Here is a 71785-nt window from a genome sequence, read left to right as displayed (position 1 = left end):
TAACTTGTACCCACACCGGTCACAATGTTATCAACTAGAATACAGTGTTATAAGCCTTTACGACTTGTCCCATTCACTATAGTTCATATATTTGTACATAGTTAGATTTAATTGTCAATCTGGATTCCAAGGATCCTCAACTTCCTAAATTATTTTAAAACATACATTAAGCTTCACTCTTTGTGTTACAGGGCAGTAAGGGGGGCACCCCTGGGCCCCCAAAACTGCCTGCTCTAAATAGTTTTGCCATCTGCCGATCAAGACAAAACATGTAAGACCTTTCATGAAAAGGATCTTTAATACAATGAGTGTGCAATATAGAAAAGACAAAGAATATAATTTCTAAATCAAACACCTGAAGTTACCCATCTCTTTGTGGGTAAAAGTTTACCCAAAAGGGATTGGCCCACAGCAAGGTCTGAAAACCCCAGCAAGGTCTGGGGACCCATAGAAAAGGGTCAGAAATGGCCAGACAAGTCTGGGAGGAAAAGTGCAAAATCAAAATCAAGATAAATGCTGCCATCATTAACCTCCCCAGGGGTCTCTCATTCACAATTGTTTCAACTAGTCCAGGGACAAGAAACAAGAGCTGCTTCTTCACATGTCTCTCTGCTCCATGTGCCTCCCTCAGGTCACCTTCTGGCTCTCCATCCTGCTTCCTTCTCTTCAGTTTCCTTTCTGGATTCTTCTCCATCCTGCTCAGCTTCACCCTCCTTTGGCTGGGGCCTGGAACCTCCCCTTTTCCTGGGGAACTTCCTGTTACAGTTGTGTTACATAGTTCCACGAAGTATGACAAATGCAATAATGAATTGTATTCACCATTAGATGCAAAATTTTATTGCCTTCAAATCTTCTGCACTTCATTATTCATCCCTCTTTCTAAATCCATGATCTGATGTGTGTGTATGTTTTCCAGCACCACCAAGCAATTACTCAAGGTTGACACTACCTATCTGGAGAGAGCATCAGACGCCACAGATTAAGGATTCAGGTCTGCCAGACTGCTCCACTCACACACACTTCAGATGCCAGTTCTACATCCGGGTTGTCATCTATGCTTTGACCAGCCAGCTATAGATGGGAGTTTCCCTTGACCCCTACTTGGGGACGGATTAATTTGAATGGTTCACAGAAATTAGAGAAACATTTTATTTACTAGATTACCTGTTTATTATTAAAGGATGTAATTAATGAACAGTCAAATGGAAGAGATGTTAGGGGAAAAGTCACTGTGCACCGTGCATGTCTAATGGGTGAGAATAGTTTCCGCCCTTGGGAGGCATCACTCTCCCCGAAACCCAGAAGTAATCTGAATCCTGTGTTTCTGAGTTTTTATGTATGTTTCATTACCCAGACATTACATCATTGGCCACTGGTGATTAAACTCAGTCTCCAGCTTCTCTCTATCCCCAGAGGTTGGAGTGGATAGTAGGGGGTGGGAATTGAAAAATCAACCCTCTTATCACATAATTGGTTCCCCTGGCAACTAGAACTCACACTTAGGTTTCCTAGGGTATTTTCCAAGTCCCCTCATTAACACAACAAAAGACAAGATAACCTTTATCTTTCTCAACTCTTGTGAAATGACTGGAGCTCTGTAGGGACTTGGGAGAATATATTCCTTACAATAAATCGCATCATACCTGGCATCCATAATAATTTTTTGTTTCTGTATTTTAATTTTTCCAGTTAGGATCATATCATATATGGCCTTTTCACACAGGCTTCTTTTAAAAACCCATTTAAATTTCTTCCATGTCTTTTTGTGGCTTTGTTATAGGGCAGAGAGTGGGGCACCCCTTCACCCCTAAACCTGCCTGCTCTAAATAGGTTCTGCTATCTGCTGCATCAAGACAAAACATATAAGACCTTTCATGGAAAGGAAATACAATCCGTGTGCAATACTGCAAACATAAAGAATATAGTTTCTAAATCAAACACCCAAAGTTACCCATCCCCACATGGGTAAAAGTCTACCCAAAAGGGGTTGGACCACAGCAAGGCCTGACAGCCTGATACGAGTCTAAAGCAGGGACCCATGAAAAAGGGTCAGAAATGGCCAGACAAGTCTGGGAGGAAAAGAACAAAACCAAAATCAAGATAAACACAGCTGTAGTGAACTCCACATGGGTCCCTCACCAGACCAAGACCAAGAATAAGACAAAACTTCTTCACTTGTCTCTCCCTCAGGACTCCTCCTGGCTCTCCATCCTTCGTCCTTCCTTTTCAGTCTCCTCTCCAGATTCTTCTCCTCCCTACTCAGCTCCACCCTCCTGGGTGAGGCAGGGAACCTGGAAACTTCCTTTTCCTGGGGACCACCCTGTTACAGCTTGGCAGCTCTTTTTTTAAAATCGTGGACTAGTATTCATTGTATAGATACATGCTATTTTGTTTAGCTATGTTCTGAGAGGTATCTTGGCTGCTTCCAGTTTTTGGCAATTATGAATAATGCTGCTATAAACATTTACATGCTGGTTTTTGAGATGTTGCTGACAACTTTTGGGGACCTTTTTGAACCCTAGTGATCCATGATCTCAGCAGCTCAGGAAACAGGTTTGCGACTTTATAGTGGTGGTTCTGAGGTTCCCAGTAAGACTACTTGTCAGTCTTGGCGTATCCGCCGTTCCCAGCCCATGCCCAACACACTGGCAACGAGCCTGTTTTTTCCATCCCGCCTTTCCCCAAAGCGAGGCAGTCTCGTGGCCTAAAGCCCTACTACCCCATATTTACCAATTTGGTCATCTTAACGTGAACCCATTGCCCCCTCCCTCAGATCTAGATATCTAGATTCTTTACTCACTTGTTTGGCAGGTGTCCCCCACCCCATCACCCACACCCCCCTTCTCGCCACATCCAGTTAGCAGCCACCAGCCTGTGGATTTGCTGTGAGGGCTTGCTTCCTCTGTCCTTTGGCACTCCTTAGGGGAGCACCTTCTTATCCTTCTCCCCTCCCCACACCCCACAACTTGAACTTGGTTCTTCAGATAAACCATACAGTTTCATGCTCCACACATTTGCATAAGTTATTCCCTCTGCTGGACCTAACTTTCTCCTCTTTAGCTCTGTGGGAAATCTACATTCATTTTTCAAAACTCTGCTTAGGCAACAGGAAAGTTTTGTATATCTTCTGTTTATACTCTTGCTACTCAAATGTGTAATATTACCCAAGAACTGGTAGAAATGCAGAATCTCCCCTTGTATCCCAGACCTGGATCTCAGTATGAACAGACAGCAGGAGATTTGTATGCATGCTGAAGTCTGAGAACACTACATGCCACTCAGACACTGCATTTTCCCTGAGCCTCAAGTTGCTTTGTTATTCCTGTCTGTCTTCTCTTTGAGATTGTGAGGTCCCTGAGGTCAAGGTTGGGATCCACATCCCACTGGAGAGTCCACCCAAGCTGTGGCAACTAAATTGTAACCCAGTTGTTTGTTTCTTTGAACAGTCCTCAGGTGTCTTCAGACCCAGGCCTGAGCCCAGTACAAAGAGAATTATAGAATTGAGATTCTTTTCAATTATTTTGCATTATCTTTACAAAAATATATTACCACACACTCACCTTTTCTTCCTTTAAGATGAATTCCTAAAAGAATCAAATGGAAAAATGAACTAAGATTTATGTACAAAGGTGTTTATTATTATAAAAATTAGAAAAACTTAAATGTTCAACTATATGCAGCCATTAAAAATAGTGTTAGATGAGGCGCCTCTCTGGTGGCACGGCACTATGAAGCTATATGCAGCCACTACAGCACGAGTTCAATCCCCGGCCAAGGAGGTGACCCACGTGGTGCAACAGACCTCTCCTGGCCTGCTCCCCTCAGCAGTGTACTTCATCAGTCTGCCTGGTTTGCTCCACTCTGTCTCTGGTGAGTTCTCTTTCTGGCCTGTACTCCAGTTCTGTATGCATAAATAAATAAATATTTTTAAAAAATAGTGTTATATAAACATACAGTACAGAAAAATAATGTGCATCATGTAAAGGCAACATTTATAATTTTTTTAGAAATTGAGAGTACCACAAATTAAAAAGCTTTTACACAGTAAAAGAAAATGGGAGAAAGTATTTACGCATTGCATAACTGACAAGGGCTTAATATCTAAGTTATAAAAGAACCCTTATATAGTCCACCAATAGAAAAATAAATAACACAATTAAAAATAAACAGTCAATTTGCCTGTTTTGCTCCCTACTCTGTCTCTGCTGAATTCTCTCACCCACCTCCATGCTCCCTGCACTTCTGGCCTACACCCCAGTTCTTGTAGGCATACGTAAATAAAATTAATCTTAAAAAAATAATGTATATGTATGGTTAATTTTAAAAGAAAATTACAGAAAAGTGTAACACATAGAGATAAAAATAATCATCTGGAGTCCCATCACCCTGAATACTGAGCCTTAGTTTTTAAAATAAAATATTAAATTGATTTTCCTAGACTTTAATAGAGGAAAAAGAACTGAAAACGAAGTCTTCCTTCCTCTCTGTCCTAAAAATTCTTCTGTATTTTAAGAGCTTGTGAAATAGTAAGAGAACATGCACACTATTTCTTGTTAAACTTTGCTTTTCTTAATAGGTATAACTTTGAATTTCTGTATTTTAAAACTTTTTTATCTGACAAATGAAAACCAGAAGATAACAGTGGCTTCCATGACATAATCCAATAAAAGTGGCAAATTGCTCGTAAGAGAAAAGAAGACATTCTAAAAAAACACATATGTTCCTGTTTATTATAAATACCTTCCCCAAATTAATCGTATACTCAGAATACTTCTCCCTCAAAAAAAAAAAAAAAACAAACTTTTTTTTGGTCCAGAAGACATTGTTTCAAACCTATTTTTCTTTCTTCTTTTTTAAAACAGCCTGATAAACTGCACAATAACATTAAACTCTTCTGCTGAATAGCCTAAAACCCAGTGGATTCTTATAACATGTCTTTGACTTGCTAAACACCAGGTTCCTTGTGTCAGTGACCTAAAACTTAAAGATGACCACTTGTAAAGATGACTTGACTACCTACTTTGTGAACTAAATAAAGAACATAATTAAAAAACTTGGCTTATTTGGTGCATTTTCTTTTTTGGCCCCTTTTTCATCTATTTAATTTTTGCTTAGATCTGTAGAGCTTGTGTTAAGGGGAAGGAACTATAGGAACTCTGCAGTCTTATGGACTCCACCCCCTACTCCAGCTTTCTGGACCCTACACATTACTCAAGTGATTGAAAACTACAACTCCCAGAACTGAGAGAACTGCAGGACCCCAGGGCGGAGCTAGCAGGAATGGATTCTGGGACATTTTGGGAGGATAAATAGGGCGCGCTGGCTCTGGGGCTCTGTATCTCTGGCTCTGGCTCTCTCTTGCTGGCTCGCTTGGGAAGCAACTCTCCGGACCGCGTGACTTGGTGTGTTCAGTCAGCCTAGCTGTAAGGTATTGCAATTACTTTGTTTTTGTATCCCGCTCTCTTTCCCTGGGTTGTTTCCTATTCCATTCCCCTTTTTGTAAATAAACCCATTATTGACCCTTTTGTGTGTCCCTGCAGTGTAACTGAGTTGTGAGCGTGTGGGTGAGGCCCTACAGACAGGCAGCCCAGTCCACTCTGGGCTACCCTATAACACTTGCATTTGAGTGATTTGGTTTCCCTTTGCTGGAAAGGAAATTCATCTTGATTTCGGTGAACTATTTGATAGTCTTTCTTTCTTGCTATTAAATCACGGCTAGTTGTCCCAAATCTTGTGCATTTTAGCTTGACTATACTTTCCCAACATAACTTATATTCTCCTAGAGTTTCTAACTGTTCTCTTTTTGGTAGTTGTGTAGGGTTCCTGGACCCAATTCCAATGTGAAGGCAAAAGAAGACAATAGCAGGTTGGTTGAGAATGCAACTCAATTTTGATAGCATCTACCCAGTGGTAGTGTCACAGTCTACAGGTTATGAACTCAGTCTTCCAGGACAGGCTACCACTGTAGATGCCCCTGGCCAATCCAGGCAGTCACCTGTGCTTCTGACATATAGTCTATAAACCATGACACTCTGTTTTGATTAATTTGCTACAACAGCAAATAAACTCAGGAAACCTGTTTACTCATTAGACCATCAATTTATTACAAAGGATACGACTCAGAAACAGCTAGAATTGAAGAGATGGATAGGGCACTTTATGGGGAAAAGGTGTGGAGTTTTCATTTCCCCCAAATCTTCATAACCTGGAAGCTTTCTGGAGTTTTTTTTTTTTAATGGCCGTTTTGTTACATAAACATAATTGATTAAATAATTGACACCTTTGACAACTAATTCAACTTTAACTCCTGCTTCCTCCCCAGAGGTCAGCAAGTTTCATCCCTCTAATCACAAGGCAAATAGCTGGTATTCTCAGGGGTGCCCCAAAGTTCCTTCATTAACGTAACAGGAGATAACCTTTATCACTCTCAACACTGGAAATTTGAAGTCTTTTGGAACTGTGAGTCAGAAAATGTGAAGAACAAATAAATATATGTGAGAAATGTATTCTTGGTCTTTTGAATCACCAAGTATATGTATTTTCCTATAAACTATATCACCACAGTAATCAGTCTTTTGTCTTCACTTGTCTTTAAGAGCTTCCAGTTTCTACTTCTTCAATTTGCACAATGATAACTACTTTATTTGTGAGGTTTTTGTTTCAGAGACCCTTACTTTTAGTTTGACAGACTATATTTTAGGACTGCTGTATAACTGTTAGGTCAGAAATTTTTCAGATCTTTTCCTGCCTCACTTTCATTGTTTCTTATTTCCCAAGTCTTTTTTTCTGGACTTCATCAGACTATTGAGATACATCCTCAGATAAATGTTTTAAAAATAATATAAGTTTATTTTTACATCATTTTGTGCCCTTTTTCCATCTCAGTTGTAATCCCCGTGGGTTTCCCATCACCAAGTAACCCATGTGCCATCCCCGCAGTCCAGTGCACTCCCCCCCCCCCGCCCCCGGTAAGATATCTCTAGTATATAGTTATTCCTCAGGTAAATTTTGAAAGCGTTGGTGTGTTACAGGGCAACCCTAATGTGAACTGGGTTGCCTGACTGTGGTCCTCATCTTTGCACTTAAAGGGGCTTATAGTAAGATTCAACTGCAGGCACACATAAAGGTTAATAATGGGTTTATTTATATGAGAAAGGGAAATTAATAACTCAGGGGAAAAAAGAAAGAGATAAGTTGGTTAATGTATCCTACCAGTTCCACTGACCTGGGACTCCAGTGGTACACTGACAACGTGCAAAAAGCCAAGAGCCAAGAGGCCAAGAGAACCCCTCAAAGCCCACATCTGTTTTTGTTTTTTTTTTTTAAGATTTATTTATTTATACATACAGAACTGGGGTATAGGCCAGAAGTGCAGGGGCAGTGAGAGGATTCACCCGAGACAGAGTGGGGAGCAGAACAGGCCGACTGATGAGTACACTGCTGAGGGGAACAGTGGGTGGGTCAGGAGAGGCCTGCCGTGCCATGTGGTCACCTCCGGGGCAGGCAGGGATCCAGCTCATGCTGAAATGGCTTTAGCTTCTTAATGCTGTGCTTTAAACCCTCTGATCCACCATGGAGGGCCCACATGTCTGGTTTTATACCCAACACGGCTGTTTAACTCCACCCTTAGATTCCAGCAAGCCTCCTTTTGTTGATGCTGGGATTTGTAATTCCAGTGTCTGGGGTTAGGGTGGAGTCCACAAAACCTGTTTCTGTAAAGCTCGTCCAAAACATCCTTTCTAACCTACAGACTCATGAGAAATATTTGTCGTTCCTACTTGTCTTCAAATGAAGATATGTGCCTTAAAACTTACTTGCTAGTAAAGCTGGATATGGAACAAAATAATTAATCTTCTATATGAGTTTCATATAACAAATATATTAACAACTGGCACCAGTTTTGTCTAAGGAATCGGAAAAATACACTGATAATCGGAAAATTACATTCTTGTGGGTAGAAAGGCAGGGGTGTTGGGAGAGACTGAGGAACTGTAAATCAACTACACTGCCCATTAGCAGAAGAGGGAGGAAAGAAACTTCTGGTTTGAGGGTAGAGTAGGGGTGTCTAGTGCCTTGTGTGAAGTGTGATGTGTTGCTACCAAAGTGCTTTTGAAAAAAATATGCCCCACAAATTCTTTGATACTCCTGTCTTCAAGGGCCTATTAAGTGTAGGCTATACTCAGTGACCTGCTTCTGATGAATAGAATAATGCAAAAGCAATGGTTATATGACTTTGGAGACAGGTCATAAAAAGGCTCCATGGCTTGTGTTTTGATTGCATTTAAGAGAACGGGCAGTTTAATACTTCCTCTTTTTTGTAATGCTTGGTCTAGGAGGAATCCAGATGCTGCTGTTCTGAGTGGGTGCCCAAGCTGGCCATGTGGGAAAAAGCATCTCAGGCAGATGCTCAGCCTGCCGTCAGATATCCAACTGTTCTCAGGAGCCAGACCGGAAATGAGGAGCCATCTTGGACATTCTTGTTCCAGAAAACACATCGTGGAGAACGAGGGCCCAGACATGTGGTTCCAATTGAGTCACATTGGCCATTCTAGGTATCCTAGCTGATGTCTGGTACCTAAACAGAATGAGCTATCCTTTCTATGCCTTGCCCATTTCTAACCTGCAGACTCATGAGTATATAAAATGGTGGTTGTTTGATGCTAAAAGTGTTGGGGGATAGTTTGTTATGCAGCAATAAACTGGAACAACCCCACAGTTAATTAATACAGGCATTTTAAAAAAAGATTTATTTATTTATACATATAAGAAGTGGGGTACAGGACAGAGGTACAGGGGTGAGAGGTGAGAGGATTCACCAGAGAAAGAGTGGGGAGCAAAACAGGCTGACTGGAATACACTGCTGAGGGGAGCAGTGTGTGAGACAGGTCTGCTGTGCGATGTGGGTTATTAGCTCTCTGGCTGGGGATTGAATTTATGCTGCAGTGGCTGTGGATAGTCCCACTATGCTGCACTTTAACCTGTTGTATGACCAGGGAGGGCCCTAATGCAGGCATTCTTAAAACAACAACAAAAAACCTACCAAGTATTATCTTCCATTGCAAAAGTAACATTTATTGGTTATATCACATTCAAATAACAGATGTATTATTTAGGGCTGGGACCTAGCTTACTTATCTCCCTAGCTGTAGGACCTAGCATAGAGTAGGGACTTCCAGAAGCTCAATGAAACTTTATGGATGAATGATTCCTGTCTTCCTTATTCTATCTTCTTCCTTTGTACTCACATTGAAAAGAAGGTCAAGCCCTAATACATTTTTAGGATAGTGCTCAAGGAGTTGAGTTTCAGCTCTTCTGGAGGCCAGTGGAGAATCAGACCTCATGGGTGGTGGGTTGGCTAGGTCTCAGTTGGCGTGCATGCTGTCTTCCTTCCATTCTAAGTTCCCCTGGGCATTTACCTTAATTAGGGGTGAGGCTATGACTTATACATGAACTCCAACAATTATTCCAAGGGTAACAGCTGTGTGGATAGAGCAGTTAAATTACAATGTTATGAAGAATTTGGAGAGGGAGATATCTCTGGATGAAGACAGGCATCTGTCCTTGGGCATGTCCTCCCCTCTCTGGCCTTAGTTTCCTCTTTATAAGTCTACTTTGCCAAAGGACAGCCTCAGGAAAAAACCTGAGGTCATTAGCAGTGGGGTCTGGCAAGGAACCAAAATGCCAGAACGAAATCACCCCTCTGATGCTTCAAATTCTTTATAAAATGTGGGCTGACACTGTGGAAAGAGCAAGTTACAAAACAGTCCGTACAGAGTGTTCTCTGTTAGTAACTTTATACAGCTTTTCTGATAGAACCAAGTTGGGGAAGGCTGTTTGCCAACAAGTTATCTATGCTATCTGAGGGGGTAGGAGGAAGAAATTATTCCTGGTAATTTAATTTTCTTTTTGGCATATCTTCAAATTTTTACAATGAACATCTATCACTTTTCATAATCAAGAAATAAAAAAAAAGTAAAAAAAAAAACAACAACAAGCAGTTTGGCACATGTCCTTGGTCATGCTTGGTGAGTATACAGTTTGCTTCCAGGTAGAAGTAAAAGAAAAAAAAAAAAAAGGACTTTTCATTGTTAGTGGAGACTGCAGGTTTTAAAAATGTATTAGCTTTCCATTGCACAGTAACAAATTACCACTAACTCAGTACTAAGAATAACACACATTAATCATCTCAGTTCTTGTGGGTTGGGTGTCCAGGCGTTAACTTTGCCATGTCCTTTTCTCAGGGACTCAAAAGGTGTTGCCAGGCTGCGTTCTCATCTGGAGACACAAATGGGGCAGAATCCATTTCTGAGGTCACTCAAGTTCCTGGAAGAATTCAGTTCCTTGTGGCTGTGGGACCAAGTGACCCAGTTCCTTGTTTTCTTTTGGTTGGAAGCCACAATCCGCTCCTAACGGCTGTCTGTATTCCCTATACAAGTGGCTTCTTCCAACATGGCTACTCAACAAGCTGGCAAGGGCAGCCTCTAGAGGAAGCTTGCTAGCAAGTTGGAGTCTTACTTCATGCAACTAATCACAGAATGATATTTGTGGTTACGTGTTATCATCTTTGCCAGATGCTCCTGGATAGAAACAAATCCCAAATTTCACTTTAGGGTGATGTCTGACTCAAAGGGAAAGGGTAATACAAAGATGTTGCTGTGGACTGAATGTTTGTGTTCCTCCAAATTCTTGTGGAAGCCTTACCCTCCAGTGTGGTATGTTTGGAGGTGGAGCCTCTAAGGAAGCAATTAAGGTGAAATATAATCATAAGGAGAGGGCCCTCAATGACAAGATTGGTATACGTAAAAGAAGAGGCACCAGAGAGCTAGTTTGCTCTTGGCCTTCACACAGGCTTTTAAGAAAGACTCTGTGAGAAAGAAGGTAGCAAACCAGGAAGAGCACCTGTTGACCCAATTGCAAACTTCTAATCCCAGAGCTGCACAGAGAATATATTTCTGTGGTTCTGTTATGGCAGCCTGAGCTGACTAAGGCAGGTGTGAATGGCAGGAAGCACTGATCACAGTGTGAAGTCGACTTCATATTGTGAGAATTTTTTTAAAAAAAGCTTATGCGTACAAGAACTGTGGTGCAGACCAGAGGTGTGGGGGTGACAGGATTCACTAGGGACAGAGTGGGGCACAAAACAGGTGGACCTACTGAAATACACTGCTGAGGGGAGCAGCAGTGAAACAGGAGAGGTCTGCTGCACCATGTGGGTCAGCTCAGGAATCAAACTTGTTGCAGTGGCTGGTGACAGCTTGGTAACACTGAGACTTTAACCCTTGCATCATCAGGGTAACTCCATATTATGAGAATTTTAAATGGAAATTCCACATAGAAACTCCAGAATTTTATATGCAAATATAGACTATACAAAATAGATTTCATGCAGAGATTTTCATTCTTAATACAGCATTGGACCTGGGAAATTTCAGTGTACTCACCCACAGTGATTCTGTAACTCCAATGCTGGAGCAAGTCAGCCCACGTTTGACGGTTGGAATCCTAACACCTTCAAATCCATTTTGCCAGTTTCCAGCTATAGGACCTTAGATCAGCACTCCTCCTTCCAACCAGTTTCTTCACTTGAGGTAACATGACAAGTTATTAGAATAACAAACAACCCCTAGTGTCAGCAAAAGCTTTCCCATTGCTGCTCCAAGCCCTATCCCCATTCTGATTTGAAATCTTTCCCTGGCCTTGAAACATCAATCACTAAGGTTACTGGGGAAGGAGCTACCAGGCAGCAATGGAACAGTTTCTCTGTAGTGACTGCCATCATCGGGCCTCACAATGAGTCTATACCAAGTGGAAGCTAGTAGGCAAGTTGACTCAGGGAGATGAAGATAGGACAAAATTCTTGCACTAAGACTATAGAATAAAATTCCTATCAGGAATGTGTCAAATGATGCAGATATGTTGCAGGGCGGATAAATCAAATCTTCTGTCAAAATCTTGTAGCTTGAGTGCCTAAAATGCTTCTGTTCTTATTTAGCCATCACCATGGTGCCATCGTTTTCAGGTTGAAAGAGATTCATGCTTTAGAGGGGCTCTGGCTAAGAACCTGGGCAGAAGCCCACTGACAAGCTGAGGGACTTTTTCCCCTGCCGCCCCGCCCCGCTGCAATGAGTGCTCTATTAACCGAGTTAATAAAGGCAGAGGACTAAGCTTTATTTCTAGTCCCAAGAAATGATCTTGGTTACCACTTATGTAGTGATGACAAATGCTGGCCAGAACTGAAAGACTGGGTGACACAGATGTGTCAACCTTTCAGTTGACATAGATAGTTCAGTGAAATATCCCACTCCTGGGCATGTGGTCAGGTAGGGCTCCATTCTTGAAAAGGACCCCTTGCTGAGGAAGGCTTCACATCTCGTTTTATGCCCTGCTGTTACCACCTTGAATTTTTTAATTAAGGGCCTCTGCATTTTCATTTGGATTCTACCAAATTAGGTAGCTGGTCCTGTAATATCACATCTTGGGTCAAGTTCTTAGCAGTGATGAGCATGTGGTATTTCTAAATTCGTACAGTCCTTTATCATTGTATGAGTCTTGATATGTCTTAAGCAGCCTTCTTCCCTGTGAAATTTCACAAGGCAGGGGTAAGGGGCAGATGGGCACCACAAGACTGGACAAAGAGGAAGGAACCTGTGTTGGGGAGAATGTGTTTCTCCTACATGTATATCTGGCACCCACACACGTGTAAAAGGTTTTCTCTAAGGCCTGCGTGAGCAGTATGTGGAAATTTGACTTGAGTTTTCCATGTCGAAGGAAGACTGGGGAATGAGAGAAGCAAGGAAGGAGGGAGGAAAGTAAGTTCTGTGTCTCCTTAGGCTATTAGGTCCAAGGACAAGCACAGAAAGTGAAGCCAAGAGTCTATAGTTGTCATAAGACAGGTCCACATAGGCGAGGCCAGGCCCTGCTGTTAGAGCAGGGATCTTTGCCTTAAAAGCGGGAACTGGGAGAGGTATCCAGGCAAAGAGCCATAAATACAGCCTGGACCCTCCTTCCCTTTTTGGGTGCCCCAGGCATGAGGAAATAACAATCCAGTTGGCCAAGTGCTAAGAACAACTTGGTATCAATTTGCTTTTCCGCTGAAGCCAAGGATGCCTGCTATTATAGACTTGTAGTTTCTTGAAACTTTTCCACATTCATTTTTGATCACAGCAAGTTTTCTCATCATTAGAGATAATAAAATGTCTCAAAAAAGCTGAGGGGACTAGCTTTGGGCTAGTAAATGATGGGAACTAACTAGTCTTTGGGTAGGCCCTTCAAAGAGCTCTGTTTCTCTCATCTCACAGGATACTTGCTCTGAGACCCCAATGAGGCCCTGCCTCTGGGGCTGGTTTCTGGGTTGTTTCAGCTTGGTAGTTTGCAGGTCTCTGTGTGTTTTTATTGTAGCCTTGGACTCTGGTATTATACTTGCTTTGTCATACATAGTCTAAAATTAGTGGTGTAACTTAAATGGTTATATTGGAAAAGAAATATTGCAAAATACGTACAGACTACACTGCAATATAATTGTGAGGGTCACAAGTTAACCAGAGGGTTCACTTTAAAATGTTAATTTAGGGGCCTCCCTGATGACACAGCGGTTAAACACTGAGCTATTAAACTATCACCAGCCACTGCAGCACAAGTTTGATCCCTGGACAGGGAGATGACCCATGTGGCACAGCAGACCTTCCTGTCCCGCCCGCTGCTCCCCTCAGCAGTGTATGTAAGTAGCTCTGCCTGCACCGTTCCCTACTCTGTCTCTGGTGAATCCTTTCACACCCTATACCTCTGGTCTGTCCCCCAGTTTTTGTATGTATAAATGAAGATATCTTATAAAAAGGCATTCCTCCCCATAAAAAAGAAAAATATCAGCGTGAAGGATTGAGACTCTGTGACTTACACAAACCTGTATTATTTTAAAACAAGGTGCAATCTGGGGTCCTGGGTAGTGCAAGGGTGAGCGACTTGTCCTTCTGGAGTGTGCCAAAACTCCCAGACTGGCTGCCTGCTCTGATACAGATGAGAAAAGTCATATTCCTATCAGTGAGAATTGGACTTCCTTTCTCTACCACATTTGCTAACAGCTCAGCTCTCATGGAGGGCATCCAAGGACTGAAGCCCACAAGAGAAACTGAACATGACATATTTTGCTGTCACCAGCACTCCTGAGGTGATGGGACAAATAAGAAAACCAATTTTCCTTATAAGAGGTTGGAATATGTGAATGTCATGGACACTGGCAAGTTGAGGTTCAAAGGATGCCAGGGATAGCTGGCAGGCTGAGCTGAGCGGCCTTCAGGTATTGTCACCTTCATGACATGATTACTAACCACTGCCCTTTACTGAGGGCTTCCAAGATGCCAGAATAGTCCCAGTACTGTGTTTTCATTATCGCTTCTAATCCCCACAATTTGAAAACAGGTACTAAAAAAAGAATAAAGAAACTGGCACAGAGGTTAAAAACTTGTCAGCATCCTTAGCTTTGCTGGTGCAGCAACTTCTGTGGCTGCCTGTTGGAGCTGAGATGCTGTGTTTTGCTTCTTATAAATTGATTTCATAGTATTTCTTAAGCACTTTCCATATCATGGGTGCTGTTAATAAGATGAAATGGATGGTGTAGTCAGGACTAGACATTGGAAAGAGTAAACCACTCAAACTAAATAGGCAACAGAATTTACTGGCAAAAAATGTCAAAGATTAGCTTAGCTTTAGGCATGGATGGCTCCAGGGAACAATGTTTTTAGAACTTTGTTTTCTGTCTACTCTCGGACAGGCAATCTCCTTGTGATGGGAAAGTAGCAGTGCTAGCAGAGTCAGGTTTGCAATCTTATCATTCTAAAATCAGTGGATTAAAAACAAAAAGTAGGGCCCTCCCCTGGTGGCACAATAGGTAGCTGCTTCGGTGCAAGTTTGGCCCCTGGACAGAGAGGTGACCCATGTGGTGATACAGACCTCCCGTGTCTCACCTGTTGCTCCCCTCAGCAGTGTTCTTCATCAATCTGCCTGTTCTGCACCCCACTCTGTCCCTGGTGAATCCTCTCACTGCTCCTGTGCCTCTGGCCTATACCCCAGTTCTGTATGCATAAATAAATCTAAAAAAAAAAAAGGGTAATCTTAGGCAGTTGTTTAAAACTGTCCACCACAAATTCCCTTAATTAGTTGTTTGTGTAAGTTTGGTTTGGCTTAGTTGTTAACACTTATTCCTTATTTAATTGCTCATACTGAGGGCCTGCCATGCTCTGGCACAGATGTCCAGGTTATGTGCTCACTCTGGAGCCAAAAGCAACTAGCATACAAACAGGAAGTGAAGAGGGTTGGAACCCAGAAGAAAACTGATATGCTATCACTGGAAGAAGTAGGGATAGATGTTGGGAAGAAAAAAAGCAACAGAGCAGGAGGGGAGTCATCTTGCTAAGAAAACACAGTGCCCATTTGTTAATTTATGATCGGTGGTCTATGACTGGTTCAAGACCCAATCAGTCATCCACCTCAGATCAGTCAGAGTCTGAGCGGGTCGTTTACTCTAGTGGTATAAAATTAGAACAAATGTAATTCGAGTTTCTAAGACATATTTCCATGAAATTAGTTGTGGGAAGATAGGGCACAGTTTTAAGGGAGAGGAAAAAAACTCAAATACCAATTATGTGAAGCGTATAGAAGCTTATTTTATAAACAAATTCCAGAGGTATAGAGTTCAGGCCTGATGAGGACTCCATTCTTCAGGAAGCTAGGCTCCTTCTTAATTGTTGTTCCATCATTATTTCACACAGCTTCTTTATAGTTTAGTGACATGCTCAAATATTAGCCATTCAGCCCACATTCTGGCCAGCAAAAGAGGCCAGAGATGGTCATACACTCTTTTTAAGGACAAATTTCTTAAGTTGAAAAGTTCATGTGCTCTAGCTACCAGCAAGAGCAGCTAGGAAATATGGTATTTGTTCTAGGAAGAAGAGATCTCAAAGACAACCAGTCTTTGCTAGGAATGTGGCACCCTAAAACACAGTATTTTCTCTGTTGCTAGGAATATGGCATCCTAAAACACAGTACTTGCTCTGTTGTAGACAACCCTAAAAATGTATGAAGTGTCTTATCTTTTAAAGTTAAAATAAAATTTATCCATACAAGAATTGGGATGTAGGTTTGAGGTGCAGGGGGTGAGAGGATTCACTAGAGACAGAGTAGGGGGCACAGGCAGATGGAATGAAATACACTGCTGAGGGGGAGCATCAGGTGAGACAAGAGAGGTCTGCTGCGCCCTGTGTGTCAGCCCCCTGGCCAGGGATAAAGCTCATGTTCTATGGCTGCAGATAGCTTCATAGTGCTGAGCCTCAACCCCTTGCACCACCAGGGAGGCTTCAGCACTTTATTTTTATTAGCATATTCTAATAAAAAAAAATGTCTAGTTGCAATAAGTTGCTTTTTAAAGTTTTTTAAAACTTTAATTTTTTAAAAATTACTTTTTTCTTAGAAATGAGGACCCTTTCTGAAAAAAAAAAAAGGGGGGGGAGCCTCTCATTAAGTAGTGAAACAGTGCCAGTATAAATACAATACTAAGTTTTACCTGTCCTATCATAATAGTCTGCATATGCCCTTCTATTTTCCTTTCAGGACCATTTGTAGGTTTCCATAAATGTAGGCTCTCATGTTATATGTTATTTTTTCTCTTTGCTTAGGAAATATATCATGCCACAGGTTAAGAGCTAGAGATGATTCTTGTGGAATGTGGCTTTTTTATAAATGATTCAACCATTCCCCCTCATGTCATTTTCTACTACCAGAGGTCATGCTGAGATAAACTTCTTGATGTCCTTATAGCTCAATGCTTTAGCTTCTTGAAATGAGTCTTTTGAGTTAAAATTTTTAAGCAATATGGCCAGATTATCTTCTAAAAAGATTGGGATATTCCATTCATATTCCCATAAAAAATGTACAAAAATTTTCATTTACCCTAATTCTTTTCAGCACTGTATATCATCCTTTTTAATTTTTACTACCTCACTGGTATGACCAAAGATAGCACCTACATTATTTGTTTTGATTTTTACCTCATTGACATTTCCACTTTGCCCTCTTTTAAATGTTTAGTTAACTACCAAAGGGCATAATGGTTAGAGAACACCTAATTTTGAGCCATAGCTCAAAATGTGCAAGCACCTATTGTCTGACCTGGCAAGTTACTTAATTCCTTTGAGCCTATTTGTGTAGCTAGACAACAGGGATATTACCTATCTCATAGGGTATACTGGCAGGAGTAAACAATCTTGTAAATCACCTGAAATACCTAGCATACAATAAGCACAAAGTAAATGGGTAGTGACTATTACTCTGGGTCTTTTTTCTGAATTCCCTATTGGGTGTTCTCTATGTGACTGTTTTATAGTTGTCAGTTTGTAGGAACTCTGTATTCTAAGGCATATTAACTACAAATCTGTCACTTATGTTGGAGATATTTCCCCAACATATATATATATATATACATACATATATATATATAGTTTTGTTTTCTTAAAACTTGCTTTATATAGCCAAGTGTAACTTCCTTTTAGTTTTCCTGTTTATGGTCACCCATTGTAAGATCATAAAATGTTTCCTAAGAATTCTCCCAATATTTCACCCTAACTTTTAAATTTGTAGTCCTTCTGGTACTAATTTTTGTATTGTTGTGAGGTAGGGATTTGGTTGCCTTCTAATTAGGCACCTGCTATGGCTCTATGAAGTTATACATACCAGATTTAATTTTAAAAGGTCATGGAAAGAGAATATTGGAAGAAAAATTAAGCTATAGCAGCAGTAGGTAACTCCAAAATACAAAACTGAGCTATTCCTGTTTGAAACAGTGAAACAGGCTTGGAAAGCAGCAGTTAAGACTCATAAATAAGGATAAAGCCTCTAAAATAATAGAACTAGTAAAAGGTTTTAGGCAGGGGAGGGACACAATTAGATCTGTGTATCAAAAACCATTCTAGCATCTGCAGAAAATGGACTGTTGTTGGCTAACACTAGAGGCAATGACAGAATTACAAGAGCACCCCAAAAGCCCTAGCAACATGTAACTGTTTCCCTGGAGGAGGGTGACAGAAGTGGACGTATTTTTCAGGTTTATTACCTGACTTACCACGAGGATCTCAAAATTAACAGGAATGTCTGGGTTGAGAGAGGAGTCAAGGAGAAACAGGGTGAGGGTAGTGCCATTTACCAAGAAGGTGAACGGAAGAACATCTTTTGAGGAAAAAAAGAGGGGATCAACGTTTTAGATGCTGGGTGTGAGGTATCCCTGTGTTAAATCGAGAGGACAGGTGGACACTCTGAGATCTGGAGTTCAGGAAAATTATCTGAGCTGAAGACTGGCATCTGAAGTTACCAGCATATTGGTTAGAAACCAATGTCAGGAGAATTAATTTGATTTTTCATTTTGTAGGGAAAGACCGCCTAAGGCACAGGAGGACACTGATTTTGAAAGGTTGGAGGTCTCACAGTAAGCAACAAAAATCACGGCTGGGCTATAGGGCCTCTACATATGGTTGTACAGGTGATAGCTTCTGCAGCTCAAGTAGAGAAGCTTAATAGGCAAGAAAATCAGAAACCTTGAGCAACTGAGTAAATCTCAGTATTAGGAAATTATGTTTCCCATCCATATATTCCTTCTGGTAGCACTGGAGATGCAGCTTCCCAAAGGAAAGGTGAAATTACTCTTAAAGGAGGGGTAAAGAGACATTGGGAAGCAAAGCAGTTGTCCATTATGTCCCATACCTCGGCAGTCCATCATGTGGATTCTTCAATATAACACTTTTTCAAAATACCTCCACCCAAAATACTGTAGAAAATATATTTACTTTTGTGTCAATGGGAGACAACTTAAGATAATTTCTAGTTATCACATCCAGTAGTCTAAAATCACTGGATGATGCTCACTCTCTAGTTCTTAACTTCATAGTCTGCACATTTATACATCCACTGGTTTATTTAACCACCACCAACATACTCACATACATGAATGAGGGGGACACCATCAGAATGGCTCACCTCCAAAGAAGGGGAAGTCTGGATTAAGTTGGAGCATGCTCAAACTTCAATCAGTAGGTATGAGGGGCAAGATACTGAGATGGAGAATGCAAGCAGGTACACGAGAGTAGGGGCTATACGTCTTTTTTTATTGTACCAAATCAACAGTCACTTGGGTTGATCTCTTCCTCTTTCACCCATACATACTCTACATGTTCTTCAGTCAAGGTTTTTAAAGAATTTCATTTGGATATTTGGAGATTGGAATCTTCCAAGACTTCTGAATTCTCCTAAACGTCATTACTTGTTAAGTCTCTTTTCATTAATACCTTAGCTTTCATTAAGAGATCTTAGTAATGCTGCCAATTCAATCAGGATTATAACTGTATAATCTAGGGGTTGAATTTTCAACTTCTTGTTTGTAACTAAGCACTAAGAAAGAGGCTTATTCAAGCTTCACACGGAAAAGACTTATTCTAAACCTGCAGTAGTTTCTTTTGGATTTGAGTTTGTTCTCAAATTATCCAAAGTGATCTAAGTGATCATTCTGCCTCAATGATCTTGATCTTATTCACTCCAAATTGTCCTGTTGGCAACAGCTATCCAATTATCCAAATTTTGCCCTCAATTTTGTGTTACCTCTCTTAGGACACAGTAAGGCCTGGGAGGGGGATTTTGATTGGAAAAGCTTGATCACAAGGTCAGACCTCGGCCAAAGGTTGGGAGGTCAGAATACTGAAATAGTTCCACTAAAACCAAAAGTTTAGCACTGCAAAGGAAGAGTGGGGATCTACCACTAAAGGAAAGGGAAAATGACTTGGGGGAGGAAAAACTCAATAGATCTCTACCAAGCCAATATTTAACGGATGGGGAAAACCTAACGCCCAGGATCATATGTAGTGGATTTAACAATAAAAAGGACCATCACTGACCTTGATTGCAGTGAGATCAGAAAATTCAAGGGTTTCAAAGAAAATGAGGCTTTCTTTTTAAGTAGGGTGAACTATGCAGTAGTAAATACTGAAAACTAGAATAGCAACACAAACTATGAAGTTCTGATAATTAAACACAATCATTCAAAGAGATGTGCTTAAAATACTAATGAGCAATTTCTGAGTTCAGAAAATCTCAAGCAAAGTGCAAAATCTGATAGACTGAATGGAGGATGAACATGTTAATCTATATTCACTAATATAAAGATAGGTATTTTACATTTAACAAAAATGATAAGCTGCTCGTCAGGGTCAAATATTAAGCAGTGCATTTTAATAGCTTTTAAAATAGCTTTAGTGTAAAATATTCAAATACAGAAATGTTGAAAGTCTCATGTAATCTACACGTTGAAACTCAATAGACTTTTCTATGTATTATATGCACAAATTTTAAAATGAGTTCATCTTCTACACCTTTCTGTAAACAGTTTAAGATATCATGGCCATTTTTTCATGTACATATACAATAACTGTACTTCAACAGATTTTCTTTTATGGAATAGCCATGTGTTAACTCTTTGCTGATGTTTAGTTTTTCTACTATGTAATTATTTTTATGCTTCTGTAGTACCTTAAACATTATCAATTCTTTTTTGCCTTCCAGTTTGGAAGATTATTTCAGGGTAGTCATGACCTCTAACTTAATAATTGGATCTTCTAAGTTTCAATACTGGTAGATACTGTATTACTGAGGACTCAATTTCAAGCAATAGAAACCCAACTCAAAGTAACTTAAGCAAAAAAGGGCATTTATTGGTTCACATAACTGAAAAGTCCAGGGGATATTTAGCTTCAGGCACGGTTGGATCCAGGGGCACAAACATTGCCATCAAGACTCAAGTCTCTCCATCATTTGGCTCTGCTTTCCTCTGCACTGGCTTCATTCTTTCACTGGCTTGTTTGCCATGGTGGCCCTGTTGTGTTTGTTTTTTTAATCCTACAAAACAACCTCAGTAAACAGAGCTCTGAACATCTCCTCCACAGTTCTGTAAAACTCCACAGCTGAGTGTCACTAGACCAATTTGAATCACATGACCATTCCTGAACCAGTCATGATGGTCAAGGAGATGGACTATGCAGACTGATCAGGTTTTATTACATGCTCATCCATGAATTCTAAGGTTGGGGTTCAGATGATCTGAAAAATGTAGCCTGAAAATAAGTAGGTGGCTCTGAGAAACATCAGGAAGTTGTTACAAAGAGATAGGTTAGACATCAAAAATTGATGCCAAAGAGACCAGATATTAAAAAATGGTTTAATCTTTGCTCATAAAGATGAATGGTAACAGCTGGTATTACTTCCTTGACAATAGTTTTTGGAAAAACATTATGAGGACTAAGTTTATCCTGTCCTCAGAAAGTTTGTAATCCATTTGAATGGAAAAATCATGTCCAGTAGTATACTTTGGATGTTACAATAGTTTTATATAAGTAAACTTAGTGGTCATGAGTCTGAGAGCTCAATTATCTTGCTGATGTGAAGCAGGACAAGAGCCTCCCAATGGCAAGTAGTTCTGTGAGGCTATTCATGTCAGCGGTAAATTTAAGTTCAATGGAAAATGCTTAGTGTTCCTTTAAATCTTTGTCAAATCAAAGTGGTACATTTCAGACTCATTATTATTGCAAGAGAAGAACAGTGCTTTTGATCTGCTATACTCCTTTAGTTCTGGTAGACAAGAGTTCCAGAGCTGAAAATTATATATATATATATATATATATATACACACACACATATATATATATATACATACATATATAGGCATAGAGGCTTATTCTGCACTTAAAAGAGGAGGAGGGGTATGCTGCTGGTCAAGGAATGTACAGCGTGATCCTTCCTGTTGTGAACCTTAAGTCCTGGTGAGGTGAAATGAAGGCTGTCGCTGTTCAAAAGTTCTTGGTGGAACTGAGTATATTGTAGTCTTCTCAAGGCAAAGTCAGTCTGATTGCAGCAGCAAGTCAAGAAAAAGGCAGGCAAGAGCAGAGTCAGGTAGAGAGGCAAGTAGGGTTCCTTCAGCAGGGCCAGCCATACCAGTAATCAGGATATGATCTGGAAGAACAGGCAGATTAATATCGAAGCTCTGTAAACAAGTTTGTACCCTGATTAATCCAGGGATAATCCATAGGGTTTATTCTGATTTTAACGGGTCAATCAAGTGCAGTAGCTTTCAACTTCCTGCTCTGCCCTAAAACTTTGAATTTAGAAGTCTGTTACTATATCTTCAGTACTGAACTGAGGTTGTGTTTAGAAGCCTATGCTATACCTGGGAGCCATTGGGTTGGGAAAGCCAGGTTCATCAAGGTTAGCCCTACTTTCTTTGGTTATCAAGTCTTCATCTTCTGTAACTCAGCTCATCTGAGAATCATCACTGTAGGGTCTCAGATTGGCTGAACAATGCTGAGATACTTAGATGAGTTCAGCGGCATGGAGATTGTAGGTCAGATGTCAGGTTTGAGTTGTAGGCATTTTTTAATCAAACCATCAATTCTCCATATAGAATATATTAGGCTAACAGATGATCATCCTCACCATAAGCCCCTCATTTTGACAGGATTAAAGAGAATGGTAGTGTAGATTAGTTTTTCTGTAAAGTTACAGGAGAGAAAACATTGAGCTGCTATTTGAAGGTAGCAGAGAAAGTCTGTAGATTATTTCTTGAAAAATAGTTGTATATATTAAAGAGACTAGTTATCCAGATTTTGTTTTCATTTGTTGAGGGTGGACAGTGTTTGATGATTTGTAGACTGAGTCATGTAATCACGATTCATTTAAAGAATGAGACAAAAAGAAACTGTTCCTAACATTTAACCAGTGCATTATACTTGTTGAGGACAATTGGCCCTGAAGTGAACTGTGAAGGAATGTGATTTTCTCATGACATGAATCAATGTTTACTTGTTTAATATGATCTGGTCTCGGAAATCAAATCCTTCCTTTACTAACAGATAAGTTGTCTTAATGCCTGAAAGTATCTTACGGCAAGGAATGAAGCCAGCTGCTCTGAATCAGTATGTTTTGAGACAGATGAAATGGCAAGAAAACATCTGCACGAACAAAGGGCTGTGATCATGTGACATTAGGAAGCAGCAGTATGAAGCTCTTAAGTCTGATAAAATCCGTAACTGCAGGCTTTGTAGATTTTTTTCAAGTCAGTGTTCATTTCCAGCAAAAGGTAAATATTAATGCAATTTGAGATGTTCAGCAAAGAAGACATATGATGGCCTGGTCAAAGGGTCTACTTCCAAATATTCTTAACCCCTATAGTTGGTGGTACCAGACACTAGAAGATCCACCTTAAAAAGACATCTTCTGATGGGCTAGACGAAAAATTTCTAATTGCCATATTTTAAGTCACATACACAAGAATGGATGTTCAAGATCGTCTTTTCTGGATCCAGTGTTATGTGTAGAGCTGAGTATGTATAATTTTGAAGCAGAATAGGCAGATTATGTCAGTGATGAAGATTTTTTTTTAATAAAAGGTCATTAGCTCATTTACTTGGAATCAGCAGCTAAACTGAATAAAAACCAAGGAGCAGTGCAACTGCCATTGGCTGAATCATAGTGACATATTTTGAGAAACAGATGATAACCAGGTACTCTTTTAAGTAATGTTGCAGGTATTTTGAATTCTTTCATAATGGTTATCCCTTGTACATAAGTACAGTACCATAGCTGAGGATGAGCAGTCCAATGTTCAAGTTGATCTAACATGGCCTCAATGAGGCATTAGCTTCACCACCTGGTGATTCAGGTACCAAGGAGGATCAAGACTTCAAAGTCCTGTATTTCAAGTACCATGACAGTTATCTGTAGTATATGAAGGAAATTGGCTTGGGGCAGCTGTCAGTGTATGAACTGCTCTCTGGGTGTATCCAACCCCAGGAGTCACTGGAAGTCCATCTGCATGTAGAAAGCTGTTAATCTGTGTCCACCTGACATCACCTTCAGTCCATGTAGTGACTTGGGAGGGCAAAATATGATGACTTTCTTGCAATTTTCTGAATTTATACACAGTAAGTATTCTTAAAAATGTTCACCTCGTTAGGGAAAGGTACAGATCAGAACGTCAAACATCTTGTTTGCAAGGGCAGTAGTTTTCAAACTGTTCTCTGAAGAATTGTAATGTTGTAAGGAAGTCTCCTGAGGTCTCACCACGGTGGTAAAGAAAGATAGATGCTTATGATGGTTTCAGGCCCCCCACTCCTGCGTCATCCAGAGCAGCTTCACTTTACTCTGGGCATCCACATGGTTTTCATTCAGTGGGCTTCATTTTCATGGCCACAGAGCCTTTGGAAAACCAGTGATTTAAGAGTAAGTTGTTCACAAATGCTGAAATACAAAAAATAGATCATAGAAACCAGTAACTGTGTGAATAAAGCCTGTGGTAAGCCAAAGAGTTCTAATAATCTTTCTCTAAAGTAGAACACATTACAAAATGGAGAGTTAAAAGTCCTTTCTGATCACTTGAAATTGCATCTGCAATGACTATCACAGAACAAGGCTATAGGTTTTAAGTGATAATAGCCTTGGGTGATGAAGAAATGCATTTCTTCATAAATATCATTCCAGTAAGTCCATAGTTGGCTGCCTTCAAACACTAACCTCAATGGGAAGCTCAGTGCTAATAAACATCTCCTTCTCTACCCTCTTTCTTTTTCCATCCTTCTCCCGCACCTAAGAATCAAGGCCCTTGAGCTGCAATAGGTTTACATTTTAATTCTAGGGACAGAAAGAAATATATTGATAAATGTCACAGAACTCATCCAACTTGTTGGCAGAATTAACTTTCCCCCATTTCCCCAAATTCCCTCCCATAACCCACATTTCCCCCAAGTCTTCTAGAGGTTCATTCAACAGAAAATATGGTCAAAATGTAGGTTTCTTGATGATGAAGACATACTAATTTAAGCAGTTAACGACAAGGTAAAAGGGGATTTCAAAGATGCCTGTTCTTGGATCTCTATGGTAATCTTTTGGCATTCATAAAGATCTGGCTATACTGCTCTAAAGGGAGCAGTCTAAGGAATGTTGCAAAAGTAATATTCTTTGCTTGATTAAAACTTAGGACAGTCTTAAGAAGCTCAATGAAGCTTTGTTGAAAACTACAGTGCTTTATGAACTAGGAGGGAACACATTTTACCAACTTACTGAAGAACTTCTGTAGAAGTTCCTACATGATACATTTATCCATACATAGGGACAGTGCTGCTCTAGAAATAATATATATCTCATTTTGAGTAAATAATAGTTTGGGTATAAAAGACCATATATAATCGCATCAATTGGGCCATCTCTGGAGCACCATAAAGGCAGATGAAAGCTCTAAAAGCAGGTTTGTTTCATGTTGGGTAGACTGTTAAACATGTCTTGTAGACTAGGCAACCTACCATCATGGAGATAAGTTTGTTTTTAAACCTTAGGGGTGCTGCCATGGAATTTTGGTCTAGCTGCAGCTATCACATTAATAATATCCTGTCTGACTGAGGACAACAGATCAGGAAGTTGGAAACTTTTCTGGGGTTCCCAATCTCCATCTGTTCTTAACACTGTTGGTAAAACAGAGGTTAATTCCAAAGAGAATACTGAACTAGGGGTCAGAAGGCCTGGTCTCTACCACGTTATAGCTGTGTTACCTTGGATAATGTTTAAGCCTTCCATTTTCTTATTTACAAGAAGGGATTAGTGTGATAATTGAGATTAATGCATGTAAAAGTGCTTTGAACTGTAAAGTGCTATATAAACATAAGGGATTACCATATAGGTTCCACCTGGATATATCAAAAGGTCTTTTCTGGAATCTGATTGGAGTTTTGTGAGATGCTGTTAGGTAAAGGGATTCCTTGGTAGAATTTCTCACGTGTGAAAAGTTCTGGTTCCTGAGTAATCCCAATGAAGATGCTACGAGTTCACTGTGCCATTGTCTCAATCCCAATAGTCAGATTATCTGCTTTCTCATTCAGTAGGCTACTATAGATGTGAAATGGAAAAACATGGTCCAGTAACCTCGGTGGGATCCAAGATACTTCATGAACTTCAACCATTTGAGTGTGGGGTATGGTCCAATAATTCTTTCAAAAAGATGTTGCCATTCTTCTGTTGACAACTGAAAGTCCCCTGGTCCAAATTTATGATGTGTCTCTGAAGACTTAACTTAAAAATGAAATGCACACTCATGGAACAAACTGGGCCGTTGTTGTGGTAAAACAGCTTCAACTATTTGGCTTGAGTTTGACTTCACTATAATGGGCTGTGCTGAATATGGGTAGAACAGGACAGGAGTCGAGGTGAAGGCCACATCATGATGGCTAGAAAGCCTCTTTAGTCACAGTGGTCCACTGGAATGGTGTCTTCTTCAGTAGTAAGGTGGCAGGAATCACCAAGGGCAAAAATCCAGGTACCCGATCTGTAGACTGATGGACAACACAAGGAAGGTGATCAGGAGATCCAGGTGAACACTCAGCAATCAGGAGGCACAGGACTAAAAGGGACAGGGACAAAACAGATAACAAATGCATGGAATTACAAACACAGGACTCTAACATAGGTGGGTCTGCTATCAGTCATTAGCTGCCTGCCAGGGATTAACTCTTGACAAGCCTGATTTAGAAGCAGACAGTGGTAAGCAGGGAGGAAAATGCCTATGACTTACAATCAGTAATGATGAGAGCAGACAGTTCTCTGGCAAACACTGTTTCCTGACTCTTGAGAACAAGCTGTCTCAGGGAAGTAACAAACAAAAACACATACTTTGATGAGTAATTTGACTGTATTCAGATTGCTAGGCATTGACTGGTATGGGAGAAAGAAGCGGCCCCAAAGGTGATGTAAGTGCTTCTCTCAAATTCTTATCCCTTTAAAAGCTGCCCTTAGTTTTCAGTTTAACAAGATTAAATACTGAGTGGTAGATCACAGGGTACCTGGCCTTGTTCCTCGCACTCATCTGCATGCAACTTGTTGGTTTCTCTTTTGTTTTAGGGATCCTTCATTATTTTTAAATCTACAATTAAAAAATATGAACATGTGAAATGAAGGACACATGGCTCACATCTCATGCCAAGTCATGACTTGACTTCTCATCAAGAGTAATTAGGTTAACATAGAACTTATGCCTTCTCTCTAAATTTCTATCAAGTTCTTCACCAAGTAGTAGCAGATGTGGACAAAGACAAAGCCTCTGCTTTCAAGGAATTGGCTCTTAGGAAAAAGAGCAAATGCATGCAAATAACTATTTTGCAAGGTATTGCATATATTAAATACCTTTGATGTTATACATTAGACTAAAAGATATAGGAAAAATTAGAAAACTGGAAAAAGGATTTCTGACTAAAGACATCTGAGCTGGGCAGTGAGGAAACCAGAGTTTCGACAGCTAGGAATTCAAGGTAAGACCATGAAGAGAGGTGCAGAAATGGTAGAGTAAGGCATTAGGGAAAATGACATGTACCGTAGTTCACTTTGGATGGAATGTTGTCCCGTTTATACCAAGGGTGTGGCAGAAACTCGGGGTTCCTAATTCCCAGTAACAGTCATTGTTGGTGGCAGTGCTTGCTCAGTCGTCGTCTCTTTTCTCAAAGCAAAGATGACAGTTCAAATTCAGAAATAAAAATATCCAGTGCCAGAGTTTCTGCCACATCCTGATAAATTCTTCCAGGCGCCAGGTCCAGTTCTTGAAAATCTGGAATCCACCCTCTGGCTACATTGAGAACTTTCTGCTTCAGGGAGTGTAGAACACTGTAGAGAAACCTCCTATCCCGGACATCTCATGTGTTTTTCACAGAATTTCAAGCTTTGAGTTCCAGTTGTTGTTTTTTTTCCCCCCTCCTTTCTCCTGAGGAAAGCATCTTATCACCAGTCTTTCGATTCTTTTGAGGTACGTCCAGATTTAATTACAAAAGAGCTAAATGACCAACGCATACTCCTTCCAAACAGTCATTTCTCTGGAAGTGAGGTCTTTTATCTCTGCCCTTTAGGTAAAAGGAACAGTCAATTGATTTTTCAGACTTTTGTATGAAATAGCAGAAATGGCTCACCTAACCAGATGAAATACACTTAAATGTGTTTGTGTTCACTTGTTTAGAGCTGTACCACTGGTAAGCACCACTCCACAAAAATGCAAATGTTTGAAATCCAAGTGTTCAAACATTGTTAGTGTTTGCTGGATGATGGCCTAGAATTTGATAAAAGCAGGTGACAACAAAGAAGCAAAAAGTGGCACTTTGGCCATCTTAGTAACACTTTTGCAAGCAATTAGAATACAAGGCAGGCCAGGAAAACAGTCAAGGTTTTTAACACTTTCAAATCTACTGATTTTGAGATTCAGCAGTTCTAACAAAACTTTTCAGAGAACTTTTACCTTCAATGAATACAGACAAACCCCCCAATTAGCTTCAGGAATTCCCCAACTGGTTAAGTCTGAGTGAGCTGGCTTGCTAAAAAGTCATCTGCACCATTAACTAACTGGACTTGGCAGCACCATTAAAATAAAATAAAATAAAATAAAATAAAATAAAATAAAATAAAATAAGCCTGTTTACTACCAACCATCCAGGCGAGGGTTATAAAGTAGGAGCAAGTAACGGATGGCAATGATGGTGGTGGGAAATAGTGAAAGTCAGAAGGTCTTCAGGCACCAGTATAAGCAGCAGCAAACAGTTGTCAGGCCAAAGATTAAACTGGTTTCTTGGTACTAGAGAAGACATCCACTCCTAGTTTTAGCTGCTTTTTTTCCCCTCAACAGGCGCCATTATACCATACGGTTGATCAACCTTCAGGCACCCCATGGTGAAAGCAAAGGACTCAGAATAGAAGCCAAGCAGTGGAGTGTTGTCACCCAAAATATTCATTATGCATAGAAACAGCTCACATATCTCAGGGATTCACATGGGGGGGGGGTGTCAAATTGGTTGTAAAGGGTCCCAAAGGACATCTAGGCCTCAGTTTCCTCCCTGTGGCTTAAAAGACTTCTGATTAACTTTTCTGGGTTTCAGCCCCCTTGAGAAAACTGGCTGGCGTAGGATCCTCACCCCCCTAAGATGCATTTTCCCACTAATCTCTGCATATGATTTCAGGGAGTTTGAGGATGTCCAACTCCAAGGTTCCCTGGTTCAAAACCAAGGAATGGGCAACTGCCAGGTTTTCTTGCAACTTCAAACAAACAAACAAACAATACCATCCCTCACGTACACCGGCGCTTTACAGTTTACAAAGCGCTTTCAATCCCACAAACATCGACAGGCAGAGGAGGAAACTGAGGCGCAGACAAATTACTGAGTGACTTGCTTAAGGTCACTCGGCCAGCTGGTGGCTAGGCCCGGAAGCAAACCCAGCTCTTCCGACTCCGGGGCTTGTCTCCCCACCCCGGAGCTGCCGCCAGAGCTCCCGCCCCTCACTAAGGCGGCATGAGGAGAAAAAGGCAAAGCAGAAAGCCCACCACCAACCATCCCCCGGCTCCCTCTTGACCCAACTGGGTCCTAGCAGGCCCCGAAGGGTGGCGCCAGGCCTCCAGGCCGGCCGCGGCCACCCCCGCCTCCCCGGCCGCGCCAAATCCCGCCGCCGCCTCCCCGGGAGCGGGGCGGAGCAGCTGCCCGCCGCCGCCGACCACCCGGACGACTCCTCGTCGAATCGCAAACGCATAGGCCGCCGCCCGAGTTCTGCGTACGAGAAGAAAGACGCGGCGCGAGCGCCAACGGCCACCGGGCGCGCGCCGCGGCGGCCGGGCCTGCGCCCCAAGAGCTGGATGCCAGAGCAGGAGAAAGAGCCGCCAACCGATCGCTCGATCGACCGCGCGCCCGCTCCTTCGCCCTACCAGACCCGGGAGGGGGGGAGGGCGCGCCAGGGCTTCTTCGAGTTAGGGGCCTGACTCCCCGGCGATGAGACAAGATGGCTCCTCCGGTCCGCGCCGCAGCTACCGTCCCGGCTGCGTCGCTCGGCCCGCCCCCGGTACTGTTTCTTTAAATGGCGGAGAGGGTCAGCAAAGCAGGAAGAGAGGTGCGTGCTCTCACGTGACGGGGGCGGGTCTGGCTAGCAAGATCCGGTCACGTGATCACACCAGCTTCACCAATCAGGAGACGTCGCATCAGGGCGGGGGCGGGAGGAGCTGCGGCTCCGCGATTGGCTGGAAGCGCCGCGGAGGCCTCGGGGGCTTGGGGCGTCGGGGAGTGCGCGAGGCGGCCCGGGTTGTGTGAAGGAGACAAAGCGGTGCTTGCGGTGACTGTGATACCAACAGCGGTGAAGCCTTAAACGCCAAGTTTCGTGGGGCTGAGTCCTATCATCATATTCTGCACGGCGCGCGGGCTGCTGGTTTCGCGGCGGCGGCGGCAGCGGCGGCAGCGGCGGCGGCAGCAGCACATGGTTCCAAGAGCGCGCTGCGGTTGTTGGGTTCCAGTTCTGTGGGGAGGGACAAAGGCGGCTGCGAGCGCTGGGCAACGCCCGGCCGGGTGGTGCGCTCGCCACTGCCCTCGATCCGGGCCTTGAAAGCTGGGACTAACTCGACTCCGTGAGGAGGACGCCACGGGCCAAGGCCGGGAACGGGCCTGCGAGGCTGTGGCTGCTGGCTGAGGGAGTGGGGGAGGGGCGCGGCGGGCCTGAGGTGATTTGGGCGGGTCAATTCAGAGGCGTTGTCGTGGTTCTGTGTGAGGTCATCTGTCTCTGTACTGGGGCGAGATTGAGGCCACACAAGCTAGCTGTGGTCTGTGCTTTAAAAACAAATCGGCCTTCAACACGCAGAGGAGCTCTTTCAGCTGGGAGTGGTGAAACCAGAACTGAGGCTGGATGTGCTCCACCGACTTAGTGGTCGCCAGTCGGGGGCCAATTTAAGGATCCTGGGATCATTGGTGGTTGAAGACATGGGTGATTTTACCGTTTTATGACAGAAGTTGGTCCAGTTCCGGTTGGTAAGTTTCCGGATTGGTAAATTACCTGAAGGAAACAGACAAAACGCTGGAAGATCGAGAAGATGGAGCCGCAATAAAACTGCCCACTCCAGTACGGTCGACGCTAGGACCATCCACCTTTAACTCATTGAACTTCCGAAAACTTAACACAAAAGCTCTTAAGATTAGCCCCGCGAGACTACAGGTTTATGACGTAGTACTACATCATAGCCATTCAGAAGATTTAAAAAATAAAGGGGAAGTCTGTAGTTTCTGCCACCTATTTTGGGTAGATACTAGGTGACATTATCGAACTGTAAAGAGTACAGACATACTAATTTTCGCTGGAAGAAATCCTGGAAAACCTATTCCATTGAAAGTTGTATTTCCCAACTAGTGGGTAAAGGACTGGAGAACTCACTGCACTCATGGCTTTCACAAATTACAGCAGTTTGAATCGAGCTCAGCTAACCTTTGAATATCTGCATACAAATTCGTAAGTATCTTGTAGGTGCCAATGAGGTCACTGATAGCTCATTCCTTGATAGAATATGGAACTACTTTCTCCATAAAATTTTGCTCTTTCCTTTATGGGATGGATCATTCTTGAGCTCTATAATGAACAGATCAGTGAAATATTTGTTACTAATCCAGAAGAATATGATCTTCATTTATTGCATCAAAAATTTGTGTGAGCAAATGCGACCTTTATTTCTTTGAAGTTGGTGTGTTGGGTTGTATAGTTGTTAGGAATTGAACAAGTACTGTTCGTTGGATCTCCAAAAGCTGGACTCTTCTATTATCAACTGTTTTCTCTAGTGATAACAGCCAAAATAGATGGGTTATAATAACCTAAGTGGCACGTTTAAGTCCGTTTGTTAACAAGAGGAAACAAAGAAGATGCATAAATGACAACTTGTAAGAAGAAATTGAAGTTTTTTTCAGCAGTTGGCAGTGTTTTCCTGGGAAATCCTTCCTTACATCCAATATAATTTTTATAAGCTAAGAAAGAAATGGCAACTTTAAAAAACCCATGATTTAAGTAGTTTTCCCCAGTATGTGTGCAAATCACGGAACACATACTGTGTTAATGAAGAAATCACCCCGCATTTGGTCTAGAATGCTATTAATCCTTATGTCTTTTGGAAGTAAGCCAGGAGGGTACCGTTTACTTTGTTTTTATACATTCGTTAACAATTTTGAGATGAAGATAGGTATGCCACCGTTTCAGAACCTGGAGAGGTGATTGAGTAAATGGCTTCAAGTTATAGGAAGAACAATCTTTTCTTTTGAGAACGTGCACTTCAGGTACCCGGTATGATAATTTTTAGTACAATAACTTTTAGTTGTTTATGGGAAAGGACCTGTGATACCTGTAATTTTTTGTTTGCTGTTTGTTCTCTCAAGGAAATTTTCTGATTAGTGATTTGCTAATCAATGAGAGCCTCATTTTGTTTAGGAAACTTAGTGAGCTCTAGAGCATTTCAGAGTACCCACCCTTAGTGTCATCTAGGTGGAATTCTTATGCTTCACATGGTGAATCTGAAATCCATCATTCCAGTGTTGATCAGTGTTCTCTCATCTAGTTGGAGCATAGCCTTGGGTAAAAACTTGGGTATCCTTTTATAAGTATTTGAATTTCCACATTAAGAACAAGCAATTGAAGTTCACTTAAATATTCACAGATCATTGTGCTTGACAAATGGTTGTCTGATCTATGGCTTTTGGAGCAAGGAGCCAAATTTGGATTGACTCTGATAACATTTGAAGACCGTGGGCAAGAGTTCTTATTCCATCTTTTCCAAAGGCTTTTGTTAAAAAATCATAGGATAATTGCATCACACCAGTCAGTTTTAAAATGACCTAAAATATTCTCCAAGCAACCTTGCTAGGATAAGGATTATGACTTTTGCATTTGAGGAAACAGGCCCAGAGATTAAGTTACATGCTAGAGATTACATAGACTGCTGCTAAATGGTGGATTTAAGGCAGATTTATCTGGCCATACTTCAGTTAGAACTTTTAGCTGTCGCTTTTAAGAATTTACTTATTAAGATTTGTTACCCATTTGCAAAGTCTAATTTTAGTTTATCTCAATAAGCCTTCATTATTGGGGGGAGTCAGATATTTTGCTATGCTTTTTAAAATTTCTTTTTCCGTTTTATAGTTTATTACCAATAAGTAGACAGAGCCATGGTAAAGAATCAGATCTCAGTTAAATAGCTTTTGTAAACTGCTGTTGAAAATTTTTCTGTGTATTTGACCCATATTGAAGTGGAATCACCTTCTTGTATATGTATTTAAGGCTGGATATATGACTTTGGAAGCTCTAGAATTTATTAGTGGATCACACCTTTGAAATTGTCTACTTTTGAATGTATACAGCCCTGCAAGAAGGAAATAATGAACCAGAACATCAAGATCAGTTTTTGATTTGTAGCTAATTTCAAGATTTTTTTTAATAGTGGTACCCTGACTGGAAGTTCATTTATAGATAAAAACACTTTTTAAAATTTCAAAAGCTGTGACTCATTACTTGAAATGACAGTAAGTGTATCATACATTAACTGGTGTAAAGTCATATTGCAAAGGATTTGTCATATAATACTTCCTCTTTTGTTGTAATTTTTAAACCAACTATTGTAAGGTATCTGATACCTACAATAGTGCCATATGAATTATAAAAGAAATAGCCCTTTCTTACCTACCATTTAGTGTAGGTAAGAAAGTGGAACTCAAAGGTAGAAATCTGTGGTTCAGTGGAAAGAGCATGGGATTGGGAGCCAGTCAGGCCTTGATTAGATTGCGTCCTGACTGAGTACTTTAGGCAGGTCAACTACTCAGAGCCTCTAAAATGGGGCTAACCTGACTGATTATGAGAATTAGATAAGGTAATGTTTATGAAGTGATCAATATTGTACATAACATTGAATAGATGATGGTGATTATCCTCTTCATAATAGCTTATGTAAACCAAAAGTTGGTCACTGTATTTGTGTTGGGTGCTTAATTATTACCCAAGTAAGTTTTTACTAAGTTTTGGAGCTTTTATTGGAGAAAGTAATTGAAAATTTTTGTATTAGGTTTCTTTCACTTTTTTAAAAAAAATTTTTTTAACTATATTCATTATATTATCCTTTTTTTGTACAATATGATTTCCCAATGAAATTCCCACCACCAGTTCACCCATGTGCCATCACTGTAGTCTCTTGTGCTCTTCCCACCCCTGACCTGGCCCTTCTCCCTCTTTCTCCCCTACACATTGACTGATAGCTGTCTGATGATTTTGATTCTTTATTGTAAGTTTTTTTTCCTGATCCCTTATTTTGTTTTCTCTATATTCCTCCTATAAGTGAGATCATTTGATTTTTTTTCCTTTTTCTTTCTGGCTTATTTCACTGAGCATAATCCTTTCCAGCTCCATCCATGTTGCTGCAAAGGACATGAGTTTTTGACTGCTGAGTAATATTCCATTGTGTAAATATACCACATCTTCTTGATCCATTCATCTATTTTTGGGCATCTAGTTTGCTTCCATAGCTTATCCATTGTAAGTAGTGTTGCAATAAATGTATTAGGTTTCTAATAGTGATTATTCTCTTAGTTACAGTAGTATTAAGTTTTAAAAGTGTCTTGGGAAATTCTTATTATCTTTGGCTTTTAATATTGGATGTTGCTTGTATGAGATGACAAAAATTAGGGCTTTTATTTTACATAAAAATAAAAGTTAAGGTTTTTAAATAAAAGAAATACAATGCTATTACTGTTCTGTGGTGTTTTGTAACTGCTAATTGAAATTGAGTAATCAGGGTAATTGATTCCTGATGCAGTGGTAGTTCTATTCCTTTGGTAGAAGATGCATTAAATTATTTACTAAGTGGTCTTGTAGAGCAGGATACTTCAATAAAGGATGCCTGTTTTATATAGCAAAGGACATTCCTATTAGTACATTTAATAACAACTGTCTTGGCCATATCTTTTTAGTTGTTTTATCAGTATGTTTGAGTGAATGTAAAGAAACCCATTTGAGACTATTTCTCATGACTTATAATCCTTTTGAAATGTAGGTTCACACTTTAAATATATTGAAGCCATTCATATGTAAGTTGTGAGAAGCTTGTGAATAATCCATTGATTGATATTCAGGCTGAAGTAAACAGGGAAGCTACTTTCTTTACAAAATAAGATTTACACCTCAGTTTACTGCAAATACTGAGCTGCAAAACTTTTGATCATGGCACAAAGGTCATAAAAGCCACAATCTGCTGAAAATAAAAGTTTTTAAAAAATCTCTCCACATGATTGAGCTTTCTTACATCCCATACAAAGATCTTCAGGTCAGAAGAAAAAGTTTCCTTTAGTATTTATCCAGATATCTGGATAAATAATATTAGCTAGCTAGTAATGAGCATACTTTTTGAATGTTATTTGGGAAAAAGGGGGAACTTACACCACTGGTATGTTTTGGGGGTCTTATGATTATAAGAGATAATTAGAACTCTGGCTTTAGCATTTAATTGGCTGTCTGGAGAAGATTCTGAGTATTGTCTCTTTCCAAGAGTGGTCATAAAAGGTGCTTTTTTATTACAGTTTATATCACAAAAGTATCCCTTAGCTACATCTTGAAGATACCTGTTATCTGATATATTTTTGGTATGGCATCAATACTGTGTGGAATGATAAAGACCATTGGGGTATTTTCTTTAATTTTTAAATGTACAGGTACATTTCTAAACATTGTGTAGAAAACAGTGAAAATAGAGGTATTTTGTTTTTGTTTTTTGGGACCTTACAAAATTCTGACTGTCTTTGGCTGTGTGAAGCAGTCAAATAAGTATCACTGAGTAGTTGTCTCTATTTCTGCTTTTGATTTCTTTGCCCTGATGGCAGTTGGTATCAAAATTGGTTTTCCAGATAATTCATACTCGTTTTCTTACAAAGGCCAGTTATTTACTTATTTAGTTTTATATTAAACATACTGCATTTTGTATTCACACTGCAGTCTCAGTTATGTTCTTGTTTTTTCCCTGGAACTGTATTTTCTGAACATACTTCCTGAGATTCCTTGGCAACTTAAAAGTACAGATGTTGAAATGAGTAGTGCAATAAAATTGGTTTATATTTGTATATGACAGTCTTAAAAATTAAGAAATAGTATGGAAAATAAATTCTCTTAAGTTTCCAAGTCACTTGTAAATCAAACAGAAAATGACTAGTTAAAAATCGAGAACAAATGTTAGATTTACTGTGTAACTTCAGCAAATCACCTTAATTTTTCACCTTATTTATCCTTACATTTCAGGGAATAGTCATAGAATACTTGTTTCTTTGGTTGATAATCTGAAGAATATAGATGATTAAAAATATGGGTGCTGGTTATTCTTTAATTGTTCTTTTTCTTATAAACTTGTAAAGTTTTGGATTATTTTCTAGGTTAAATGGATGTAAAATTTCTATTTTTTGTTAAAACTTTTAGGTGCTGCTTTTGGGTTAGCAACAGACACATTCACTGATTTATGGGGAAAAGTTCTTCCTAAAATTTCAAAAAAACTTGTCATTTTAATTCTAATTTTGTATTTTGAGGAGGAAAAACTGGTATTCCTGAACAGTTCAGCTTTGGGCATTCATTTTATAAAACATTTCAGTTTTTAAAGAATAGTAGTAAGTGCTCTTACATGCTAGTTATTTAATATTGTTTTTTTTTTAATTTTGAATTTGCAGACATTTTCACTTGGTGTTTTATATAACAAAATTTTTTTAATTGATGGTAATATATTACATGGATTAGTGATTTTATATTTATTTGGAAGTTAATGTTTCTTGGTAGTTCTTGGTAGACACAGTCTGCTTTTATATTTGATGAAGACTATTAGGGGAAATAGTACAAATTAAAGAGGAATTAAATAAAGGATGTATCTTATACATAAATATCATCTTTATTGAGTTCTAAATAACATGGTAATTTGAGTTTTCACCCAACCCAAACATTGAGTGGCCTCACAGAAGAGATGAGAATTGACTTTTCTTCTTGATAATTTAACAGGAGCGTTAGGAGACCACTCCCAAGTTTTTGTGCTCACAGGAAAAATTGTTCAAGAGAAATTTGGAATGCCTTTTTTTTTAATGTGGAAAATGTCCTGCTTTAAGCAGAATTGGAGAAAGTCAGAAAGTTAATAGCTCATTCTCTTCTTTTGCCTCATTTTCAAATGGGATGTTTTTGCTTCTAAGTTGCATGAAAGTGAATAGGTTTTTTCCTTCAGAAGTACATCACTCACAAAGTGTTAGTAAAACAAATGCTCACAAGTTGTTGGTTAAGCATGCTTAGAGATAGCAGAAACTGACAACTGGTTACAGGCAATGAAAAGTAAAAATACGTCATTTTTCCTAAACAGAATGAGAATATTGCTCTTAGTAGTACCACTGAAAGGAATCTTTTAATGCTTTACAGTGGGCTTACTCGCATAGTTAAGTATAAACACTTCTGAGTAGGTAGGACTTAATTATCACTTGAGGATTAGTAAACTCTGGAAGAACTTGAATTGTGAATTTTAAATTTCTGTAAATTGATAATTTAAAATTTTCTTTTTTCCTAAAAACTTCAGTATTTACAACCTGGAATTTTACTAGAATTTATAATTCAATTCCATAATTCTTTTGCTGATTCTTAGTATTATTTATCATTTCAGAACTACTCATGAATTCTTGTTTGGTGCTCTTGCTGAACTGGTTGATAATGCAAGGTAGGTAGTCTTTTAGGTACATAGTCTGACCTTGAAACTTTTGGGTAGTTTTGACCTTTGGTCTTTGAAGACTGGGAGGAAACCAGTTCTGTAGCAGCTGCAACTCCTTAGGTGCTGTTTATCAAAAAAATACTTTTTTAAGTAAAACATGTTGATGAACTGTAACTCATTCATTTCTTTATTCTAGCCTAACATTAGTGAACTTAGGTTCTACAAAGCTACCTTTCCTTCCAAAGCTTACCTGTTCTCCCAAGCTGTGTTTTTAGAACAAGATAATTATAGTGAAACAGAAGGAATTAATATAAAAACTTAGGAATCAAATTAATGGGACAAGTTGATTTAATTTGTGGTATCAGGATATTATGCCTGCCACCTGTTATTCTGCATCTTCCCCCAAAATGTATTTTTTGTTGTCAGATGACTCCAGTTCATCATACCATCTTCCATTACTAGCATCTGTGTTCAGAAGAAATCCTTCAGCATTGTCTCATACAGTTCTTAGTGATGGAAGCTTTTAAATGTTACTGTGTAAGACAGAATAGAACTTAACTTTGGGTTGCCTTAGAGGTAAACAGCAAAGTCCAAATCAGGATTCTGTTTGTAATTTTACCATGAAAATGTTGTCTGTCTTATTTCTAAATGCAGATCAGTCATAAAATTTAATGCAAATATAAAGTGGTTTATGAACCAGGTGTTGATGATTAATGAAGAGGCTCAGAGTTAACAATAGAAGTAGTTCTAAACTCCTCAGCTAATGAGCTTGCTGATAATTTTCTGTTGATAATACAAACCTGTGGTTGTGTTTTATTATTAGCTGGACTGCTTATGAAAGTGCTACTTAATAAGTTTAAGAAGACAGCTCCCATTTTGGTTCAATCTGGTTGACTTATTATTTATTTTTTTTTAAAAGATTTATTTGTGCATACAGAACTGGGGTACAGGCCAGAGGCTCAGGGACGGTGAGAGGCTTCACCAGAGACAGAGTGGGGAACAGAACAGGCAGATCGACGAAGTACACTTCTGAGGGGAGCAGCGGGTGGGTCAGGAGAGGTCTGCCACACCATGTGGTCACCTCCGGGGCAGGCGAGAATTGAACTCATGCAGAAGTGGCTTTAGATTCTCAGTGCTGTGCTTTAACCCGCTGCGCCACCAGGGAGGGCCTGACTTATTTTTTTTACATTCAACTTAAATATATAGCTTAATGGAACTCTGAATTTGTTACTTGTTAGCTTAGTGAGTTCTTAGTTTGCTGTGGCAGGCTGCTTTTTGTGGTAGACTAGAGATTCCTGGAGTACGTATATGTGTGCATGCTCAGATTTTGTCAGCTCTCATACTTAAAAAGGATTTTTTATAAGCATACATACTTTTAGAGGTGTATAAATTTAGTGGGTTTTTGTATTTAAAAACTAATGAAAATCTCCATGCCTCATTTTCTTTGACTGTAGTTGGCAGAGTTAGTTACTTCCAAGTCTTTATTGATGGCTGAACTTGTATTACAGCTGATGGCTGGAGTCTAATGGGGTGCCCCAACTTTCAGGGTTTGAGAAGATAAGATTATGTACAGGCTGAGTCAGACTCTTGAACTCTGATGTGTATTCTATAAGACTTGATTTTTTTATAGGCTTTGTTGCCTTTTTAAAGATTTATTTATGCATCCAAAGGTGAAGGGACGGTGAGAGGATTCACCAGAGACAGAGTGGGATGTAGAACAGGCAGATCGATGAAATGCACTGCTGAAATGCAGCGGATGGGTTAGGAGAGGTCTGCCATGCCATGTGGACACCCCCCCGGCCAGGGATCAAACTAGTGAAGTGGCTGTGACTAGCTTCATGGTGCTGTGCTTTAACACATTGTGCCATCAGGAAGGGCCCTGCGACTTTTTTGTTTTAATAATTTGGTGAGAAAGAGATTGAATAAGTTATTAGGAGATATTTGATAACAATCATAATTGAGCTACAATTGAGCAGATGTTTTCATTATTACATCTCTATTAAAAAAGTTTCAGATCCTAAATGGCATATACTTCAAATTGAAACCTTTTATAGATAATATAAGGACAATTATGGTGCCTAGGAAATAAAACTTCAATGTACACAGAATTTGTGTGACTTCCTGAAAATAGACTCAAAATAATACTCATTTTTGATATTTCATATTCTTACATGGATCCTGGTTTTTTTCCCTTTTTATTTTGCAGAGATGCTGATGCCACAAGAATAGATATTTATGCAGGTAAGTCAGGTGCACCTTCTTTTAAGATTTATTTATGCATACAAGAACTGGGGTACAGGCTAAAGGTGGGGGGTGGTGAGATAGTTCACCAGAGACAGTGGGGAGCAGATTGACTAAATACAATGCTGAGGGGAGCAGCAGGCGGGGACAGGAGAGGTCTGCTGTGCCATGTGGGTCAGCTCCCTGGCCAGGGATCGAACTTGAGCTGCAGTAGCTGCAGCAAGTTTTGTAGTGCTACGCTTTAACCCATTTTGCCACCAGGGAGGGCCCTCACTTATTTCTTTTAATGTCCAATTTCTTTCAGTGCCTTTATTGCTGTGTCTAAGAAGAAACTGGTTTCTGTAGCTTGGTTACTCAAGACATGATTACTTAAGGTCATAGTTAGAAATCGAACATTGCTGGTCAGACATGTAATAGAAATGAATATTGGTGTAAAGAAACTAGTGGGTGCTCAGATCTGTAGATCTATGAAAACATTATGTAGGGGATTTATGGACATGATGGAGTAGTAGGGAATAAATTATTAGTGGCCTTCAAAAACAGTTTGCTTTTTCCCTGTTCAGTATTCGTACTAGTATATATTTTATTTATTTATTGATTGATTGATTGATTGATTGATTGATTGATTGTCATTTGAATGCTAAAGCTTTGGAAGAAAAAGAGAGGAAGATGGCTTTTGAATACATTGTGACTAGCGTGCTCTGTTTTTCTGACAGACTTTTCCTAAAGTCTTCTGAAGGCTTGAGATGAGTAACATTGACTAGCTTCTGAGAAGACTGGTATTTTTAGTGGGGACTATGAAGCTATCTGTCTCCTCTTCTTCATAGACCATTTCATTTGAGACACTGGAACAAGGGTACAACTAAGAAGTAATTATCAGAATCTTCAATATCATAATTATTAAAAAGAAAAACTTCCTATATGAATTTCTCACGCCTGATAAACTTTGGAATAAATAACAGCTAGAAGTCAGCTAAATTGCTTAAACTTTGAAAGCCTTCTCTTCAAACGACTGCAAAAGTGGTGAAAATAAGGCTTTTTTTATTTTTAGAAGAAAGTACAGGAAAAAGGCACTACACTACAGAATGTTAGAAGAATGTTAGAAGAGGCTTAAACCTGGGCCAGATGGAGACACCATTCCTAAAGCACAGTGACTTACATCTCAGTGTGCTTTAGTGGTAACAGCCCCTCTGAAAGAATTGGTGGCTGTTGTAATCATTGTACAGATGGCAAAGCAAGAGAATGGATTTTCTACTCCCAATGACATGGAAGAGACAAATCATAGACACGTCTGTTTGGAAGAAGGTTTTTAAAAAAATCATCTCTGTTTTCTCTTACCACCTTTGTTCAGTGAATTTCAGGATGGATAGTTAGTCTTTGACATTTGGAATACAGCAGAACAGTTGGATTTCAATTTAAGTGGAAAGGGTTCAGTGTGCATTCATTCTGTGTTTAGCAGTTATTTTTGTGCTTTGGGAGGAATGAAAGGATAAGATGTGGTCTTTGCTCCAAGAATTTGGTCCCTAATTGGGAAAACAATTAGTATGAAGTACATGATTAGAGAACAATAATGTGATGGTGAGGGAACTGTCAAGGCAATTAAGGATTAGATGACGTGAGAGAAGCACTGAACGTTGGTGCACTTTGGTAAAAGACTTAATTTACTCCAATTAACTTAATTGGGAGTCATGACTGAGGTGTTCTTCACTTCACACTTTTATATCTCAATGTAACAAATAAAGGAAACCTCAAAGGATAAATAATAGAGTTGGTAATATCTTAATACTGTGATATTCTTGTTGGTAGATGGAAGAAAGTATTTTCCTGTTCCCATTCTGAACTTGGTCTCCCCAAATATCATATATATATTGATAATTTGAAATCATAACAAAGTCACATTTGAAAAGATTGAATTTAAACCTAAGAAGGGTGAGAAAGGAACCAGACATTCAAAATCTAGACCACTTAACCAAAACACTACTACTAAGTGGAGCCAGATTGTAATATGCCTGTCAGAAGTGAACTCTGATTCTTTTGACTTTCTTTACTTGTACAGGAAATGCTATCTCCTCAAAGTAAGATCCCTTTTTGATGTCAACCAATGCTAAATGGAAAATGAGCAATTGTAACTGAAGTAAATACTGCTCAAATTACAACGTATGATGAAGAACTTGGATATCATTTTGTTATAGCTTTGAAGATGACATTTTAATGTGTCTGACTTTTGACTTCTAGCGCTATTTTGCATCTTTGCTCTGCCCATTTCTTTTCATCTTCCCAGTGGAAGTTGAATGGAAGGAATATCTTGTTCATTTGGAGAAGCCAAACTTGCGGGAAGCTTAGATGCGCAGCCTTTCAAACTGGTTGTAATAATCTTACATCACTGTTACCAGCATCTGAAGAACAACTGCACAGAAGGCAGTTTGGTTTTGCCCTTTCTCTGGCTTCTATGATGTGTCATGGAAAGGACGCACACAATCTGCAGCTGGAACTAGGAGTTGGCAGTACTAGAACATCCCGCCTTTGTTAAAATCCTTTTCTTGGGGTCTTCGGATATCACTCCTTGGCTGATTAAAGTAATCATCAGGTATTAGGACTATATCTCTTCACTGGTAAAATGTCTGGGGAAATAGTTTTGACCGGGGAAGCCTTCTGGTTCTTGTTTGCTCTCTCAGTTCTTTATAGTAGCAATCCATCAGTGCATCACCTGGGAGTTTATTTGAAATGCAAATTTGCAGACCAATGTTAGACCTCCCAGGATAGAGTACAGAATTTGTATTTTAGCAAGTTCTTCAGGTGATTTCTTACACACTACATTTTGCTCTAGTTCATAACTATCTCAGACTCATTCTGCTTAAATCTTCCTGGTTACCTGACTTGTTACAGATAGTATTGTCTGGACTGTAAGCTTCATGAATGCAGTTTATTTATGCCTATTATCAGAGACCCAGACATGCAGGAAATGGTCAGTAAATATTCATCAAGTAAACAAGTGATTGGGATAAGCATTCTGCCAGTTGATGATGCCAGTTGATGATGCCAGTACCTGAAGTTTTTTCTGTGTCAATTTGTCTTGCTTTTGCCCTGAGTCAGTAACCGTGGACCTAGATTCCGCTTGTTGTTGACAGGCTTTAGGTCACTATGTGGCCAGGACTCTCCCCTGTTCTCCCTCTTTAAACCACATGAAAAAGCTTTGAAATGAAGTCCTTGAGCTGAAAGTGATTCTGGACCCAATGTTATGTGATGATTATATTTTTATTTTTAAAATAATATAATAGTTTATTTTTACATCATTTTGTGCCTTTTTCCATCTCAGTTGTAATCCCCGTGTGCTTCCCGTCACCAAATCACCTGTGTGCCATCACGATAGTCCAGTGCACTCGCCCCGCCCCATTTTTGATCCCATTCCCCACTCCACCCCTGTAAAATGTCTCATATAGGATGGTTTTACTCATAGCAGGAGTTTAAAGGACCAGGGGAGTTAATAATAATAATAATAATGAACCTATATACCAGAGACATTTTATGGGGTGGAGTGGGGAATGAGATCAAAAACGGTGGAGGGAGGGAAGTGCTCTGGACTATGGTGATGGCACACTGGTGATTTGGTGATGGGAAGCCCACGGGGATTACAACTGAGATGGAAAAAGATGCAAAATGATGTAAAAATAAACTATTATTTTGTAAAGATGTTTTGTTCATTATTATTTTTCCCCCTTGATCCTTTATACTTCTGCTATGAGTGAAACCATCTGTTATTTTTCTTCTTCTTTCTGGCTTATTTCACTAAGCATGATCCCTTCCAGCTCCGTCCTAGTTGCTGCAAAAGGCATGTGTTTATCTTTTTTGAACAGAGTAATATTTCATTGGATGATTGTGTTCTAAAACTTGTGAGTCCTGTTCTAACACTAGGCCCTAAAAGTAGTTCCTAGGTAGTACCTAGGAATTGATGGTAATTCTTGAGAACTTGTCAATGCTCAGATCAACTTCTAGTCTAAAGTGGAATCTTCATGTACATTTTATGGCTGTTGTGTACAGCAAATAGCTCTTAGCTAGAATTAGAACCTTTTACCATATTATTTACCTGACTCAGTTTGTCTTCATGTGACACATCCTCCAGATAGAAACTTTGAAACCCTTTTGCAATTTTCTTGTACTTAGTCCTGCTTGCTAGATCTCATTTGGATTCTCCAGATTCTGTTAAGATGCACTGGCACAAAGAGAAATTTTCTTATCTACTAATAATACTTCGGGGAAGATCCTTGCCCTTGTACTTTCAAGAAGCACTTGTTATTAAAGTTCCAGCAAAGTTCAGTTTCCTGAACACCGAGTGATACTTGAAAATCTCTGTGATTTATAGTACTTTTGAAATAGCATTTTAAATTACATTAACTAGTTCATTTAATAGAAGGTAACTAGTTCATTTAACAGATTCATGGATCACATGAATCTTTAGCCCGAGGGGAGGACAGAGCTTGCTTAGATTTGTATAAACTTAGTGAACTACAACTTTGAGGAAACTAGTAAGTCCTCAGGATCAAGACTCCAAAGCAGCCTTGGGCTTGTCCCTTAGTACCTTACACAGATCTCCTTTTAGTAGAAGTGCTCTTACATGACCTGTATTGTTCCTCCTTTGCTTACCTTTGACCCTTAACAAAAGGCACCCTGGAAAGCACTATTTCTCCTTCCCTGTTTGGGAGTCTCTTCTCTACTGCCCATGACGTGCTTGTATCGAGGCAATCTTGAGTAACCACTTGGTGCTGCAGAAGATACCCAGTATACCTGCTGTGTAGTCCTTTCTGTTTTTAAAAAAATACTTATTTTTGTTTATTTACATATATGAGAACTGGGGTTCTGGACCAAAGGTACAAGGGGTGAGAGGATTCACCAGAGATAGAGTGGGGGGCAGAACTGGTTGGATCTACTGAAATACACTGCTAAGGGGAACGTTGGGTGAGACAGGAGAGGTTTGCTGCACTATATGTGGGTCAGCTCCCTGGTTGGAGATTGACCTCAGACTGCAGTGGTGATAGTGCTGAGACTTAACCCCCAGGCTACTTTGTTCCCCTCTAGATAGCAGCTACCTCCTCTGTATCCACAGCATGCGTTGTTTGATCACTTTATGTGAAAACTACCTCAGACTTAATCCGCAGAGGAGGTTTCCATTTGAATTTGAGCACTTGTTGGAGTATTTTAATAGCTTGTGGTTCACAGTAGAGGGCAGAGATAAAAGGTGGAGAAGGGCAGAATAATGATTGTGATATATGTGTGTATATATATATATATATGTGAAATATATGTGTATTATGCATGGGTGTGATTAGATGTGGGTCGAGTCTTCCCTGATACTCTCAGAAATACTCTCATGCTTTGTCATGAACTGAAAAGCAGAACGTTTGGTGGAAATTCCCATCCATCAGGGTCCTGAGGTTTAACTCAATAGAAGGAAAAACTGGGTGTGACCTGACCTTTCTGAATCAAGCTTCACCTTGTTTACCTTCTGATCATATCCATGTTACCACTGCCTGGTGGGTAATAGTTCCTCCAGTAATGGTAGTTCCTTTTATTTTACAGAAAGACGAGATGACCTTCGAGGAGGGTTTATGCTTTGCTTTTTGGATGATGGAGCAGGAATGGATCCAAGTAAGTGTTGAAATGATTGTGTTGCTTTTGGGGAGTTGTAATTATTTTTATAAAATTGTTATTGTGTAACATTTTTCTGATCCCTCACTGTTGTCATTAAAAAATCCATCTGGGGAGAGAGGTATCTCTTGCAGCATCACAGGCTTAATTCCACTGGTGTATTTAGTGGGTCTTACCCTAGCATGGGAGATAGGCAATCAGAAATCAACCAATATATTTGTCTCTGAACATTATATTTATTAGCTTGTACAACACCCTGGGGGCAGTGGTCTCCTCCAGTCTTATTAATGGTATTCTAGTAACAGAACAAGATCATAGTTCTGCCAGTACCTAGAGGCTGGTCGTCATTTGCCCCATGCTTGTGAATTTCCTTGAGCAGAGGTAGCTAAACAGATCTGCTTTAACATGGATTTAAGAAGACATTTAGTTTTTGAGGAGGCTGGAAAAGAAATGCAAATTTTTCATTTTCTGTTATGCCCAACACTTTAGGTGATGCTGCCAGTGTGATCCAGTTTGGGAAGTCAGCCAAACGGACACCTGAGTCCACTCAGATTGGGCAGTATGGGAATGGGCTAAAATCGTAAGTATACTAGAAGCCTGTCATGGAGCCCAAAACAAATTAACTGATGCTGTCCTGCTTTTGTTTGTGAAAACATTTCTCCTCTTATGGTATGTCTGATACAGGAGGAAAGATAAAAGGAGGTGCTTTGGGAGCTTACCAGCTATTTTCTATCCTAAATTACTTTGCAGATTCAAAAGTATGAATGTCTAAAACCAATTAGGGTGGGAGTGCTATAGGTTTCTATTGGCGCTGTATTCTGAAATTGTACCTCTCCTATTGAAGATTTTTATTTTTTCACCCTGTGATTGAGGGACTGAGTGATTGTGTTGTGGTGTTGGAATTGAGGTGGTAAAGGGGTATTTTCACAGCATAACAGTGTTTCCTGAGCACCTGCCACATGTCACACTTTTTGGCAGCCGCCGGGACCAGTGTGAGTAAGAGACCTGTATGTGGTCTCCATACATATGTCCTGTTAAGCTCTGGAGCAGGGACCTACCTAAGGTCTTCAGCTCTCTTGGGATTTCTTTCTTTGCCCTTGGTTCCCAGTTGTTTGGTGTTTGGAATGTGTTGTTGTGGTTTTTAGTGAAGCCCCATGAGAAAGGTTTCTATTTCTGAAATGCTCACTTCCAGCTGTACATACCTTTGAATGGAATAAGATTTAGTGGAATTGGAGTTTGTAGAAATGGAATTCTGAGTCGTTTCCAATCTTGCTGTGGAAATGTAGTTTTCTTTTAGCAAAGGAAGTGGTTTGGTAGTTAACATCAGCAATTAATGGTGTCGCCTCATGTGCGGAATGCTTTGGGTGTGTGGGCAAGAAAGAGTTTTTCCAAAAACTTTAAGGACCTAATACCTGAGTATTATGATTGTCTACAGGACAAGAATGAATTGGTAGGAACAGTACTTATGTGTCAGGCACTGTGCTAAAAATTTACTTCAGTTTGATGATCTTATTTAATCCTCACTCTAGCCCTGTAAGGCATGAATATTGCTATTTTCATTTGAGGATGAAGAAATTGAGGTTTACTAACAAACTATTGTCATCTGACTACAAAACTGAAGGAACCAGAAAGGGGAGACGCAGGGTGGGAGCTGGGGAGGAAGGAGCCCAGTGGAACATGGTAGAGAATTGTTGGGGCTTGGGAGGTAGTCATGGTATCAAACATTTATTTGTAAAGGTTTGAACCTATAACCCCTAAAACAAGTAAAATGATGTAAACCAACTTTACGTCAGTTAACATACTTGGGAGAATAATTGAGGATTATTGGGGTGAAATGACTAAGGTGTAAAAATGCCCAAATCTGGAGCTGACGCATGAACCCCAAATTATTCTGATTGTAGAGTTGGAACTGTTGCCCCTCTCATTTGAGTCAGACAAATTAAAGTTCAAATCTCTACTTTGTTAGTTCCTGAAACCTTAGTTTAGCTTCTTCTTTTGTGAATTGGAAATGTAATACATGCCAAGTAGATTAAGGAATAAATGCTCTATGGCTGTCAGAACTCTGGTTTCTGACTTACTTCTTTGATCTTTCTGTGGTAGATTCTTGTTCTAATTCAGTGAGTTTGGAATAGGCCCTAGGAATTCTGTGTTTTTTATAGGTTTCCCCAGATAAATTCTGGTGCAGGTGATCTCAGTCTTCAATAATTGAGGTCTCCTTCAGTTAGTGTGAGGTAAGAAACTGATTTCCTATTTGGGTTGTAAGGCCTTCTACTTCTACTTGGTTTTATCAATTCTGTGGCTCAGGCAAGCCATTTCACCTCTTTGAATGTACATTTCCTAAGCTAGAAAAGGGGGTTCTAATCTCTCACAGAGGGTTTGAAGTAAAACTCTAAAAATGCTTAGAAGATGGGGAAGGATACAGGAGTGTTAACTAATATACTTCAACAAAATGCTTTTTGTAAAGCACTGGTTGAGATGGAGCCATCTAGTGTTCAGAGTATAATCATCTTGAAATGAATGCAGAAGTTGGAAGAGCTCCAAGAGAAAACTGTTGGTAGGGAGAATAGGGCTACAGAGCAGCTGAGAGAGGAAAACAGCTGAGAGAGGTGGTGTTTTTCATTTGTTGCTATTGAGTGTTGGAGGTCAGGATTAAAGACAAAAAGAAAGAGGCACAACATGAACGTGTGTTCCAGACGAGGGCAAGAGTAAGTTTTGACAGAAGGCAAGATAACAAGATTATCTTGTTTTGCTACCCATAACATTCAGGGAGGAAAGTGGAAGACTGTGAAATTGTCAGGAGAAGGAGCATTGCCAGCACCTTGGGAAGTAGACGAGGAGAAACAAGACTTGGCAGACCTCAGGGTGTCTCTGGAGAGTATGCTGGGAGTTTTCCTGAACATGGGGAAATAGGACATGGCATTTATTTGACATTCCTTTTTGGTTTGTATTTGTGCACAGACCAAATTTCTCAATGCCATCACCTCCATGGGCTATTACAAGGACTAATGAGATAATAGCCATAAAGCCCCAGAAGCTCAGAAGAAAAGAGCTAAGCAGCTCCATTCGTTGTTCAGTGGGCAGGCTTTCATTGGTGCTTCGTGCTCTCTGGAAAGGCCCATTCTTGCCTGATTCTCAGAAGGAAGGCTTAGCTGTGACCAGACAGGAAGGATGCATTTGATTCATTCAGACTTTTGATTTGTGGAAGTCAGCCTTGAGGTACATTTCCCAGAAATCCCTTTTATATTCAAAAACAAGGATGTGCTTGTATCATAATGAACCTGAAGTATAAATAGTTTGAGAGAAAAAATGGCTGAGTTAGAGGATGTGAGCTAATTAGATAGGCCTCTTTGAAATTGGAGGCTTTGGGTTGCCCCTCATACTGCCTACTAATAAAAGTTATGATTAAGAATTTTATTTTGTATGATTAGTCCCAAAGTTTGGCTGAGATTTGTGTTTGTACTTTTTTTTTTTTTTTTGGTGAGCATAGGTCCCTTTACAGTGCTGCCTTTTGATGAGAGGGCAGGTGAAGGAATTTTTATTGGTGAAAAAAGGACAGGATGGGAACTGGAAATATAGTTAGTGTGGAAAGTGATGTTTTGAAGGCATCACTGGAGTGAAATCTAATGGTGGTACTGTTAGGGTAATCCATACAGCTGGGGTGAGCCCAGAGCACAGGCTGCAGAGTTAACTTGTTACACTGTGGGCAACAGACAATGAGACTAACCTGGGCTGGAGATAGGTGGTACATGTGCCCTAGAAGGGTGGTGACAGCTCCATGTGGTGGATAGTGTGGTTAAGAAGGTTGTAAGGAAGGACTGAGGCCCACGGAGGAGCAGAGGGAAGAGAGTCAATTAAGAGGGCTATGGAACTCAGCTGAGGATCCTGAGACATAGGGAGGCCTTTAGGGTATTCCCCAAAGGAAATTTTTGTCACATTTAGAGGGTGCAATTGTTCCTTTTCCAGATGAACTTCTGAATCCCTATGAAAATAACCTATTCTGCTTTCCTCTCAGGGGCTCAATGCGCATTGGGAAGGATTTCATCCTCTTCACCAAGAAGGACGACACCATGACCTGTCTCTTTCTGTCGCGTACCTTTCATGAGGAGGAAGGCATTGATGAAGTAAATTCCATTTCTGTGATCTGAGTCACTGTTGCACATTTCCTGGGTCTGAATTGGTTGATGCAGATTTCTTAATGTGAGAGGAAATCTCAAACGCACTTCATAGTTTTCTTGTTTCTGAGAATGAGACCATAACTAACAGAAACTAAGAACTGGCTTTGTAGCTCCCCTGGAGCTATAGCTTGAATTTAGTCTGGGGTTTGGGGGTGTCACCATGGAAAGTTATTTTATCAGAAGTATTTTGGGCCTCCTTGACTATGGGTGGAGACCACAGCTGGCAATAATAATAGGAACAACATTGTGTTTCCCATATTATGGTGATTTTGTGGAATGTGCTATGACTGCATTTTCTCTTTGAGGAAATATGTTATTCTAACTGTCTGTACAAGAAGCTACAAGTCATATATCTACAAGACCCCAGGCAGGAGGAAAACAGGTGATCAGATGGAAAACATCGTTGTAAACTTGTAATTAAATGACAGCTGATACTCAGTTCAGGATTATTGCTATGCTAGAAGGAAGGCCTAATGAACTGAGAATATTACAATTTTAAAACAGTTGGTAATTAACCGTTTAAATGAACTGTATGGACAGATGGTTACCTTTGTGGACTGATAGCTTAGTTATTTCCAGAATTAGTATGATGAGGTTTATGGCCACTTTTGGGAGGGAAGGTCTTAGTCTGCCCATCCTCAGACTGAACTTTTCCATTTATGTGTGAGAAATGAAGGAACATGAGGGAGGGACTCTGAGGGTGTGTAGAGAGAGATCCACACTAGTCACAGAAGCAGATGATTGAATTCAGAGTTTTGATTCATCTGTTGCTTAATTGTGATCAATTTGTACCAGCTGATGTGAGCCTGTATCACTGCGAATTAGTTCATGCTGGGAATGGGGGACTGTCTTTTTCTGCTGTCTTTCCTTAACAAGTTTTGTTTGCCTTTCTGGTTCAGTGTATCAGTTTAGTCAGTGTTTTTGTAGGGAAAGAACTTCTGCAGCTGAGTAGGGTAGGCTCCTGGGAAGAAATAGGGCAGGAGAACTCAGCCCAAGTGGGCTATTCAGAAATGTTTCCTGATAGGCTAAAGGTGGCAGGAGGGGGTGTTCAAGTCAATAGAAATAGTCTCTTCAAGATCCTGAGGCAGTAGGAAGATCCTGGTAAGGCAGTAGGAAAGGACTTTGTGGAGTCTTGGCAGGGAGAGACAGGTTAGACTTGACCCTAAGGCCTTCGTGCAATTAACACTTTTATATTAAAAGTGAAACTTAAAGGAAATTTAAGCAAGGATGTGACATCAGATTCTTTGTAAACAGATCCACTTGGTTATTGTGTAGTGATTGGTTTGGGAAGACTGGGTCTTAGTAGACCAGTGGAGAGGCCCTGGCTGTTTGTAGTCTAGGGGGACTCAGAAGGAAGGTGAGAGAAATTGAGGGAGTCATCTCTGGATCTGGATCCACAAATTTGGTTCTTGATCAATGAATTATGCACAGTTCCTGGGTATATGACTCTCTGGAGCCAGAGAAGAATGAAAAGGAGTTTGGAGGGAAGAGTAAATTTTGTTCTGACCTGAAGTCTGGATCTGGAGCTTGGAAGAGGTCTGGGCTCTGGGATTATTGGCGTAGTAAATGAGCTCACCTAAAGGAGTGAGTACAGTGAGAAGAGGATATGGGACCCCAGGTATTCCAGCAATTAAAGGTTGGGAGAGGAAAAAGTGGTGAAGGAGATAAAGTACCAGACGTATAGGAGGAAAACCAGAAGAGGTGTGGCATTGACTCTAAAGGAGAAGTGCTTTAATGCAGGAGTGGCCCTGATGGGAGCAGACCATGGTTTAAAGTACTGCCACTGTCACCTTAGGATGGTGGTGAAGAATGAGAGGTTCAGCGTGAGGTATAAGTTCACAGAACACAAATGGAACTCAGTTCCCTTGGTGATAAAGCTAGGTTGAAGTTTTTTCCATACTTGGTTCGGAAGGTCACTGTTTTGGATTATACTCCAGTGTAAACTCAGCCAAGATTTCAAAATAAGATCATTTTCAGCTGGGGAGGAATGTGTCCAAACTAGCCCTAGGGTTGAATACTATAGACATGAATTTCCTTAGAAACCAGTAAAATGTCTCAACTCTTCATCATCTTCACAGTTGTTAAAATACAAAATACTTTTTCCTGAATATCTGAAGTGCCTCAGTTGGTTTTCTGTACAGAGGTTCTTCTTTACCATCTGCAGGGCTCTGAGAGCCTCTGGCTCAGGGCATGAGGAAAAGGACATTGAATTCTTTGGGGAAGTGGCATTTGAGATACAGTTTGTGAAGGATTTCCCCCCACCTGCCAGCTTCATTGAGGTACAAGTAGTACCTCAGTGGTAGAATTTTTGAAAATATTGTTAGTTATAAAAGACTAAGTATGTAATAGTGCTTTAAAATATATGTACACTTGAGAGAGTAATTATAAACACCCATGTAGCCACCATCATAGAAGTCCCCAGTACGCTCCTCATTGGTCAAATTCCTCATTGCACCCCTGGAGGAACCACCTTCAGGTAATTTTTTGTTATGATCATTTCCTTGTTTTGTTTATAGTTTGACACATTTGTGTAACTCTTGAATAGTTTAATTTTGTTCATTTGTGAATTTTATGTAAATGGATTTTACTATAGAATTGTTTTATTATTTTTCTTTGTATTTTGCTTTTCTTATTTAATGTATTTGTGAGATTCTTCCATTGTAAACTATGTTAGTAGCTATTAGTTTATTTTCGTCACTGCTTAGTGTTCCATTGTATAAATATAATTTAATGTGTTTACTCTGTAGTGGATATTTGTGTTACTCTTACATATATTTTCTGGTACATGTGTACAGATGTTTCTTCCAGTCTATATACCTTGGAGTGGAATTGCTGAGTTATAATTATATTTGTGTATATCTTAAGATTTATCAGATAATTGCAAATAAATTCTCCTTAGTGGAGAATTACTAGTGTTATTATTACCAAATTAGTAATATGGCCAGGGACATCCCAAGCAAGGAATTAATCCATGCAGAGAGATCCTCAGGGCATAAACATTAGCAATGTGAGGCTGTTTGGGGAAGGGGCAGAAGCCACAGAGCCTCTGGTTCCCAGCTGCAGAGCTTGGATCCAGTCTCTGGGGCTGTGCGGAGGGACAAGATGGAGGTACATTTTGGCAGAATATTCTTCTGGGACCTCCCTCAAAGTGCCTGCCTGTGCTTGCTCCTAAGGTGATAGTACCATTGCCCACCTGGCATGCTCGGACCCGGGATCCTGTCACAGACAATGTGGATAAGTTTGCTATTGAGACAGAACTCATTTATAAATATTCTCCCTTTCGCAATGAGGAAGAAGTGATGACCCAGTTCATGAAGATTCCTGGGGACAGTGGTGAGTAGGATTTGAGCCTGAAGTCCCTAGAATGCAGGAGCCATGAGTGGTATGGGGTGGGGACATAGTGGAGGGTTGGTCTATGGGTGTTGGCAAACAAAAGGAGGATTTCTGTTTCCAGGAACACTGGTGATCATTTTCAATCTCAAACTCATGGATAATGGAGAACCAGAGTTAGACATACTCTCAAATCCACGAGATATCCAAATGGCAGAGACTTCTCCAGAGGGCACGTGAGTTGGCTGGGAAGAAAAGAAAGCCCTAGAATTGGTGTTCATTTTGCCAGGGAGGCAGAACTCAGGAGGGAGATGGAAAAAATTCATTCCCTTGATTTCCCAGTATTCAGTTGAGAATGCCACATGTTTTTGCTCTAAACAGAGAAGGGATAAATCTGATCCTTAACTAAGCCAAAAGGGCTAATGAGCCCTTGCTCCAACTGCTTGATTTAGCAAAAAAAAAGTTGAGGCCTAATGAGGTGGGTGGAGTCCTTGGGTTCTGCATTGGGCAGTGACAGAGCCCAGTCACTGTGGGGTATCTACCTGTGCTGGGGAAGTGAGGGGCCAGGGTGTGGTGCCCCACACTGAGGAAGCATACCTTCAGAGTGGCAAGAGTAGCTGAGAGATGAAGTGGAAAGGAGCAGGGCCTGAGGGAGGTTGTCCTCCCATACCCATGGTTAGACTTGGGGATGGGTGACAGCATTCCTGCCTTCCTGCACCTTTAGGAAGCCAGAGCGACGTTCGTTCCGTGCCTATGCTGCTGTGCTCTATATCGATCCCCGAATGAGGATCTTCATCCATGGGCACAAAGTGCAAACCAAGAGGCTCTCCTGCTGCCTGTACAAGCCCAGGTAGGGCTCTGGCCACATTTCCCTGAGGCATGCTGGTTGAGAGGCTCTGATAAAGTTGACTTTGTTTGGACATTTAAGCTGGCTGTGATTTACCGAGGTTCCCAAGGGAGGGACGGTTTCTGACAGTCTGTGGAGGGAGGCTGGCAAAGCTTACTGGGTGTGAGTGCCACTGACACACTGAGCATAGCATCTTGGCTTCAGGAATCTTTAGACACTACTGGGAAGCAAAGGCCCTTGCTGATGACTGAGGTGTGTTACTGCTGTGTGATTAATGAGATACTTGGGGAGTAGTAAGGTTGCTTATCAAAGATGGAGCAGGAGGTCAGGGCCAGTGGAATGAGTGATTGGGTTTTATCGCTGAACTTGCCTTTGTCTTATCTTAGGGTGGGGCAGTGCAGTTTGGAAGGAGGCAGGAAGGCAACAAGGCAAGGTGTTTCTCAGCTGCACAGGTTGTTGTGCTCCCCCATTGCTACTTCAACCCACAGGTTGCTTTTCCCCTGTTTAGGATGTATAAGTACACATCAAGCCGCTTCAAGACCCGTGCAGAGCAGGAGGTGAAGAAAGCTGAGCACGTAGCCCGGATTGGTAATGCCCCTCCAGCCCCACCCCCCATCGCCCTGTGCAGGAGGGAAGGTTGGGATGAGGGTTATCTGAGAGATGTTTGTTGCTTGTTGCCTAAGCTACAGCTAAAACCTAGGAACAGCATTGTCCTCATGAACCTCTGGTCCAGTTCTTTGTACAGTTTTATGTTACCAGTTCTGCTCAGCACTTTTTCTCTCCAAATTCTATTTTCTCTTCAGCCATTTCTAGGGACTTATCTAAAACAGTCTCAGTTTTTAGACTTGCCTGGAGTGAACTTTGACCCATATATTTGTGAAATTGGATCCTGATCTAGGGCAGAAATTTTCATACTGACTGTGCCGCTTGATGGAAAGTGATTAACTGAGGACTGGATAGTTTCCAGCTCATGCTGAGGGTTTAACTGGTTGCCTTGGGTGATTTTTGACTGCTTCTGATTCATTTGTAAAAATTGAAAAGCATGTTTCAGGTATAATAGTGCCTGTTTTGGGGGGGATCTCTTGATAATGTTTTTTGAACTTATTGCTGTCCAAGGAGGGAGGTTGCTCTTCCCGCTCCCCTGTCCTTGACAGTGTACATGCTTGTCCATCAGAGATTGCTTTGTGGGATTCAAGAGAGGTGGTTAAGGAATTCTGAACCTTTGAGCTCCTTATCACGGTTTCTTCTGGGTTTTAGCTGAAGAAAAGGCACGAGAAGCGGAGAGCAAAGCTCGGACATTAGAACTACGCCTAGGTGGAGACCTCACACGGGACTCGAGGGTATGGCCCTAGGCCTCTCTGGCCATTCTCTAGCATTAATATCTCAAACTGACCTGGCTTAGCCATAGGCTAGTCGTATACCCTTTGTCCTAAAGCTGCAAATGGTACGTTATGATGTTCCCATAATCATTGGTAAATAGTTTTTTCCAAAATCTTGCTTAATCATTTCATCATCTCAGCAACCATATGAGAGGGACTGTATTTTAGTTTATAGAAAGATATCTTGAAGTGATGAGGATCAGTTGCCTCAGGTCACACACATAGTAGGGCTATCCGAGTAGTTCTCTGTCCCTCTTGTTATGGCAATTTACCAAAAGAATTAGGTGGCATTCAGATTGGTGGAAAGAGAGAAATGTATTTGTCATACTAGTGGGCTTAGTGGGATAGCTCCCAAAAGACTGAGCCCCAAATTGCACCAATGGTAAGGCTTTATACAGGTTGTGTATCGAAGCTTGTCACCTCCTCTATCATAGGCTTTCCTTGTTATTTGGGAAGGGGGTCATGGTAGCTGTGGCTACTGATGTGAGCAAGCAGCACCCCGTGGGGACTTTCCATTCCAGCACTCAGCAGACTAAGCAACTTCCTGCTTCAACAATCTAGTACATCCTTTTGTAATGATCTGTTGTTTCATTTGGGGGTGTTTCCTCCTTTATGTCATCAGACCTGGGCTAGTGAAACACAGCTTTTGAATTTGCGCCTAGTTATGCCCTTTCTTCTGTTAGAAAAGAAATCTTCAGGTGTGTTTCTGCACCTGTGCGATTTTAAGTGACAAGTTTCAGATGTGAAGTTGTGGTCCAGAGCACAGTCTTCTTCACTTGGTGCTGATGTACATTTCCAGGTGATGTTACGACAGGTTCAAAACACAGCCATTACCCTGCGCAGAGAAGCTGATGTTAAGAAGCGTATCAAAGAGGCCAAGCAGCGGTGAGTACCGAAGTTGACCTTCTGTCTCTAAAACTTATGCAGCTTTTGTATCTATTATTGACAGTAATGATGTTGAAGAATCCCTTCCCACTCTGAAAGGTTGACATCCTGTTAGAAAGGTTGCTTTGAGGGAACCATTCAAGTGATCCTAAATGCTTGTGAAATGCCCACTATTGTGAGAAGTCTTACCCAGAACACTCGGTTTTTCCTGAGGCCAGGAAGTGGCAGGGCAAGATCAGTGCCTTGAATTGAATACCATACTTCCTTTACTGGCAATAATCTCATTTTTTCTTTCCTTTCTCTGCTATTTTCTTGTTCTTTTCATTTGGAGGATGTATAAAATTCTTCATTCTATAAAACTTGAAAAATTTGGAAAATTTAAAATAAAAATTCAGATCTTTACTATGTGGTGATATCTACTGTGTGAATATTCATATATTAGAACAAATAATTACATTCACTGTGCAAATATGGAATAATGCTGTAGATTGAGTTCTGGAGTCTCTCATCTATATCTGGAAAGGGCATTTGTCTTGCCCAGGTCATTAAATATGTATCATGCCTTCATGTCAGGAGCTACCCTCGTTGCTGGGCCTTGAGTTCCGGGCTGGCTTCTTGTTGGATGCCTTACTTCAATGCCTGTAGGTTCCTGGTTTCTTCTGTATCAGTCAAACCTTTGTTCATTCATCTACTTTTCAGCTTCCACTATTTTATTGACATTTATTACATAATGGCCTCTTCTTTTACATGTTCATTGTTTTTGTAAACTTTGTCTTTAAAATTGATTACTGTCACATTATGGTACACAGAAAACCTTGTGTTTATTTCACCTTGCAATTATCTTTTCAAGACTTGGCAGCAGCTTCAGTGTATCCCAGTCAGATTTAAATCCATCCTTGTTTTATTATCAAAAGCCAGCCGAGTTATATACATTTAATTAGGGATGCTTAGAGTTGCTGCTTGGCACATACTTATCAAGTCCAACAGGTTATATATACTGAATGGAAATGCACAACTTTTGTTAATTTTGCCTCAGTTTAAGCTTAAATTTAACACATCTTAAACACCATGATGCTTGTGTGCTAATTGCTAGATCTGCTTGAATTTTTTTTTCCCCTCAGAGCACTTAAAGAACCTAAAGAACTGAATTTTGTTTTTGGGGTTAATATCGAACACCGGGACCTGGATGGCATGTTTATCTACAATTGTAGCCGGTTGATCAAAATGTATGAGAAAGTGGGCCCACAGCTGGAAGGGGGCATGTGAGTACTGCCCAAGTTGAGGTTTCTAGCCCAGGGTGGATGACAAGGAAGCTCTGAACAGTTGGGTGACAGAACTGTGTCTCCTCTCTCCCTTCAGGGCATGTGGCGGGGTTGTTGGGGTTGTTGATGTACCGTATCTGGTGTTGGAGCCTACCCACAACAAGCAGGACTTTGCTGATGCTAAGGAGTACAGGCATCTACTCCGGGCGATGGGAGAACACTTGGCACAGTACTGGAAAGACATTGCCATTGGTAATGGGGTGGCCCTTACCTCTCTTCACTTCCAGCCTTAGAATGCTCTCATTGCCTAAAAAGGGTGAATCTAGGAGGAGCAAGAGACTGGTGTTTAATGTGCTATGTGGGTATTTATTTGCCTTCCAGCTCAGCGGGGAATCATCAAGTTTTGGGATGAGTTTGGTTACCTTTCTGCCAATTGGAACCAGCCACCATCCAGTGAGCTTCGCTACAAACGCAGGAGAGCTATGGAAATCCCAACCACCATCCAATGTGGTGAGTCAGTGGTGGGAACCTCCACCTGACCCCTCTACAAGTGTAGTCCATCACTCTTCTCTCCATCTGCATGCCTGCCTCCTGGCCATACTGACTTTAGGAACTTAGGGTCTCAACAAGGGATATGAGTGTTTGGAGTTGGCTCTGAGCTCGTTCTTGGGATCCAAATCTACCTGTTCCTCCTGCATGAGGCAGAAAGTCATCTAACCTGCCAGATCTTACTTGGTTTGATACTATGATGTTTTTAGTGTGAGTGATGCCTGAGCCAGGGTCTGATATAAGAGGTAGTGAGACCGGGCCTAGAGGAGTGTTGAGAGCTCACCATTTAGTTTCTGTCTTTGCTTCAATCACTTTCTGAAAAGAATTACTTTCTGTAAGGAAAGCAGAGTTGGAACTAGTGTGAAGACACTTGTATGGAAAGGCTGACGCATCTTCACCTTGGGCTTGACTGGGTGGAGCCCGTTTATAGATATTGTTGGTGGGCATAGCTCATGCTTGGGTGGGATATTTTCTGTGTTGCAGATTTGTGTCTGAAGTGGCGTACCCTCCCCTTCCAGCTGAGTAGTGTGGAAAAAGATTATCCTGACACCTGGGTTTGCTCCATGAACCCTGATCCTGAGCAGGACCGGTGAGCACTTTCTCATGAGATTGTGGGTGCCACTCCCACACACCCATATTCTCTCCTCTTTTGGGGTAAATAACTCATAATTCTTGAGGTCAGTGTTCACATCTTTAACATCTCTGTCTTGATGCACATAATAAGTGCCCTGGAAATAAGGATGGGCTGTGCCTTGCAGTGAGTATTAGTTCAGTGCACTTGAAGAACTCTGAGGTGGTTGCTCTGGTGAGAGACAGCATGGTTGGCTAAGGAAGAAGTACCCTGCTTACCTGGTGCGCTGTTTTGCCACAACATCCCTGGCATCTTCTCTGTATAGGTGTGAGGCTTCTGAACAGAAGCAGAAGGTTCCCCTGGGGACATTCAAAAAGGACCTGAAGACACAGGAAGAGAAGCAGAAGCAGCTGACAGAGAAAATTCGCCAGCAGCAGGAAAAGCTGGAGGCCCTTCAGGTGTGTGAGTTACGAATGGCAGGCAGAGTCAGCCTGTGTCAGTAGAATGGGGTGTCCCACGGTGAAACAGCAACCCTTAGTGGCTCCCCTGTTCACCCATGCTCTCCACTTCCTATGTATGTGGTCAAGAGCTTTTTCAGTCCCAACTTCAGGTACAGTGATTGTGTAGTATGCCTTGAACAAAAAAATTTTTGTTTATATATGTTATGAAGTCCAATTCATGTAGAATGTCTTAAAATTATAGAAAATAAATGTCTTACACATTTCTGTATCAGCCAGTTGTTTTTATTACAGAAGCTTTTCCTTGTCTGGGAATATCTTAGATATGACTCGTTGTCCTGAATCCAACCTGTTCTTTCTGTCCTAACACATCAGTACTTTTTTTTTTTTAAAAAAAAAGATTTATTTATACATACAGAACTGGGGTACAGGCCAGAGGTTCAGGGGTGGTCAGAGTCTTCACCAGAGACAGAGTGGGGAGCAGAACAGGCAGATTGAGGAAGTACACTGCTGAGGGGAGCAGTGGGTGGGTCAGGAGAGATCTGCTACGCCATGTGTCACCTCCGGGGCAGGCGGGAATCGAACTCATGCCGACCTGTCTTTAGCTTCTCAGTGCTGTGCTTTAACCTGCTGCGTCACCACGGAGGGCCAGTACTTACTATTTTTTTTATTGGTTCTTTGTATATGGGAATTTAGTTCACTGACACTTTTTCCCAGTGTCCCAGTTGCTGGGTTAGCTGCATAGTTCCATAATTTGCTGCTGGTCTGTGTATTTTTTCTCTTATAGTCTTAACGTGCAGGTCTACTTTATGTGCAGTGACTATTTCTGTCAACTCATTCTGAGTTGTCCTGTTTAATCTACCTAAAATAGATCCTGGTAGAATTAAATATCTTTATTCTTATAGACTGAAAACTTTTGAGACATTACTCATTTCAGTTTTGAGACCCCGCAACTCAAAATATGGTGAACTGGGCTAAGACAATAGAAGCTGGCTGAACGAAACCATAGGATTCAGAAAGACAAGACTTTGTATTTTGCTTGCATCAGAACCATGATTTGAGTAGCAAATGTGGACATCTCGTAGTGTGATGGACTTTTTTTTTTTTTTTTTTAATAGCATGAAGAGCCTCTGAACATCTGTACTTGCACAGCAGATAAATAGCATGTGAACTGTTAGGGCCTTCCTCATAGGCTCATTTCTTCTCCACCTCTCCTTTCTTGGGTCTTGTTGCTGTTTGCATTCAGCCACAGTGGCTTTGATTGCCTCTTTAGCCAGCTTGGACCAGTGCACTTTCACAGGAAAAAGACACAGTCCCTTGGCAAGATCTGTTCTTTTGATGGTCAAGGCTTCCTCTACCATCTTCTCTTTCCATTGCAGAGCCAGAAACCAGGTGTTTTAAACCTTGCATCCATAATCTTCTCTTTTCATTTACTAGACTGTAATTTCATCATGTCGCATGCTGGAGCCACACCAAGCCAGTATTTTATTTTTTTAAGATTGATTGATTTATGTATACAAGAACCGGGGTACATGCCAGAGGTTCAGCGGGCGAGAGAATTTACCAGAGACAGAGTGGGGAGCAAAACAGGCAGACATACTGAGGGGAGCAGTGGGCGGGTCAGGAGAAGTCTGCTATGGCATGCAGGTCACCTCCCTGGCCTGGGGTCGAATTTGTGCTGCAGTGGCTGCAAATAGCTTCATAGTGCTGTGCTTTAAACCCTTGTGCCATCATGGAGGGCCCCAAGTCAGCATTTTTAGATGTCAAGGGAACCCATGTTTCTAGGATTTTCATAATTATAAACCACTGATAGAACCGGGTTAGAGCTGATAGTTCCCAGTAGTCTCCAGAGCAGCAGAGCTTAAACAGCTTCCTTCAGATGGCTTGTCTCAGGTAAGCCTGCGTCATTCTCCATCATGTGTTAGGCTTGTACTTATGCAGGCAGCATTCAAGACTGACTATACTTTTTGTCTCCCCAGTGAAAATAGGAAATACACAACAGCTGGACTTTGGACCAATTCCCTACTTTTTATGCACTCACTCTTCCAGACACATAGTGGTAATGTGAAAAAGTTTGCTTAAGTGTAACAAGATGAGCAAACAAACCTCACAATTGTGTTTGCCTTGCAGAAAACCACACCCATCCGCTCCCAAGCTGACCTGAAGAAATTACCTTTGGAAGTGACCACCAGACCTTCCACAGAGGTAAAGCCCAGGGACAGGGAGGGGCTTTTCTTTCGTTGTCTCAAGCTAGGATCAGTTTTTTACTATCTCTGGGCCTCTTTTAGGAACCAGCACGTAGACCTCAGCGACCTCGGTCACCTCCATTACCTGCTGTGATCAAGAATGCCCCAAGCAGACCCCCTTCTCTGCACACTCCTAGGCCAACCAACCAACCCCGAAAAGCTCCTGCTATCAGCAGTACCCCTAAGCCCCCTGTCCTGGCATCCCGGGAAGAGGCCAGTACTTCCAGGCTGCTCCAGCCACCTGAGATACCCCGTAAGCCTGCTAATACAGCAGTTAAGACACCACCTCGGCCTGCCTCTGTGGTGCAACCTCTGTCACCATCTCCACTACCCAATTCCAAAAGTCCTCGGGAGGTCCCTGCCCCCAGAGCCATCAAGACTCCAGTGGTCAAGAAGACAGAGCCACCCAGTAAACCACCTCTGGTAAAATGTTTTTTTCCTCCAGCCTCTAGCCCATTCTCAATGGTGTAAAATGGAATTGAACAGTGTCAAAGCTATACTGTGGGATCTTCAGTGGAGATTATGGAATCTAAAGATTCCCTGCAATCAGTGAGAAGATTGAGTCTATATAATGGAAAGAACTTGGCTAGGGTTGTAAAGGGAATTGGTTTCCTGTCCAGAGAGCTCTTCATTGCTCCTATGTTTTAAGTTGCCTCTGTTGGCTTCTCATGCTGTAGTGTTAAGTCGTTGGCCTTGTGACAGTCTTGGATGGCTGTGACACTGGTTAACATGTCTCATGGTGGCCATAGCTGGCTAGATGGTAGGCTGACAGGGAAAGCTTCTCCTGTGTCGGTTTTCAGTAAACGTCCTCATGGACATAGGGGCCAGGAGGTTGCTGTATACTGAGTAATATCAGATAGGACTTGTTCCTGAAGGGGACTTGGGAATATTTAAGTTCTTTCCGAAACTTCTGTGGACCATGTAGATGCTTCCTGCATGTCAAGCGCTACTAGTAACCCCTTATATTTTCTTTCCTGGTTCTAGGTTACTCCTGGTCGTAAGCGAACTCTTGGGGTCTCTGATGAGGAAGAAGCTGAGGAAGAGGGTGAGAGGAGGAAGGAAAGATCCAAGCGGGGCAAGTTTACTGTGAAGGAGGAAAAGAAGGACTCAAATGAGGTAGGTAGTGGTGATGAGGTTCTCAGCTTCCCTCTCTAGGTTCTCCATCTGCCATCAGCTCTGTTTGTGTTCTGTGACTTGAGGCCCAGTTCATCCTGGAAGCACTCTTAATCACACAGTATGGCTCCAGGTACTCTTTTCAGACTCTTCTGTGAGACTGACTGGCTTCTCACTCTAATCACAGTCACAGGGTCACACTGACAGATCAGGGAGGCCCTGAAACCCCTTATTGTCCACTTAACAACATTCTGCCCTTACTTGCTGTTTTGTTTATGATAGTGACAAAAGGGTAGATACACTACCTGAGGATGGTGATAAGAGAGTGGTGGTCAGGGAGGCATGGTGACTTAAACTGACACCTAAGACAACATGAGGTGACAGCAGATGGCCCTTCGTGGTCACTCACACAACCATATACTTTTGGGCCACACTGGAGATATCTCTAACAGAATCTATTTCCTTGCAGCTCTCGGACAGTGCTGGGGAAGAAGACCCAGCTGACCTCAAGAGGGCTCAGAAAGGTGAGATTGGGGGAGGTACCAGACAGCCTGTGCACAGTGGAAAGTGAGGTCCCCTGGCCAGCAGCATTTCATCCTGAAATCTTCTTGGGCTCTGGGTTTCAGATCTAATATTGCAATAGTGGTTTCAGATCCAATCCAGTGAAAATTCTGAAGATAAGACACTTACGCTTATTTTTAGCATTGATTCCTTGGCATTTTTCTCTGGTTACTCATCCTTTTACTCTTTAGCACCCTTGTTACAGATGGGAAAGGAGACCAGGGTGCCCGGGGTCCATGTCCCTGGCATAGTAGGGGCAAGCACTTAGGGGTTTTTGTCCCTGTGAACCCTAGGTCGGGTCTGGTTCTTGCTGAGTCAGTAGTCAGGGAACTGTAGTTTCCTGACTAGGACCCTATCCCCATTTTCAGATAAAGGACTGCATGTGGAGGTGCGTGTGAACAGGGAGTGGTACACCGGTCGTGTCACAGCTGTGGAGGTGGGCAAGCATGTGGTGAGGTGGAAGGTGAAGTTTGACTACGTGCCCACAGACACAACACCAAGAGACCGCTGGTAATGCCCCTTCCAAGAGGTTGATAGAGCTGGCTAGGGCAGGGGGAGGCAGTGTCCCTGACCTTCCTCTGCAGGCAGCCCATCCTGGGAGCCCAGGACACAAGACACATGCCCTGTGTCGTCCTTAGGGTGGAGAAAGGCAGCGAGGATGTACGGCTGATGAAACCCCCTTCTCCGGAGCACCAGACCCCTGACACACAGCAGGAGGGTGGTGGGGAGGAGGCAGTGGTGGCCCAGCAGGCTGTGGCCATGGCAGAGCCCTCCACTTCTGACTGCATTCGCATCGAGCCTGACACCACTGCCCCGAGCACCAACCATGAGACCATTGACCTGCTCGTCCAGATCCTCCGGTGCGTGTCTTCCCACTGTGAGATTGGCAGTATCTGGCCACTCCTTTCACATCATTCGGCACTCCTGAGCCCACCTTCTTTCTTGTTTAGGAATTGTTTACGTTATTTCCTGCCTCCAAGTTTCCCCATCTCCAAAAAGGAGCTGAGCGCTATGAATTCAGATGAGCTAATATCATTTCCTCTGGTGAGTCTGGTCTGAACTTTGATTTTGTACTCTGCAAGCCCCCTCTGGTGATGTGATAGTCAGTTTTCAGCCATGTCCAACTCTACTCCCAAGCCAGCTTCTCTTCTGCTTAGAGAAGGAAAGAACAAACTTGATGTGGAAAAAGAAGTGGCTTGGTTGGACATGACTTTGGTATATAGAAAGCCATAAGATGCTGGGGCTGAGCTGTCACTTAGGGACAGCATTTTAAACTGACATTTTTTTTTTTAAGATAGATTTATTTATTCATACAGAACTGGTGTACAGGCCAGAGATGCAGAGGGTGAGAGGATTCACCAGAGACAGAGTGGGGAGCAGAACAGGCAGATCGACAAAGTACACTGCTGAGGGGAGCAGCGGGCGGGTCAGGAGAGGTCTGCTGTGCCATGTAGATCTTCTCCCGGGCAGGCGGGGATCGAACTTATGCGGAAGTGGCTTAAGTTTCTTAGTGCAGTGCTTTAACCCACTGCGCCACCAGGGAGGGCCCTTAAACTGACATTTTATAATGAATACATCCTTTTTCCTGTGTCTCAGCAGAGAGAATAAAATCTGTCCCAGCAACAGTGAAAAGCTTAGACTCAGATTGCCTACTATTAGAAAGTTGTAGAGAAGCTCATATGCATAGAAGCAAGCACTAGGTTTTATTTAACCCAAAAAATTCTGATATGTGATGCTTCCCCTGAACTTGAGCCTCTTTCGGACCTCAGTGGTAAGCATCCAAGAGAGCCCTGCTTTCAAGTAGCAAGTGAGAATTCTCAATTTTGGGCCCTGTGAGAATTGGGGTTGTTCACAAAGCTGTTGACTGAGAGAGAAAATGGGGTGAGAGTAAGGAAGATGATTTGTGATTTGCTATGTAGGACTGGAAGTATTGGCACTACATTTCTGGTGATGTCCAGTTGGCAGGTAGAGACTGGCATGTGGAGAGGGTGTGAAAGCTAGGGCAGGAGATGAATCTAGGAGCCATCCACGTCAAGTGGGGGTTTATAGTTAGAATAGCTAGGGGTCAATTTCTAGAGAAGAGAGTTAGAAGTGAAAACTGTGCACTAGCGTGTATGTTCAAGATACAGGACAAAGTATCTTGTGACAACTATACTGATAAAAGCTTGTCCTCATTTAGGCTGTAAATATGCTCTGCAGATCCCAGAAGTAAATGGCTCATGGCTAGGTCAGCCTGGTATTGTTTTTCACTTACTGTTGTTGCCAGACTCAGAGTGAAGCCTGAGTGCATGGACTGAACTGCTCAGACCAAAATATAATGAGAAGTAGCGTCTTAGCTTATTTTCCTAATGGAATTATACCACTAATGTGTCAATTTTATAATAATTGTAACATCTAAAGTAACTCGTTTTAATTATTTAATGTCAGAGACATTAATGTTAATTCTGTAAATGGTGGCCCTTTTTTGTATTCTGCTGGACAAGGAATTCTATAGCCTTTAGGGATTTTGAAAATACTGGGTTAAATGAAAAATATATATTAATACAACTACTGCATGTGAATAAAGATGTATGTAGAATTTCAGTACTTCGGAGCCTGCCAAATATTTATTCAATATTGCCATGGAAATTTTTTTTTGTGCAGTGTGTGAAGTTTCTCTTGATATCTTGGTTTAATAGGGGAATAATTTAGGTTCTAAAGTGAATGACATAGTTAAACCCTTGCCAGAAGCACTTCTTAGAGACCGCAGTCAAGAGTCACTTGGTACTAAGTATCTCATACATCTTTATAGAAAATAAATGCCAAAGTTGGTAAGTCTGTAATGGTCAGCCAGTACCTGCCTGTTGTGGATTCCTGTTCTATGAAATGGCCTTACCATTTTCATTGATGATTTATGAGTAAATCATGTTATAAATTTAAATTTAGAAAATAGATTAAACCTATAGAGATACTACCCAACATATTTTTTAAATTTTAAATAAATAATGTTTATTTTTACATCATTTTGTGCATTTTTCCATCTCAGTTGTAATCCCCATGGGTTTCCCATCACCAAATCACCCATGTGCCATCACCATAGTCCAGTGCATTTTTCTCTCCCCACTTGTTTTTGATCCCATTCCCCACTCCACCCCCCTAAAATGTCGCTGTTCATTGTTATTGTTATTTTCTTGCCTAGTCCGTTATACTCCTGCTATTATCCTGAAATTATCTGGTTATTTTTCCTTTTCTTTCTGGCTTATCTCACTAAGCATGATCTTTTCCAGCTCCATCCATGTTGCTACAAAAGGCACGTGTTTATTTTTTTTGATCGCTGAGTAATATTCCATTGTATATATGCACCACATCTTTTTAATCCAATCATGTACTTGCGGGCATTTGGGTTGTTTCCATGTCTTTCCAATTGTAAATAAAACAGCAATAAACATGGGGGTGCAGGTATCTTTTTGAATCACTGTTTTTGTGTAGTTTGGGTAGATACCTAGGAGTGGGATTGCTGGGTCATATGGAAACTCCATGTTTAGCAGTTTGAGGAACCTCCAAACAGCTTTCCATAGTGGTTGCACTAGTTTGCATTCCTACCAGCAGTGCAGGAGAGTTCCTTTTTCTCCACATCCTCGCCCACATTTGTTGTTGCTAGTTGTTTGAAGATGTTACATTCTCACTGGGGTGAGGTGGTATCTCATTGTGGTTTTAATTTGCATCTCCCTTATTACTAGTGATACCCAACATATTTTTACACTGAGATTCTGTTTGCCAAAGCTGTTTGCTGGGTGCTTCATTTGTGTGTGCTCCCATTTTTGTTTTCATGGCAGTCCCACGAAATTGGCATCAAGATCTCTCTATTCTGGAGCCAGAGATACTACTTGCTCCTTGGGTCTGGCAGACCTTCAGATCAATTGTCTTTTTGCCCAGCTAGTTTGGGGCACTAATGCCATGTAGAAGGGCTGTAGCATTAACCTTCAATAGTTCATATACTCACTTTCTGGCTCTCTCCCTACAGAAAGAGTACTTTAAGCAGTATGAAGTGGGGCTCCAGAATCTGTGCCATTCCTACCAGAGCCGTGCCGACTCACGAGCCAAGGCCTCTGAGGAAAGCCTGCGCACCTCTGAGAGAAAGCTCCGTGAGACAGAGGAGAAGCTGCAGAAGCTGAGGACCAACATCGTGGCGCTCCTGCAAAAGGTGCAGGAGGTGAGCCAGGCAGCCCTCTCATTGCAGCTGGACCACCTGGTGTCTCAGGGAGGGGGCCTGGGCACCTCCTGTTCCCTTCTCCCCACTCACAGGAATCTGTGGTTCCAACTCTGGCTGCACAGCATCCTGACCAGGAGGGCTGGAGGTGGTGCGGCTGCCTGGGCCTCATCCCAGCCAGACCCACGGTATCAGACTTTTGCCCTTGTTTAGATATTTTCATGTACAATCTGGTTTGAGAGCCCTCCAAGCCATAAAACAGAAGTTCTCACTTTTCCAGATGACGCCCAGATGGAATTGGGTAACCCAGAAGCTGGTAGTTCCCCATAGGGTCTCAGTTTTTCATCAGGTAGTAAACATTGAGGGCTTGCTCTGTGCTTGTCCTGTGGATACCAGGTGAACTAGACAAGTGAGATAAGTTCCCTGGTTCTCACAGCCCGACAGTTCTGTGAAGAGACAGTTATTGAAGGTGGGAAGTGCCATGAAGTAATAGGAGATAAGGAAAACAGGAAGGCCACTGTTCTAGGGTATTCAGGGCAAGTCTGTCTGAGGAGCTATTTGAAGTGAGAGCAGAACCAAACATGCAAGATAATTATAAGAATTTTGGTCAGAGGGAAGAGGAAGGTCCATGTCTCATGTGGGTAATTGTGGGTGATAATGGGAGAAAAGGTCCTATTCCAGGTGAGAAGTTACTGGAAGGGTCTGCGTGATCCACCTTGCGATCTAAGATATTTACTGTGGGTGATGTTGGAGGACCTGGCGAAGATAAGAGGTTAGAACTTGGGACACTAGTGAGGAAGCTCCACAGTTGCCTGGAGTGAGATATTCTGGTAACCTGAACCTTGAGTGCTGACAGGGAGAGAAGTGGAAAGACTTGCAGTAATTGAGGGAAAGAAGAAAATGTGATTTTTCTGGTTTGTCTTGAATCCCTGGGGAAGGAGAAGGGGTGGCCTGTATTGAGATGGGAACAATCTGGGGAGGGGTGCGATGGGGTGGGGTGGGTAAGCTGTTCTGAATGCATATTGAATCTGAGAAGCCTGAGTACATGTAAGGCAACTGGAACTTGGGTCAAGGTAGGGCAAGAGAAAGAAATCTGGGCGTCATCTGTGCACAGAGGATGGGGAAGGGGCGCATGATCAAGATGGGACATCCCTTACATGAGGGGAGGTGGATGGGAGGGAAGTAGAGTGACTCTGGGTTCAGTCCCCATGGGCTGCAAAAAGGGTGGTGAGGTGGGCCTCCCACTGCCTTTTGATCCCCTAGCTGATTCTGCTGCTTTCTATTCCAGGACATTGACATCAACACAGATGACGAGCTGGATGCCTACATTGAGGACCTGATCACCAAGGGGGACTAATGGGGACTGCAGCCAGAGATCAGCTCCCTTACCCCTAAAGGCAGAGCCCCTGGGGAGGTGGTGGTATTTCATTCATGGGATGATAGCCTTGTCTTGGTTTGACTCATTTGGAACATTTGTGCATTTGGAGGGAAAGATAATCTGATTCTTTGAATCTTCTTCCCTAAGTTTATAAATATTTATTTTTTAAAAGAAACAAGATGCTGTGCCTGCTGTGAGACCATAATTTTTTTTTTTTTTTTTTTTTTTTTTGTGATTTTTGGGCAAAGGCAAAGGACAGAGAACCAGTATGCCTACCAAACCTGAGCTGCTTTTCTTGGCTCCTGGCCTCGTAGGATGTGGCAAATCCAGCACCATCCAGAGGTTGGAGAGGTTTTGGGGTAGGGCTAGTATCTCTCCTAGAGAACGAACAAGTTGGAATCTGAGAGATGTGAGTGGGAGAAAAGCCCCCAAAGTGGTGTTCCCCCAAGGGGTGCTTTGATCCAGGGTCCCCCTGTGATATGTGATCTGGAAGAGGCTCAGCATTTAGTGGCTTAGCTCACATCTCAGGTTAGGGGTTTGAGTGGTGGCCCAAGCAGCTGTCAGTCATCTTGTTTGTAGTGTCCGAACACTTGGGGAAAGTAAGTTCCTACAGCTCGTCTGTCCATTATCCAAGTTCTCCCTGTAGGAGTGATTTTCCATTAACTGTGGACAATAAGGTCTTCAGCCTCAAATTATTTGAATCCAGGTTGAGAAGTAGAGACTCTGCTATGATTGCTGACCTGGGTAGCACACCAAATGTCTGAACACAGTAGGACCATGTTTTTCAGGGTCCCTGGTGCTGATCTGGTGAGGTCTCTGAATGTGGTAGGGTCCTGAGGAGGCACAGCTGCCACATACAGTGCCAGCTGGTGTGCAATTTGCTGCTGCTTTTTTACTATTTCCCCTCCTCTTGGTCCCACTGTGTCCGGTCAGTGTTCCTGCTCTGGGGTAGACAGGGAGGAGGTCACTGCGCCACAGATATGAGAGGTTGGGCTGTAGGGATTCTAGAGGCAGCCCCGCAGGAAGCACACTATGCCCTCCCTCCCTGTCCATGCAAACTCATGGTTGTGTTCCTCCAGCAAGTTCTCAGGGTTAACGACAAAGGCAAGAGTTGCTGAGTTTTCTTTTTAATGGCAATTGGAAAATTTCTGGTTTGATTTCTCTTCTCTCCACTCTTTATTTGGGGACATTGGATTTCTGAAGGCACAAGAACTAAGGTACTCTATTATTGGTCTGTGATTCTGGCACCCACCTACCCCACATCGGCATGGCTCACATGCCACTCCATTTTGCCTCAGAGACTGGCATGCTGATGGAGGACATCAGGCCACACTGGAATTGAAAGTTCTTACCCACTGTGCACATGCACAGCACCTGTTGACTTTTGGGTTTCCCTGAACCACAATCCTCTTCCTTAGAGGTCTTGGGGTTTCTTGAATTGGTGATTGATTTCCCTCTTATCTAGCTCTCCACACCAGGCCACATATGGTCCATTTTTTGGTCCCCTAAAGTACTGTTTTAATCTAAAAGGAAGTTGGTTTTGCATTTTTACCAGAGGGTAATACTCAAGTTTTTTATTTACAAATATGTAATCAAGATGCAATACTATAAACTTACTGGCAACTCCTGAACTCAGTCTCTTTTCTTCTCTTGTAAAATCCAGTACTTTCTCTTCATTTTCTACCACTGTGACTTAGAGTTCTTCACATTCTTCCTCATCTCCACCATCTTCATTTTTTTGTCTTCACCCTCAACACCTACAGAAGCTGACACTGCACATCCTAAATGTTCACTTCTGAATGTGCCCACCAACTAAATCCACAGCTATGCTGGATGCTGCCTGTTCCACAGACAAAGCACCTGCTATTCTAGTTAGAAGAGTAAATGTAGGCAATCTCTTCCCTTTCCTAGCCCTAAGCACTGATCTGCTTGGAACTGTCTGATGACTTGTGAGAAGGAAGATGGTCTAGTTGGTCTGTGGCAGGAATGTTCTTGGTGCAAGGCTGCAAGAAGGTGAATGCAGCAATCCTTGTTTTAAGGAGTGGGATGGATGTTAATTTTTTTTTAAAGCAATACCTATACATGGCAAGATTCAAACAGTACAAAAGGCTCGCTGGTAAAAGGCAAGACTCACTCCTTCCACCCAACCCCCATATTCTCAGCATATCCAAACATACATCTACTCTTATTTCTACATCCCACCTGTTTCAGAATAGCTTATATGGGTTTACTTGTTTCTGAAAAACCACATAGCATTTCATTGTTGTGGATGTACAGTTATTGAGCAATCTTAACAAAAATTTGGGTTTCTAGTATCTGAAAATGCTGTGGTGTGTCTGTTGATTAACTCAGACCTACATATATAGTGTAAATTCTGAAGGAGATGGCTGTTAAGCGGTCAATTCGTTAATTCTGAGATAAATTCCAGAAACTAGTTCCAACTTAGCTACTAATGTATTTCCTCTGTATACTTAGCAGTATGCAGTCTCTTCCATCTTAACTGTTTACTATTGGAAAGAAACATAGATGGAGTTAAACTAATGTGAAATGGGCATCTTCATTCACCAGTTGTTTCTCTTATGGCTACAGTTCTGAGTCTTGGGTTGTTAGGGACTCATGAATCAAATGAGAAATAGGGGTGAACTCAGAGGATTGTTCACCATATACCAGTCCCTTAACTTCAGAACTATCCTATAGATTTAGAATTAAAAATACCCCTTCAGGATCAATACCAGGTCAGGACATGAGTTTGACATTTTTTGTTTACCAAAGCAGGCATGGATTAATAACAGGCTGAGAAAAACTTCTCTGGGCCCTCCTATATATCCATGAGTAGTGACACTGCCTTTTGGTTCTTCCTGTTGGGTCCATTAGCCCTACAAGAAGTGACTGTCTTTCAGACCTGTGGTTCAAGCAGTGTTGGCCAAGAGTTCACAGTTAGAAAGACTGATAACTGAAAAAGCTCAAACTTACTTGCCATTTACATAGAGCACAGGCCTTGGTCTGTCTTGGTGCCTCCACAGCTACTTTTCTCTATTGGAAGTTCTGTCTGTTGCTAGGCTATAATGGACTGGTTGATGGGTGTGAAGATGTCTGAAATATCCTCAGAATTCCACAGGAGGGTCTGCCCTTTGTTAAAGGTGGAACCTCTGAAGGTTCCTTTGGAACAGCCACGTTGCTCTTAGTTCTCTGAGCAGCTAAACAGCTAGCTTGGTCAAGACTTTGCAAAGCTCCAAACTACAATCCTGTCCAAAAGAAAGACATTACTGGGGATACCCTCCAGAGGGACTGGACAGAGGAAGGGACTGGCAAGCACAGTTCTCAGCAATAAGCCAAAATGATGCCAGGCTTGATTTTCAGTCTGGCA

General features: G+C 41.4%; 1 protein-coding gene and 1 long non-coding RNA gene across 4 annotated transcripts; one reads left to right on the top strand and one right to left on the bottom strand.

Annotated features, from left to right (window-relative positions):
- Positions 1-20716: 20716 nt before the first annotated feature.
- LOC101623361 lies at positions 20717-29815 on the bottom strand. Its single transcript, XR_001145924.1, has 3 exons — positions 27434-29815; positions 25744-26467; positions 20717-24318 (listed from the first exon to the last, which is right to left on the bottom strand). It is a non-coding gene; the product is annotated as an uncharacterized LOC101623361 (long non-coding RNA).
- A 317-nt stretch (positions 29816-30132) lies between these two features.
- Positions 30133-70033, top strand: MORC2 (MORC family CW-type zinc finger 2). Of its 3 annotated transcripts, XM_012731120.1 has the most exons (27): positions 30133-31356; positions 37547-37600; positions 39798-39832; positions 45407-45475; positions 45965-46055; positions 49488-49596; positions 52824-52983; positions 53105-53216; positions 53705-53830; positions 54336-54415; positions 55085-55167; positions 56006-56091; positions 57213-57353; positions 57451-57605; positions 57735-57863; positions 58386-58491; positions 58799-58931; positions 61062-61136; positions 61220-61600; positions 62162-62293; positions 62760-62814; positions 63220-63361; positions 63490-63711; positions 63802-63895; positions 66855-67043; positions 67136-67228; positions 68329-70033. In XM_012731120.1, exons 1-27 carry the CDS (start codon positions 31289-31291, stop codon positions 68395-68397), a joined length of 3189 nt encoding a protein of 1062 aa, XP_012586574.1. In that variant the 5' UTR covers positions 30133-31288; the 3' UTR covers positions 68398-70033. The 3 variants fall into 3 exon arrangements, with proteins under 3 accessions (XP_012586574.1, XP_012586575.1, XP_004690969.1); XM_012731121.1 differs by lacking the exon at positions 67136-67228 and having other exon boundaries at positions 66855-67034; XM_004690912.2 differs by lacking the exon at positions 67136-67228.
- The last annotated feature ends 1752 nt before the right edge of the window (positions 70034-71785 follow it).

The sequence above is a fragment of the Condylura cristata genome, unplaced genomic scaffold, assembly GCF_000260355.1.
Source record: "Condylura cristata isolate star-nosed mole 26May11 unplaced genomic scaffold, ConCri1.0 scaffold00029, whole genome shotgun sequence".
Lineage (NCBI taxonomy): Eukaryota > Metazoa > Chordata > Mammalia > Eulipotyphla > Talpidae > Condylura > Condylura cristata.
The sequence above is the reverse complement of the archived record's forward strand: the minus strand, read 5'-3'. Positions and strand labels throughout refer to the sequence as shown.

Excerpts from the sequence above, each read along its gene's own strand:
- MORC2 (XM_012731120.1), top strand. The coding sequence starts at position 31,289 with ATGGCTTTCACAAATTACAGCAGTTTGAATCGAGCTCAGCTAACCTTT. Across the intron at positions 56,092-57,212 it reads ATCAAAGAGGCCAAGCAGCG|AGCACTTAAAGAACCTAAAG; the intron begins GTGAGTACCGAA and ends TTTTCCCCTCAG. Across the intron at positions 58,492-58,798 it reads CCTGATCCTGAGCAGGACCG|GTGTGAGGCTTCTGAACAGA; the intron begins GTGAGCACTTTC and ends TTCTCTGTATAG.